The sequence below is a fragment of the Eucalyptus grandis genome, chromosome 5 (assembly GCF_016545825.1).
Source record: "Eucalyptus grandis isolate ANBG69807.140 chromosome 5, ASM1654582v1, whole genome shotgun sequence".
Lineage (NCBI taxonomy): Eukaryota > Viridiplantae > Streptophyta > Magnoliopsida > Myrtales > Myrtaceae > Eucalyptus > Eucalyptus grandis.
In genome coordinates this window covers 46,461,001-46,526,747 of record NC_052616.1, presented here as the reverse complement: position 1 = coordinate 46,526,747, position 65,747 = coordinate 46,461,001, and the positions used below count along the sequence as shown (strand labels likewise).

Sequence of the window (65,747 nt, the reverse complement as noted above, 5' to 3'; positions counted from 1 at the left end):
CTAATTTTTTTGAATTTTTTTATAATCATCTGAATTTTTCAATGATTTTCTGATTTTTTTTTATTTTCTGGATTTTCTATTTTTTATATTTTCTGAATTTTCTAAATTTTTAAGGATTTTCTGCATTTTCTAAATTTTTAATGATTTTTCGGATTTTTAAAATCTTTAATGATTATCTAAAAAATTTTATTTTTCATTGATTTTCGAATTTTATAAATTTTTATTATTTCCTAAGTTTTTTTTTTTATCATTTTATGAATTTAAAAAAAATCGAATTTTTGAAAATTTTTAATGAGTTTTTGGATTTTTAAAATTTTCAATAATTATTATTATTAATATATTCGGGGAATGGGTTCGGACTGTTTACCCGATCCGACCCATTGACCCGACCCTTATACCCGTATCAGACCCGCGTCGCATTAAAACTGGATTTTTAATTTTTAAATTCTTTTTCTCTTTTTGTCTTTTTCTGCCTGCCCTTCCTCTTCTTCCTCCAGACATCCTTTACTTTCTCTTACCCGAAAGCCATTTTCAACCTGCAACCCCACCTTTCCAGCCATTTTTCTTTTTAACGAAACAAATACCATCGTTGACGAGTTCATCACCAGAACTTAGATTACCGCCCATCTATCTCCAACCGCCGATCATTTATTCCGACTGACGTTGACCACCTCTGGCCACCCACTCCATTATCGCGAAACTTAACAAAAACCATCCTATCCACACTTTTCACCGCATTATCCCAACAAATTAACAAGAGAAAATACGTTAGAATGAAGTGATATGGGCTAACTAGTATGTCCCTGAAACGCTGACTTCGCTGGTGCAAGGGGATACTCTAACAAAAAGCTTTCCGGCCTTGGAGATACGCATGTACGTTGGACTCAAGCAAAGACATCAAATCGCATAGAAACACAGAGAAAATTCTAGTATTAGATATGATTCAACAAAAAACACAGCAAGTACGAATCGATCTTGAATTTAGACCGGACTTGACATTCGGCCTCTTTTAGGCATTTTGTCAAACATGCAATACGCGGATCTTTCAATGGTTTTCTGTTTTAATTTTAACGAGATCCTCAGCCTCACACGTTACAAACAGACTTAAAAACACCATGGTTAGCAACAAAGAAACTTCGTTTTATCAAGATCTCTTCAAGAAAATCGATCGAACCGAGCATGTCTTTCTCGGCCAAAACAGAGACAAAGTAGAGCGTTCGGAGCGAGACTGTACCTGGTTTGTTTGGCGAATCGAGGTCTCGATTGACGACGATGAAGGGCGTCTGGTTAGAGCTTTTCCTCCGCTTGCGGAAGAAATCCCAGTATTCGTCTGATCTTCGACACCGACTCTGTGAAGAACAACTCGCGGATTGGCCGTTGACCGGAGCTCTGAAAACCGACGGCGAACTCCGGCGATGCGGTTTTCTGCTACTCCTAAACGGGATGCACTCTCCCTTTCTCTCCCATTCTCTCCCATTCGAGCTAGCTCCCCTGCTCACCTATATGGTCGAGCACGCACTCTCCATGTCTTTGAGCGTCCTCCTCCCCTCTCTCTTCCCGAGAAGGAATCTTTTATGTTATTTTCCCTCTCTCGTTGTTCTCTCACGGACCGACTCACGGACGCCTCTTTTGCTCGGGCACCGCACGCCGTCTTCTTCGCTCACAGGCGTGAGTGTGCGAAAGAGAAGGAGCCTGGGATATGGGCTGGGCCTTCTTGTTTTAAGTTCAGATGGGCTATTGAGAACAATAAAAGGAAATAAAAGAAATGGGCTCAAAGGGAAGTAAAAGATGGGTCGAGGGGATTTGATTTTGGGCTGAAGGCAAGAGCTCTTCCGGCCCACAACCTGCTGAAAATAAATGGGCTAACCCCTCACCCGATTTTGTCAGTTTTTTTTCTAATTATTATTATTATTATTATTATTATTATTATTATTATTATTATTATTTGCATTTTTATGTTTTTGCCCAATATGGACACTCGAACAATCGGCAAAATTCGGGTGTCAACAATACTTTTTATGGGTGACACCCAAAAGAGGGTCACTAGCATTGGTAGTTCTTTCCCATCCTTTGTGGAGTATTAATTTGTTTGCACATGAGTGAGTAAGAGAGAGAGAGAGAGAGAGAGAGAGAGAGAGAGAGAGAGAGAGAGAGAGAGAGAGAGAGAGAGAGAGAGAGAGGAGGAGGAGGAGGAGGAGGAGGAGAGGAGGGGTGATGCTATGATTAGTAAATTATATAAGAGATGAATACATGTTACGATCCAAGAAATTAGATATTTAAAAAAGACATTGTTGGTGCATATGATCTCAAACACTTAATGATTGTAAGTGATAGTTTAGTAATGAGGATTTGATATCTCATTCTCTCGTAATGTAATTAGGTCACCTATGTGGAGATTATAGTAATCTTATATTTAGCTTAGGATGTCAGATCCAGAATCAGTAATGTCATTTCTACATCATTGAATTTCAATGTGAGCCGATGAAGAATATAAAGGCAATTTTAGTATATTCCAATTTCACCTTCCATTTCAATCCCATCTAATTTAACCATTAAAAATTTTGAGCATCTGAATTAACCTGTTTTGGGCCTCCAAATGCCCTTGATTCAAAGTTTTGACATTTTGTAACACAATTTCAAAGATTTTTTTGTATGAAAACATAAAAATAAAGAAGAAGAGGGAAAACAAAGAAAATAAAAAATAATTCAAATTTAAAAAAAAATAAGGAGGAGGAGGAAGTGAGGGCTTATAGGAGTATAAGATAAGATAATAGAGATCAAGTGAGGAAAAATATTTTCCACTCTTCAAAAATGGAAAACATTTTCCCCTAATTTAGAAGACTCTCTTCCTTTCATGGAAAATGTTTTCCCCAAACAATTCATTTTCTGTGAAACAAACATTGGAAAATTCAGAAAACATTCTCCCATAAATTATTTTCCGTAAAACGAACAGAGCCCAAAGTTCTTATTCAAACTCAACTTGAAAAAGAAAATCGGACGATTCAAATTTGACTTACTCCACTTAACTATATTAAATAATGGACAAAAAGTAAGTTAAGCCTGATTGGGCTCTTGAGATTATCAAATTGGGTATTAGCGAGTTTGAGCTTGATATTGTGCGCTACATTCATGTTTAAATTTCACCTAAACTCGTTTGTGCATTGTCTAGTTGATCCTTATTATAAATTAAAAAAACCTTCTTTTCCAATTGGCATGTTGCCATATATAAAAGGTGTGAATGTCACTTTTTTATTTTCCTTCCACGATAAACTTGTATGTTAGGAGCACTTCTATGATACTTCAAATGTATCATATAAGATTATTATGTGTCATTGCAATTAAATATAAAAACGTCTTAACACTATATATATGTCTTTATTAATATATTATATTACAGATCGTCGTAACCGTAACGTAAAATCGTTGTTTTTTTTTTGGTCGGTACATAAAACCGTTGTTAAAAAAGTGGGATTTGGTACATTTTTCACATTCGTAGAATTTAGTTCACAACGTGTAGGATTTGCACTGCAGCTTTCGTGTGCAGTTTTTTCTTTCTTTCCAACCCACTTGTTCACACGTGTTGGCCACTTGCCATTGAAGGTTGGGCCGACAGAACCCTCTCTCCCACCCAGGATTTTTTTTTTTTTAACAGTAAATAAGATTATTTCTATGGAATAATTTTTTTTTCAACAGTGAATACAAATCTTCACTTGACTAAATCTTATTAATGCATGCAAATCATCTTATCCATGAGCAACAAGACCTCATCAATAAGCCAATAATGGGCTTGACCGCTTATTACTAGGATTAATATCACAAAATATCTTCAACTGGTACTACTCGAACATATTTACTTCAAAAAGAATTCGGACTCATAAAAACCCCTTAAGTGGTACCACTATTTCAATTTTACCCTTCGTTTCAATCCAATCCAATTTGACAGTTAAAAATTTGAGTGCTCGATCATCTTGAATTAAGCTATTTTGGACCATCAAGGGCCCTTGAGCCAAGGTTTTGATGTTCGATGACACAATTTCAAAGATTTTGATCCAAAGTTGCTGTGAAAACGCTCAGAGTTCAAGGTAAGCCTCCGAGTATGGGCTTTAGCATATTTGAAATGCAAGTTTAGGGGTTTAATAAAGTTTTTTTCTTCCAAACTTACCATCACTAATATATTTGCAATCATATTTTACCCATCAACCTTGGACAGGAGAGAGAAAGATGTGGTTGATCATGGCCGGGAAGCTTTGAAGAGGGACCGAGGGACGCTGGTGCAGCTTTGCCGAGGGTTGAAAGACATCAAAAAAGCTTTGCCGAGGGTCACGCAACGTCAAGGAGCTTTGCGAGGGTCGCTTGATGCTAGATTTAGCTTGCCGAGCGTTAAGCGTCGCGTTGCCTAGTAGTGCGGCCCCAGCATTCTATCACATGGGGTTGCGGGACGCTAGCGTCGTGTCGCTTAGTTTCACTCTACCTTAGTGTTGCGTTGCCGGGTTTGCTTGACTTTAGAGGCGCGTTGCCTAGGGTTGCACAATGTCGGTACCAGTCCAACTATCGCGTCGCCCCCACTTGTGCTTTCATATACAACTGCAAGTTCCTTCCTTCTCTATTTTTTTAAATTTTTTTCTCCGTACTAAAAATTGTTCTGTAATAAATATTTTACAAGGCGTTTGTTAAACACCATTCGCTTTTCATGAAAATCTTTGAAGTCAATACCCTTTGCTTACACGCAAAGTCTTAAAAGCTAGACTCCCCCTTGGTATCTGTCCAACGCAATCTGCCTAGGAAAAACAAAGGAATCAACTAATCTTACCCTTGCAGACCTTTCGATTTTTGAGACAATTAGATCAACACTTTCCTCAAGAAGCAAAGCTTTACTATCTTAGAATTTTAGAATATGAAGTATCGGCATCATTAATTGGATTAAGAGAGGTGAGGAGTTTTATGTGATATATTTCACTGAACTTGGAAGACCATGGCCATTTAGCAAGCATTCCACTTAATATTGGATTGGTGCACTCTCGCATCACAGATCATAGAGAACGAGGGGGAAATAAAAGGTTTCCCAACCATGTCTGCAGCATTGTGCGAATTCTAATTGAAGGAGCAGACATTTGCAAATTTCTAGTAGAGGCAAGACAAAACAGGGAAAAGCAAGAGGCGTGATTTTGAATTGACATCGAAGGAGCAGACATTTACAAATTTCTAGTAGAGACGAGAAAAAGAAAAATAAAAACAGGGAAAAGCAAGAGACGTTGGAATCAAGATCACCCAGTTCGCATCCCCAAGAATCGCTACCTCATGAAGTGGTGCGAGCGGAACCCATACTCTCGCCACCGTTAAAGACCACCCATCTTCCTTGTCAAATTCTCTTCCATGGACTATCTCTTTCCTCGATTTCTGTTGAAAATTGTCTTCCTTGGAGTATCCTCCCTTGAAACTCCAATTCGTTTCCATCAGCTGACAGTGTTGGAAAACTAACCCTCAGATCATCCTCCTGTTGCTCGCATATTAGACGGAATCCACACTTCTTTATGCTTCCTTTCGGTGTTCTGAAGCAAACTTGGATATGGATCCAATCGCTCTGCAGAAGCTTCTCTTCTCCTCTCTTATTGTTGCTTGGGATATATACAAGCCTTACATGATCGGATTCAAGTGGATTAACAAGTTTAGCATTCCAATACTCTTCTTTGCCATTAACAAATACGCTGACCTCAAATAGCATTCCCAACGGGCTTCTTTTATACTGGCCAAGAATAACACAGACTGCTACTCCTAAGGACTTGTCATATATGTCTGGGGGAACCATGAAAGATATGGAGTCCTCTTTACAATGGAGAATCCATTCAGGCATCTCTCTTCCATTTACAAGAATCTCAACTTCCTGTCATACAGATAGTACACGTATCAAAAATTCCAAATGAGAGAGAGTGAGAGAGAGAGAGAGAGAGAGTCTGACCTTGGGTGATGACACATCAGCCACACTGACCCCTTTGCTTTGCTTGCAGCTATAAACAAACAAGTCTTTCCAATAATCATACTTGTTGATGCATGTCGGCAGATGAGTAAACTTGTTATTTGAAAGATTTAGGTGCATCAATTTAGGACGACTGAAGCATTCTCAAGGAACTCTGGAAGGTCTAGCCAACTTAGACTTGGGCATCCCAAATCGCTATCAGGATCAATTGAATCCTCCAAGTTCTTTGGAAACATGGCAAGATTCGAGCAGTTGGAAAGACTCAGAGACCTGAGATTTTTCAACTTATGAATGCTCGATGGAAGCCTTGTGAGGTTTTTGCAATATCCTAAATCTATTGACTCTACAGAGACAAAATTTTCAATTGATGCAGGAAGTTCTTTAATAGCCGTCCTTTGCATATCAAAATGTTTTAGATGTTCCATCTTTTCCAGAACATCAGGGCATTTCTCAAGTTTAAAGCAACCAGAGAGAGAAAGCCGCTGAAGAAACTTTGTCTTGAGTGTGTTTGGAAAGATCCTAAGATTAAAGCAACCTAATACGAACACACTTTCTAACTTGTCAAGATCTCCGACGAATTGGTGAACCTCCACCAATTTTTCGCACCTCAAAAGATATATGCTCGTCAGAAGTGGAGCCGATGAAAGGTCAGGAACACTAACCAGGGACTTGCAATCACATAACTTGATGGACTTCAAACATACAAAATTCTGCAAACACATACTGGTGCAGTCATTGAGCGCTGCAAATATTTTGCGTTGAAAAGGGAAAGCTGATCATTACAGGGGCTTACCTGACAGTTGCCTATTAATTGTTTGATATGACTGTTCTGGAAATGGAGTCCCACGAGTTTCTTTGGACCAGGGCCAAATTCTAGATCCGGCGGATTGGGCCATTCAACCCATCCTAGCTCATTAAAGAGGCGTATAGGACCTTGTGAAGAGATACGCACATAAGGCAAGATGAGCATTCTCAACCTTTTCATGTTTGTGAAAGCACCACGACTAATGGTCATCTCTTCTGCTGCGGGCGAGTTCAATGCTATGGCCTTTACTGCATTCGGTCCCTATCCACAACAGAGCAAATGCAATCATCAGACAAAATTTCCAATTGAGATTTACATTTTATTGTCCGAATCAGAGTAATGTAAAAACTGAGATCTAGCAAAATTGACATAAACAACTCTTACCGTATTTTCACATAGAATGTACCGAACATCTTCAAAAAGCCATAGTCTACTACGCTTCCCAGGATCATCACGACATGCCTGATTAACAATATCTTGACCCATCAACTGAGTCAAATCATGCATTTGCAGGGTCGTGCCCTCGTTTTTTATCAAGGATCTTTCGATGAGAATTTCTATTCCTATGGTTGTGTCGTAATCACAGCTGTCAAGAACTTCCTTGATGTAGATTGTACGCTGCCCCTTAAAGAAACAAGCAATATCTAGGAAAATCTCCCTCTCATTGTCCTCCAATCCATCGAAGCTTATCTTGAGAACTTGATTGATAGTTGGTTCAGGAATTTTGGAGAGTTTATGCAGTGCACTTTCCCATGCAGGTTCCTTTCTTCCACGTAAGAATGAGCCCAACACTTCCAGGGCTAATGGAAGGCCATTGGCATAATGCAGTGCTCCATCAATGAGATCCCCTCTTATTTCTACTTCATTGCTATTTGTAAAGGCGTGCTGACCAAAAAGGTCTCGTGCTTTGTCGTCTTGTAAAGTTTTAACTTCATACACACAATTTCTGGCATGAGAAGTTAGTAAATGTTTATCCCTTGACGTAACAATGATTCTACTTCCTTGGCCAAACCAATTGCTTCTTCCAGCTAAGGCATATATTTGAGAAACAGGAGAACCTTCTTGCAACATAGTCTTTCCCGTATCAAACTAATTCCTCCAGCGACACTGTAGACCGTTATAGGATGAGCTAGGATCTGAGATAGAAGATCCTTTTGTAAAGTAACAAGACCATCGCTTCGGTTTGATTTTTCTCTAACTTGCTCCAAAAAACTACAAGCCGCAAATTGTCTCATCATAGCATTATATAGGGCCTTGGCAACTGCCGTCCTTCCAACGCCTCCAGGTCCCCATAGACCTATCATCATAACATCATCATCATCAATCGACTCTTTCTGTGACAACCGTATCAGTTTTTGAACTTGGGAATCTATTCCGGTTGGATACTTAGCGACATGTAAGGGTGTTCGGTCAAGATGAATCAATAATTCCTTTATGATGCATTGGATGACATCTGCTTCATCTCTAACAAGCACTCAAAAGAAAGAAAAACCCTTTTTAGCATTTCAAAGCCATAGCAGGAATTCAACCTCTAACGTGATAAGGAAAATTTCATAAGAAGATAAGCAAATAATAAGATGCAAAGTGGGTGAACCTGCGCCAACATCTACGCAGGAAAATTACAAACAACCTGAATCTGAAGACAATAATGACTCAGGCACTATGAATCGCACTATTTATGTTTGATAATTCTCATTATCCACACAACAAGAATCAATTCAAAGAATCTACTAGCTTTAGTTATTTGAATTTTGTGGCTACTGTCTAATTTATCTCCACTTTGTATCTTCAATTAAAAGATCCAAAAAAGAGCATACGATTTGATATCTAACAAACAATCACAAACTAACAATCACAAAACACCATGTAACATTGTGCGCACCTGTCATTCAAGTCCCACCCAGACAAGCTACCGGCTTCAAAGAGAGCCTCCTTCCATCTCTTCACTTTCTCTGAATCCTTACCGAACTTGGACTCATGCTTAGCCATAGCTCTCCCATAACTCTCTCTTCCTCCTCTTATTTCTCTTGGTTCCACTTTGTAAAACACTGGGAACACAATCAGGCCCGTTCGCTCCTTGCACTCCATGATTTTCACAGCCTCTTCCAAACACCACGGCGAGGAGGCGTAGTCCTCAGAGAAAACGATGATCGCGATGCACGATTCCTCGATCGCCCTCATGAGCGTCGGCGATATTTCCTCTCCTTTCCTAAGCTCCTCGCTATCCACAAAAGTGTATATTCCTCTCTGGTCCAGAGCCGCGTAGAGATGACTGAGGAAGCCTTGGCGGACATCTGTCCCTCTGAAACTGAGGAACACATCGTAAGTCCTTTTCATATTCGAAGAACCACCCATTAGAATAGCTGATGGTACATGTGCTTCTCTAGAATGCCAAGCTTCGGAACAGAGAGAGAGAGAGAGTCTTGCTAAGAGTCTTGCTAAGAAAATCAAGGGCTTAAAGCAGAAGCAGAGTCGGCTTTGCTCTCGGAGATGCTCGGAGGCCTCTGACCCGGGGTTGGCCATCCCCGATCGGCAGCGAAGTCGAGGATCTCTTCCCGATGCCCCGGCTCTGGCTCTCGCTCGCTTCAAAGAAACAAGCGCTCTCAGGGTTTGGAGGGCGAGATCGACGTGATCGACCGACGAATCTGGAACGATGAAGAATCGGCCAAGGACTCAGAAGACGAAAGCTGCCACCAGGGTTTATAAATCTGGCTGTGAGGTCTCGGGTCCAGCCCGCGCGCAAATCCACCTTTGAGGTATCAAGTCTAAGTGCTAGCGTTCTAGGCCCAGTCCTCGAGATAGAAGGATAATCACATAGAGACGAGCCGATGCAATGTCAAGCTCGACCCACATGTTTGATCGCTCGAAACTTCACTCGAGCTTAGCTTGATTGAGAATTGAATTTCTTGCTTGAACTCAATTGGAAAAGAAAATTGAAGTATTCAAAAGTTGCGCTTGGATTCAATTTTATTATGTTGAAATATAAATAGACTAGGCTTGAAATTTCATATAAATAATTTACAAAAAGAATAACTCAATTGGACTTGTAAAACTATTGAGCCGAGTACTAATGAGTTGAAGTTCGATATCATATGGCACATTTATGTTTAAGCTTCACCTAATCTCGATTTTAGTATATTGTAAATATTATTTCTGTGAAACAACGAACCCTCCCCCATGCCTAACGAGGGGGGTCGACAATCTTGTTGGCCCTATGAAGAAAATAAATTAAAATTATAAATTAAAAAATTATCTACATTAGTATTGACATCTGAGTTTTACTTGACACCTAAAAAATTGTTCTAGTCTCAAGCTTCTGGAAAGGAAATTAACATATAGGCCATTGAAATGACTTTTTAAAGTATACAACCAAGTATCGAAAGCATCCAAGAAAAAGTATGGGAGACGAAAAACTTGATACAAGTCAAGCAAAAAATAAACATGGTCTCGTTATTAACTCTCGGGACATGAATCCCCATAAGTTAAACACGATGTTAAGTTGGGCAAAGAATATATAATGTCTTCTTATTTAACCTTGGGAAAGCTTGAGGCCAGATGCTAATTCTAAACCTAATTCTATTTATTTTACGATGGTGAAGCTAATTTAAGCTATTCTAGCCAATTATTTAGGATGTAGTTCTAAGTATAATCAGGCTTTTATTAACTAGAACCTAGTCTAACTTACTTCTTGAAACCTAAGTTTATTAATCCAAGATAGCCTGTTAAAACTAAGCTAGGCTAATAATTAGGTGTCCTCGGCTGTTGGGTCGTCGGGAACCATGCTCTAGCTCTCATCAGTGTATCACTTTGCTCGTGGAGTATGACTCACGCAATGGAGCGAAAGACCAAAGATAGATTCCCCAACTACCACGTACTATCACAGTCAGGTCAATAAAGTAGAGATTCTTGCCCGATTGCCCATTTATTTGTCGAGCTTCTTTTTAACTTTCGTCTTCTTTTTTGCGTAAACCGCGGAAGGCAGCAATTAGAGCCACTATTCGAAAATGATCGTCTACATTCTCACGGAACCGAAGTTTCTTTTCTCCCTGGACCCGAGCAGGTCCTTAAAAGGCTCTGACCATCGAAAAAGTTCGGGTACAGCTAGGTAGGGGGCTGGAAAAAGATTCCCTCCCCACGGGGAGGCCCGCCAAGGGCCCTTAAGGGGTTCCTCGCCCCCCAGCTGGATGGGCAAGTCCCTCGTGGGGGTAAAACCCCACTGGATTCCTACCCAAATGAAGGCCAGGTTCCTTTTGGGAATTTCCTCGTTCCCTCCCTTCCGAATAAATATCCCACGCACCAGTTCTAGGAAATTTCTTGGCAATATCATTTCCACTTCCTTGAATTTTGCATTTTGGATAGAGGACGACTTGGGGCCGACGAGACTTAAACCAAGGGTCGCTAAGGGATGGAAAATGAGAAAGAGAATGAACTTTAGCGCAAGCCAATGAAAAATGTAAACACAATCCTAATATGAATGCGACTTTACCAATATTCTTTGAGGGAATCACTTGGCATTTTCACTTGCCAAATAAAAAGGATTTTGACACTTCCAAAGGAGGAGAAGAAAAGAAAGAATATATCTATATAGTCAAGATTAAGATAACAGAAAATAGCAAATTGCTTGAACATATTTACCTAAATGATGTTTCAACCCACTATTGCCTCAAATTTACTATATGTTATAATTCCATGCAATCTTGCCATTAAATTTTTGCTTACGAGACTAATGATATTTGCGATGCATGATGATCATATTGCCATTTTTTCATTGGAGACCCATGTAAAATTGGAGAAAGTTGAATCTACCCAACTTATTTCTACTATTGTTAAGTCAAAATTGCATATTGCAATTTTTTTTTTCGGTCCAAACATATCGCAATTTAGAATAAAATACAAGTGAGATCGGTAGACCTATAAAAACTTTCTAGGCTCATAGTCTATAGAAAATCTTGCCCTGTGGGAATTACGCACAAATTGCCTAATACTCTCCTTCCACGTAAGAAAATAATTATTTCATATGATTAAAGTGTCCTACTAATCTCCAACAAAGCCAATCCGAATCCCTATGATGAGCCCAGCCAGGGAAAAATTGTCATCAAGTCTGAGAAAAGCATATTACCAAAAATGTGAAGACAATGACTTGCATGTCTCTCTCCACAACCCTAAATTGAGTGTGCTTGCACTAACTCAATCGGATAAGAACAACATGTCAGTACTACTAATAGTGAAATTATCTCGAAAAGGCAATTACAATGAGATAAAAACTTATCTTTTTTATTACTTTTATCAAAAACTTAACTTTCAGGTGATCGGTATCAAGAACACATTGGATCCGAATAAGACACAGTATGCGATAAATTGTTCACATGTGACATTGTTTATATTTGATGATACGAAGAGTCGATTGTTGTGTGTCTTGTTCTTACATATATCCATTCATATTAGGTGACTAATTCAAATTAGATCATAAGAGTAAGGAAAGGCTGATAAAATGGGATGATTTAATGTCCAAATAGACTCAATATATCGCTTAAGGGATTATTAATTTTTATTTTTATTTTTGTTGAAGTGAAGATAGGTGCGAGCAAGGAATTTGCACGTTGTCCAGGAGACAAGGAACATGTGGTCAAGTGCTCGGGGTAAAGAGGTTGAAAGCCAATGGCCAGTTGATTTTGTGAGATTGGCCGGCCCCGCCGTACAATGATAATGTGCCCACTACAGAAAACGGGTACTCCCAGTTCATGATATCGACTCGTCATGCGATACATTGGTATCAATTGATGACTGCACTTATAGTTCCATGATTCATAAATGAAGTCCAATTTCATTGACACATAAATTTTTGCTCAAAAATTTCTCATGGATTTCCATAAAAATTAAGAATAAGAATAGTAGAACTTGACTTGTAAATTCGTAATCAAAATAGGGATATCACGTGATTTCGCATTCGCATTTTTTAATTTCAATTTTTAAACGTAGAATTTATCTCATGAAATGGTATATCCGAGTCGAATTTCGACTTTTGTGAACTAGCCTGTCACACAACTCGATAAAAAAGGAAAAGGGGAGCAACGCTCTAACAAGCACAGCCATTAAGGCACAAGCTACGCTCAAAAGCAAATCAAAAAAGGGGAAATTTCTATATAGAAGTTTAAAGTATCATCATTTTTTCAAATAAGAGCTCGAAATGAACTTTGTGTCCATGATTATTTTAAATAAAGACCTAAAGTAGCCATTGTCATTTTAAATAAGGGACTAACCTCATCGGTCGTTGGTCAGCTAAATATTTTGACCGATCAAGGGTGTTTTCTTCTAATAACAATTTTAGTTTTGAACTATTTTATATTCTTTTCTTTTCTTTCCTTTCCTTTTTTCAATTTTTTTTTTCCAGCTAAGGGCCAATGGTTGTCAACAAGGACTCTACCAAGGTTGATCTCGCCTAGGGCCAACGAGGGCTCAACTACCTTGGCTGGTTGCTGGTGAGGTGACCCTCGCCTCAATCTAGCGAGGGTTGACCTCGTCGATGGCTACAAGGGCGGCCTCTCCTAGGGCAAGAGTCACCAAGCCCTCGTCAACTCTAGGTGAGGCCAACCCTTGCCTAACCCTTTCCAATGAAGAAGAAAGAAAAACTAGAAAAGCAAAAAAAAAAAAAAAGAAACAAAGGAAAAAATTCAAATGACTAAATGCCCTTGACCAAACGAAAAGTCTGGCCTTTATTTGAAATAGATATAGTTTCTTTAAGCGCTTATTTGAAATAAGATATACTTTGAACCCTTACTTGAAAAAATGATGACACTTTAAGTCTTTATTTGAAATAATGTTCATTTCAGACTCTTATTTGAAAAAAAGAAGGTATCTTGGGCCCTTATTTGGGATTTTCCCAAAAAATGGGCCAAAGCCTTAAAGAGTAGAGAATAAAAGGGAAGAGTTAATAAATCACGAAAAATCCTAAATCAATATACTTGGACAAATTTAACTTAAATTAATTTGTGTTTGACAAATGAAAGATAAAACCTCAAATTAGTACATTCACCAACTGTCATGTAATTTGACGATGAAATCTAATAGAAATTAAAGATAAATTTGTTATAAGTGTATCAATTTGAAAGTTTTTAGTACTAATAAAATTATTTTATTATATTATTATAAATATATTAATTTAATTTTTTTTGTGATATTAACTTAAAGGAATGGGTTGCCTAAGTCTAGACACACGGAAAAGACTTTGGAACAGGAATCAAGGAAATGTTAGATGATGTTTAAGGGCCTTTCGATTCTTCACTGGAGAGTACAACACAAAAAGAGGGAAAAAAAAAAAAAAAAAAAGGAAGGCCATGGGGATTTGGATATAGGAATAGAAATGCGCATCATAACTATTTTATATTTTTATTTTTTACTTTTTAAAAATAAATTTGAAATAAAAATTTATTTATAATATAATTTCATTTTTCTATTTTTAAAACAAATTTTTGATCAAGAAATGAAAAGTAATTTATTTTATTTTTTTATTTCTGAAACAAAAAAGAGAAATAAAAAATTTTCTCATTGCTCACCCTCCCTTCTAGCTGGCCACCAGCCACCCGCTCCTTACCACCTACTATCCATTGCTAGTCGCCACTAGCCTGCCCGCTGCTTGAGAGGGAGAAATTTTATGTCATTATCAAACACGTTTGTTTACTCAAAAACTTGTCTGGGGAATAGAAATAAAAAATATATATTTCTGTCCAAAAATTGATTTATGAAACAAAATAATTATCATTTGCACCCAAAAAAAATTCAGGAGCTTCCTTGAGAATCTCCCAAAAAAAAAAAGAAAAACTGTTTTTAGGAGCTGCCTTGATCTCGTTTCTCTATTTCTTATTGAAAACTCTGATGATAGCTTGCGTTGAGGTGTATTGCGTGGTCCGGTTTGCGCAACATCGTTCCTAATATGGAATTATCTACATTAATACAAATTGACCACTGCATTTATATTTCTATAATTCATAACTTGAGTCGAAGGCTGAGGTCCTGAGTCTAATGGTGGAGTCTCGGCCCCGCTCATGTGATAACCTGTTTGGGTGGTGTCTTTAGTCCATGTGCTGAGATCCGCAATCAACCTTTCAGGTCCTAGGTCCAGCACTCGGGATAGAAGCGTAATCGAATTAAGACCAGCTAATACAATGTCTAGCTTGACTCACATTCTTGATGCTCAAAACTTCAATCCAGCTGAGCTTGATCATGTATTGAAATTTCTTGTTCGAACTCAATTCGAGAAGAAAATTGACATATTCAAGTTTCGCTTGAATTCAACTTGATTATGTTAAAATACAAAAGAAAATTTCTTGAGTCTTCTTCAATAGAAGAGAAAAACAGGATTTTAAGGTCGGGCGCTTGGTCTTTTACTAGGCATCTCCTTGTTCTTAAGCCATGGGAGCCAAGTACTCCTCCGCACGATATTAAATCTGATTCCTGTGCATTTTGGACGCTAATTCATGGATTGCCTATTGAGGGGAGAACAGAAGAAGCCATCCGGAAAATTGTTGAGTTAGTGGAAGTGTAAATGAGGTTAAAATTGAAACTAGAGGCTTTGCGTCCATCGTAATAGGAACAAGGGTTACTTTGAAGCTGTCCACTCCTTTACTATTTGGGATGATTTCAACATTTCAAGGAAAGGAATATTGGCTAGATTTAGATATGAACGACTTCCCCATTCTGCTGCTCATGCAATAGGATTGGCCATAATGCAAAAAACTGCAAGTTAGTACCCTATGATGAGGATTTTTTCTCCAGTAATGATAATATACTCTGGCTCTTGGCTAAAGGCTGAAACAAATGCCAATAGCCCTTTCTGGGAGTCCTTTTATGGAGATATTACTGAGTAGGAGCTGGGTGAGATCGTGCCTGAAGCTACAATTAATTCTGGACAATTAGCTCTAATTGTGAAGGAGCCAAATAGCTCCCATTTTCAGCAAGGCCCCCCACAGGATGAAAGAGGTAAGAGAAAACTCATCGAAGTAGACATGTCATCTATTGAGGCAGAACCGAGAACAGAAGACTTTCCTTCCCATACAATGGCTCTTAATCTGCCTGTAGAGCTCCCTCCATCACAGTTTGTGGAGGAAAAGCTACAAAGGAAGAAAAGAAAAGCATCCTCAGCAACACGAAATAAAGGCAGTAGATATTGTCCATATGATCAGAGAATCAAACCATTGCAAATATTGGATGAGAGGCTACTTATGGATACTCCGATTCAAGAGGCGTTGAATTCTAGAATATGGGCTTTGGTGGCTACCCCTAATAAGCTACCGAGAGATATATGAAGAGACATATGAAACTTCTTTGTTGGAACTATCAGGGATTGGGCATACCTTTGATAGTCTAGGCATTGAGAGCCATTTTGGCTCAACAAAGGCCCAACTTGATTTTTTAATGGAGACTAAGAATCATAAGGAAGCAGTCTGAAGCACTATTTTGCGGTTAATTCAACAGGAATTGTAGGGGGTTTGACTCTTTTTTGGAATGAAGGAACGAATATAAGGGTAGATTTAGATAAAGATGAGTTCATCGACGTTATTTATGAAGATCTTGAGAGAGAAAAACAGAGCAGATTGACTTTTATCCATGCACCAATTTCTTTTCAAGAACAGTTGGATTTATGGGAGAAAATTGAGAGCTTAAACTTGCAGGAACAATTACCTTGGGTATGTTTAGATGATTTTAATGAAATTTTGTATCATTGGGAGAAGGTGCGTAAAAGAATGATGGAAAATCACAGGTTAAGTGCTTTCAGAGACTTTTTAAATGCTTGTCATTTGATGGACATGGAGAGTAACGGATGTGTTTTCACTTGGTCAAATAATTGTGAAGGAGAGGAATATGTTGAAGAGAGGTTGGATCGGGTAACTTGTAATATCAAATGGAGACTTTTGTACCTAGAAGCAGAAGCATGTGCATTATCAGCCATTGGTTTTGATCATTGCCCTCTTTTATTGTCTTTTCAGTTGAACCGGTTAAGAGAGTCAAGTCATTTAAATTTGAAGCATTTTGGCTTGAAATGAAGAGTGTGAAAGGGAGTGTTTTCACTTGGTCAAATAATCGTGAAGGATAGGAATATGTTGAAGAGGAGAAAATATTCAGTAGTATGTGCGTGCCACGTCATCCGCTGACGTGGTGCGCACTTACCACTCAGGTATCGACACCTGTCCTGGGGGACTCGTTGGAAAATGAAAGGACCCGCTCAGCTCGGCTTGGCTCGGCTCGCCGGCAGAGGAAAAGACAGGTCAATGGGTCAAGAAATTCGTGAGCTCCCGCCCGAATTTTTTGGGTTTTTTCTCCCCTCTTAAGAGAATGAACAGAGAACGACAGCCCTGTGTTTCCTTCTCCGCGCATTTCAGGCCCTCCGCTTCCGCCTCCGCCTCCTCAAAAGCCTCGCCGGTCATCTGCGTCTGGCACGTCGCCTCCTCCAAGAGCCTCGCCAGTCGCTGTCGGGTCCCGACCCCCTTCGCCTCTGACTGTTCCCACGAAGATCGAGCAGAAGGTTTGTGCTCGCGTTGGTCTCTCGGCAACTTCTGGACCTTGATTCCCTCCGACGAACTCCGACTCCGAGCCCTCGAGGTCGATGGTCGGGACCTGAGGGCCTCATGCTTCTTCTCCTTCTCCGCCTCCCCAAAAGCATCGCCGGTCTGCTGCTGGCACATCGCCCCGAGAGCCCTGCTGATCGCAGCTGGGTCCCGAGCCTCCTCTGCCTCCGCCTCCGCCTTCGATTGTTTCCAACGCGGAGATCGAGCACGGAAGGAGAAGAGAAGAAAGGACAAAACCACCCCCTCCCTCTCCTCCCGTCCCCTAAACTCCTCTCGCCGTTCCCGACAGCTTCATCGATGCCTTTGATAGTTGTGTCCGATTCAGCTCAATCCCTGAAGAAATCCAAAAGCAAGAGCAAAGAGAAGAAGATGAAGGCGAAGGTCCAGCTCGAGGCCGACGGCGGCTTCGAGTCTCCGACGTCGGACAAGAAGCACAAGAAGGAAAAGAAGAGCGGCAGCAAAGACTCCGAATCCAAGCAGCCGAAGCTCCTGGAGCATCAAGGGGATGCGAAGAAGGAGATGAAGAGGAAGGCGCTAGAGTTGTGCGAGGACGACGAGGAAGACGAGCGAGACCAGCTCCGAGCTGGTCGACCCTGAGAACTTGAAGGGGAAGAAGAAGAAGAAGAAGAAGGCGAGGTTGAGCGACGGCGATGATGGGGTGGCTCAGGAGGAGAACCGCAACGCTTTGTCGAATTTCAGGATCTCGGAGTTGAAGGACAATGGGATCGAGGCGTTTTTTCCCCATTTAGGCCATGAGGTTTGACATCGTCCTCGATGGGAGCACTGGCCAGGTATGAAGACTTTTTATTTGAATTCCGCTGGATTGACATGTCGATGGTCGCGTGCTTGGTTGAAATCTGCTAATTAACTGACAAATTAGAGAAGTGAATGGTCTGGACGTTGCAGTAATGACAGCGTGTGATGTGGAAAAGGGTCACGAAGCTGACATATATGAAAAGAGAAGCAGGTTTTGTTGGCTCTATGAGTAGTGAATGGTTGATGTATGAGCCCGGTGAATGTTGTTTTAATTAACATCACAGCAAAGCAATTACGGTGTAGAGCAACATTCTACAAGCCACTCCCGAATTCCCATGGCTCAGTCTTTGGTCATGGCAGGCACCGACTATCATTCCTCTCTGTGCAGAGCAACCGACAAGCTGGTGGATATGAGTTCGCATGCCTCCGCGGGGGTGGAGTTGAAAAAATTGTCTTCATCAGTGATGGACTCTGCAGAAGGAAACCTCCCAGGTCATCCCCTTGGTTTCTGATTTGGAGATCTCTGATGGGATTTTGGGGGATCAGGTTTTGTAAACTCCAAAGACAACCTTTCTCCTGAAGGTGGTGGTACTACAATGAACTTGCTTCAATTATCATCACAACTTCAACATGTGGAGGATCAAAGGCAATCCATCCATTTGAAGGAGCAAAATGATGTTTTCGGTTGCCCCAGCATCACTTGAGCATTTCAAGACAAGGTACAAGGAAATCCTTGAAACCTTCATTTGCTTGATGGGTAGGTAGCGCCTATGTTTCTCTCATATTCAGTTTGCTTTGTCGATATTCGCTTTATTGGAAATTGACTGTATATACTATGAGAGGAGAAATTATTTAATTTTTTTTCCCACTTCTTGTGCTTATTTAGATGAAATGTTGTTTGGCAAGGTTGTTTTCCTTGAACTCTGTCTTAGCACTGAGTATTAAGTTGCGCTAGGCTCTAGCTGATAAAAAAGAATCTGGTCCCTACTGGTATTGGAGTGTGTCTTACTTGCTATGCCACCCAATTGCATGGAGTTGTCAATTTTACAGCAAACTCTCTCGGCAAAGTTGTCACCTCTTGACTCTGTTTATATATAGACTGACAACTTGCCCTGTCTGATATGAGAGGATGTTTAGGCCAAGATTGCTACTGCAGGCAAAAGTAAATCTGGAACCAATTCCACTTTTCTTTTCGTCTGCTACTGTCGAACTTGATGTTGCAGTTCAGTTCACTTAGTGACATACGCATTCTCATTTTCATTGCAGTTACAATTGACAAGCGGTTCGAAGCTTTGCATGTTTTCTGCATTGTTTCTCAATTCTTCTGCTGGTCCGCTCGAATTCATGATCCCGTCTTAGTGAAACAGAGATTGGCTGAGATTGGCTTTTTATTTCTCTCGAGGGAGAGGTTAATGGTAGTAGCATAGGGAAGATCAATATTCTTCAATGGCCACGGAAGGCAGTGGTACACCCAATTGAGCAATAAATTATTTATTGAACTTTGCAATTTTTCTGGTCCAAGCAAGAAGGTGAAAGAGTAGTGAATTTAGTCTACGAAGGTGTTGGTAATGGTGGTCCAATTAAGAAAAATCAAGGATCGAGTAAAAATCCTCATGCGAAAGGGTGTAATGCCGCTAATTCAGTTTTATAGCTACTACTAAGACCTTTGTTCTTCCCGCTTTCTGATGGTGATGGTGGTCCGACTTCTCCATAACTTCGGTCATGGAGATCTTGTCGTGCATTGCCCGTTGATGTTGTGTCTGTGTTGGTTTGTTTTTGTTGCTTCGATTGTCGAAAATCTATGGCAACCATGCAGAAGAATTGCAAGGCCCAGTATGCAAGGGCATTTTTCATTTTGACAATTTTAGGACATTGGCCTGAACATATTTTTAGGTCATTAATTCTTCATAGTCAATAGGGGAGGGAAAACATATTCATTGAAGGTACTGTACTGCGGAAGGCATTCAAACCTAGCTGATAATTCGACCAAAAAACCTATAGCTAAATAAATCTTCTAGTTTGTGGCATTGTCATCTGTACATTAGTTCATTGGTGTTATTTGATATATAAAAACCAAAAGTGTGTGAAGACTGTTTGGCTGTAGTTGCATTTCATTTTTTTAAAGATGATTGGCTGCTAGGAACATGAGTTTTGGAACTGCTTCCTCATTTCTGTAGTTGATGGGTTTTAATTTTCCAGCATTGATTATCACCTTGTTCACTGTGCGAATTGTACCAGGGCAAAACTATGGCTTCTGTCTTGCCCATTTTGGAATCTCTGACGAATGGGCCTGCAAGAACCTCAAGGAAGACAGGATATGTTGGTGCTTTTACCTACTAAGGAATTGGCCAATCAGGTATTGCAATCAAGTTAATGGAAATAATCTCATCTCTTTACAGAGATAGATGTCTGACATCGTTTACTCTATTATTTTAGGTGTTTTCTGATTTTGAAGTTTATGGTGGAGCAATGGGCTTAACATCATGTTGTTTGTATGGTGGAGCACCTGGCCGTGTGAAAGTAACTCATTGAATTGGAAGCTTATTTGGTTTTCTTTCATCCGCTCGCATGTTCACAGTTGTTACACCTTGTGGCAGGACCACGTTGAGAGGGAAAATATTGACTTGAGCTCTTTAAACTTCCGTGTCCTTGATGAGGCTGATGAAATGCTAAGGATGGGTTTTGTTGAAGATGTGGAGCTAATTCTTGGTGTGTACACTAATTTTTTTCACTATGAAGTTTCTGGTGGAAATATGCTTTACTTATTTATTGCAATTACAATTATTATTAGTGTAGCTCTTTAACAAATGTTTGCAATATATTGCAGGTTGAGGACATTTTGTATGACTGACTGCCATGAGAAGCAAGTTGCTATCAACAAGTAGATAGAGAAAAGGTCTGTGTAATCAAAGAAAGTTGAAAGAGGGTGCACGGAAAAATGAGCAAGATGAAGCATGGCTTTTGACTTCGAAATGATGAAACAAATTCTCTTGAAAGTGTAGATAGTTAACTAATGTCAATCAGTGCAACTTTTGGATTTTTTTTTTTTGGCTATGAGCTTGCACTTCTACATAGGGTAGAATCCATGTGCAGCTTTTTGGTTTTTTTATTGTGAGCATACATTTCTACATAGGATAGGATCAATGCGCAACTCCTACGTCTTTTTACTATGAGCATGCACTTCTTCATAGGATAAGATCAATGTGCAGCTCTTCAACTTTTTGCTATGAGCATGCACTTCTACATAGAGTTGGATCGATTTGTAAATACTTTTTGGGACTTGTTAGTTCACTGCTTTTGCTACAATAAAATGCCATATTATGATGTTAAATTATTGATCAATGCAACAATCTACTTTTTGGTGTAAGCAGTTATTAGTTTTTTTTTAGGAAATTACATCACGAGTATAATATCGACTGAACTACTATTGAGACCCTCTATTATAGTTAGACTTGGATTTTTCCTTGTCTGGTTGAATCATTAGCTGCTTTTGAGTTGTCTCTGCAATGATATTCTTCCCTTGATTTTAACATATTGTAATGTTAAGCAAGCGTTTTTCTTCATTTTGTCGATTGGTGATCTTATTGCTGTAGTATTGCTCCACCGTTGAGAAGCACAAAAGTAGGAAACAACTCTTATATTGAACTGATAAAAAATATATACCCAAGTGTACAACTCACATTTTCAACAAAAACAAAAATTTAGAAAGGTGGAGAAAATATACCAAATATATTAGGACGATATGGGACCAAGGTACCACATACTTTATCCTATGGTGGGTCATTCATTACAAACGCTTGAGGCTAGGTTCCTAAAATCATAAAATCAGCCAAAATTTCACATTGATGCCTTTTTTTTTGTCCTGGAAGGTCCGACGCCAAGGAACTGGCTGCAGATTATTTTATCACCTTCTATTGTTGCCACGACCTCTCCCACCACCGAAGCCACCAGAAAACCGGCCATTCCTTTGGCCAGAAAAACTACCACCTCTACCCCCAAGAAAAACCACCGCCCCTACCACCATAGCCGCCACGACCACCCCCACTGCCAAATCTTCCCCCTCTTGATTGATCTCTCTCCTGGCAATGTTTTTACCACCTCTAAGCTTACATTTGTTGCATTCTCCTGACCTGCAAACCAAAGGAGAGAGACATATTAAAATCATAGAAAAATCTATGGAAAGTATGCATAAAGTGCAGCATCACTTATGACTTGGGAGCCTGATGAGTTCTGCAGTTTAAGTACCAGCAAGGAAAGTATCTAGATCTTCAGCTGCCACATCAAACACAATGCCATTTCCGTCAACTGTGAGAATAAGACCTTCACAAACTCTACTTTGTTTTCAGGCAAGAATCTCCTGAGGACACCTAAAGCATACCTAAAATCAAAGTGACGCATAAGCCCAGAGTCAGATCACGTGAGAATAGAATACAATACCAAAGCTAGAAGGGGGCCAGCCCCCACTTCCACACAATATCTGCAAAGCAGTACTGCAAAGCAATACAACTATTTGACAAAAGAGATCTCGCATGCTTACAAAGGTGTATAAATGGGCCTTCCAGTCTCAAGAAGTAGGGTTACATGGTTTTCAAGTGACGAAAGCAGTGATCTGCTCTTTATTTCACTATAACCCTGAAAAAAGGAAGAGTACAGATTATATTTGTTAAATAACTGAAGAAAGAAGGAAAAGAGATGCACGTCAAGAAAGTGCAATTAAAGAAATAAGCTTTGTTGAAGTAACAAGATGTGAGTGGAAAATAAACTTACAGAAGCCTTTGCAAGAGCCTTTGCAAGTAATTCAACTGCTGACATGCCTGACGTGTTCAGTAGTTGCTCGGCTGCAGACTTGAATGCTGGAATGACATTGCATTTTGGAGGATATTAGCATCTTGTTATAGGCAATGATTCAGCTTCTCAGCAAAAAGAATGACTGTACCTATCAGAAATTTGTCTTGTTGATTCTGCAGCTTCGACACCAGCAGCTTGAGCAACATCACTTGGCTGCGGAGCACTGATGTGTTCAAATTTTACACCAGACTCTCTTTCGATCTTAGATACATTTGCACTTCTTGGATTGCACACCACGACAGCTACTACAATATTGCCTAGAAAACAATATAGCCCTCAGCATCTGGCGAGCTACAGAAATAATGAAGCTACGGAAAATGCAGGTTTCAACTTGAATAATTACCAGCTCTCCCCGTGTGTCCAGATCTGTTAGTATATTCTTCAACATCACGTGGAGGCCTGCACTTAACCAAATAAAAAAAAAGGCCAACTATCAGCACGACTGCATTTAAAAAAAAAAAAAACAACAAATCAAAACATACCACATACAGCATCCTTGGATAATTAACTGGACATCATCGATGTCCAATCCTCATGCCGCCACATTCCTGGCCACTAATATCATAAACTTGCCAGAGCTGAAACCAGCAAGTGTAACCTGCACTCAAGAAGCAAAATTTAAGCAAGGAAAAGCCTGTCCTGCGTCAATTAAGAGGTAAAAAAGGTTTTGGCCATTTTAATATAGATGGTCATTGGTAGCCATTCTGAGCATGTATCCGAATGGCCTTTTACATTTTTCTTTTAATTAGTATAAATCTCGTGGCTCACACACACTTCTTTTAAATCTGAAACACTCAAGTATTGACACATAAATTGAGAAATCATTCATTCATAGTATTTGTCAAATTCAAATAATATTTTAAATTTTAGCGGGAAGTACTCCAAGCATAGCTTAGGTGTAACCAAACATACCCTAGCTTACATTTGTTGCATTCTCCCCAATTCGACTGTTACCAGTAAATGACAACTACAAGTAAACATCAATCTCATGACAGAAACGCACTTTAAATTCAATTTTTCCTACCAAACATCCATGTCAGGTTTATAAGCAGTGATTACATGCTCACGCACATTTAAAGAAAGCATATATTAATCAGTAATAGAATGACCAAAATTGCCACTCATAGGGTTAAGAGTGTTATGCTCTTTGAATGTCTCCTCTAGCACCAATGACTGTTCTCTGGACAGCCTGAGCTTCTTCCTCACTCCATCTCCTCTGCTGCCATCTTCTTCGATGCTCTCACAAAAGCACAAAGTTCTCTCAGCCTCAACTTCATTTTCTCCATGCGGGTCTCTCTCGCTTCTCTTCCCACTTATGCTCGACACGGTGCTGTTAGGTGATGAGACATGATTATCATCATCCAAATCCACCACCAATATGTCTCGGTTGACGCTGACTCCACTGAAGAATGACCTCGGGGCGGGTGGACAGGCGGAGGTTCTTGGGGAGGTAGACGAGGGCGAGCCAGAATGCGACCGACGCGATGACCCATCGCCATTATTGCTCTGTGTCTTTTTTCAATGTGGGAAAATATATAAGCTGCATTTCTGATCTTACTTTTATCTGGTCAAATGACACTGTTATGGACAGGGAGGAATTTTAAATACATTACTGCAGGGAGACTGGGGAAAACAGCATGCAATTGTCTTGTATGATCATTATATGCCAAAATTCAGTGAGTGAGAAGAACACACGAGACGAATGAACATGGTACTACTTTTTTTCTGGCTGAGTTGTGAAGACTGTGGCAAGCCAATAGAGTATGGCACCTTGGTGAAAATGGAATCTAAACCAGAATCCTGCAGAAACAAAATTATTCTACTCCTGCTTGAAACCGGCCTTGAGATCAAGCTAACCCCAAAAGTTGTCAATTTAATTCCTCTCTCCTTCCAACCACTCAGAACAGAAATACCATTAGATCAACCTACTCGGAAGTCTCAGGGATTTGATCTAGAAAGGAGATCTTTTAGGACTAGATTGCATGACTAGATTTTGGCACTCAATACAACCAACAAAGAAACAACCAATAAGGACTTTGTCGATAAAATTGATGAAATGCCTTGTCTAGAATTTAGGGAAAGCTACACGTCATCATAGTTTCGAGACAATCTAAACCAGGAGTTGCTTCTGCTACTCTAGATCCACAACCACCCCAAGCATTAACACATATAACCCCAGGACAGGAGCAACTATCATTGAGCATATCTTACCATCTATTCCAAATTGACAACCTTACCTGCCCTGCTTTATCCTCTCCAGTCTATCATTCTTATACTTCGTTTAGAAGGCAAGTATGGGATGAAAATGGAAAGAAAATTTAAATTTCTGTCCTCTCTGCGCCAAAGTTTCAAACTTTACCCCAATTTTCCTTCCCCTCCCCTCCTTCCCAAACAAAGCATTGGTACCGATCCTTGGGAAGAGTCAACTAGAATGCCTAATACAAATCGCATTGTAGCAATAAAGAAAGTCCAGCTTAGTCTGAGCATAGCCTCTAAAAGGGCTTTTCTTTGGGAATAGGAATCCCTATACACTCTTAACTTGACTACCTTGCATAGTTTAACAAGGTTTGTTCCTTCAAAAAATGGGGTGTCAACAAAAAAGTAGAGCAATCACAAGTAGCATAATTCAGTGAATTCACAATACAACAACACAAACATTTTAGCAAGGCCTTAAATAGATAGACTATGATCAGCCAAAGCATACAATTAATAGTAGTTACTGGCGCAACCTATTCTTCATAAGCAAAATTGAGAAACTGATAACCTAAACCAAAGTAGTAGGCTATTCCTTAACAAAGTTATGGTCAAATTTCATAAATGGTAATTCTTCCAAGATCACTTCATTAGTTTGAGTTATTCTCACCCAATTATTTGTAGGTTTGAACACTAGAAATAAGAAAATGAATATCAAACTAAGTCATTGGGGGAAAAAAAACGTTAAGTCTTCAGAGATCCTAACGTGCCAACCCTGATGACACAGATAAACCAATGAACTGAAGAGACAGTTTGCTGTTTCTAGTCATTACATCACCCATGAATTCTTGATCTTTATTAAATATCTCTACCAAAAGCTGCAGCCACAACAAACAGCTCAATAATTAAGCCCTTCACAACCGATAATCATTAGGCATAATCGTCACTACCCAATGTGCCCATGATCCTTATGTTAATCTGTATCAAGGGACTACAGGAGTACTCAAATGTCCCATTGAAAGAACACGACAATTGAGTGAAAAGATTAAGCCCTTCACAAACCCCCCACACACACACTGGCATTTCGGCATTGATATCACTTGTGCCTTCAAGCGCTACAAACTAAATGGAAACAAGAAAACCATCCCCTGTGCCTTAAATTGCTCCCATCACTCCAAACATTTCAATTCCACGGTAAAGATTACTAAGCAAACACGAAGCAATATATCCGAACAAGCATCGACAACGGACGGGTACGGAAAACAGGGAAAAGACAGCGCAACACTCACTTCATGAGGATGTCGTAGTACTCAGGATCCAGGGAAGAGAACAGGGCGTCCAGATCCTTTATCGCAATTATCGCTCTGTGTGGGGGGTTTACGGCGGAGGTTCCTGGAGAGGTAGATGAGGGCGAGCTGGAACGCGACCGACGCGACGACCCATGTCCAGAACCCCGAGCGCGCACGCTTCTGCTTCTTCATCTCCGTCTTCTGCTTCGTCGTTTCTCTCTCCTCCATTTTCGCCGTCGTGGTTCGACGCGTTGGCGTCGGGCGCGTAGGCGGAGGCGGAGGAGACGGGGGCGACGGACTCCGACGCGGACGGAGGCAACCGGCGGAGGGGCGTCGGCGTCGGGGTTTGTTGGAAGAGAGGCGGGACTTCGAGGACGAAAGAGAGAGAGAGCGGACTAGAGGTCGCGAGAGGGAGACTGAGGGGCGTCGGCGTCAGAGTCGGGTTTAGGGGAGGAGGCGGAGGCTGCGTCGGCGTCGGCGTCAGACGACTTCGCGGAGGGGGTAGAGAGAGAGCAGAGCGGACGTCGCGAGAGGGAGGAGGAGGAGGAGAGAAAGTGAGAGAGAGAAAATTGCAGAAAATTTAATCCAGGGAGAGAAATATTTTGGGCGGGACCTGTCTTTTCCTCTGCAACGAGCCGAGCCAAGCCGAGCCCGCCCCTCCTTTTCCAGCGGGTCCCACATGACACGTGTCGATCTCTGAGTGGTAAGTGCGCACCACATCAGCAGATGATGTGGCGCGCACATACCACTGAATATTTTCTCGTTGAAGAGAGGTTGGATCGGGTAACTTGTAATATCGAATGGAGACTTTTGTACTCAAAAGCAGAAGCATGTGCGATTGGTTTTAATCATTGCCCTCTTTGATTGTCTTTTTCAGTTGAACCGGTTAAGAGAGTCAAGTCATTTAAATTTGAAGCATTTTGGCCTGAAAATGAAGAGTGCGGAAGGATAGTGAAGTAGGTATAAAATTCTCCAAATTTTGTCGATCTGAGCTTCGCTAGTAAGCTGAGAGCCTTATCAAAGGAGCTCGATAAGTGGAGTAAAAAGGCATTCACAAATAATTTAAAGAAAATTAATAAATTAAAAGGGGAACTCCAGCATTTAGCTAATGCACAAAATCTGAATTTTGCAAGAAACATGGTGAAACAATTAACAGAACAAATCGAGTTGTGTTGGAGATGAGGAGATGTATTGGGGATTGCATTCTAGAATTAATTGGTTAAAATGTGAGGATAAAAGTATTTTCATGCTATGACAATACAAAGGAGGAAGAGAATAGAATTTCAGCGTTGAGAAAGTCAGTTGGACTCAGAAGCCTAGAGAACTAAAGAAGATGATGACAGAATACTTTAAGGAGTTATACAGCACTATGGGCACTCAAAATTTCAATCCAGTTATACAAAAATGCCCTGTCCTTGATACAGAAGAAATGAATCAGAAGCTAGATGGTGACGTAACAATGAAGGAGGTACAAAAGGCTGTGTTTGAGATGGGAGCCTTAAAAGCACTAGGTCTGGATGATTTCAATGATCAATTTTATCAAATTTGTTGAGAGGATATTCAAATGGGAGTGATTCAGATAGTGGGGAACTTCTTTGAGACTGGGTATCTTGACCCAGGAATTAACAAAACTCATATTATATGATCCTAAAAGTGCCCAACCCTAAGAATCTGGATCTCAGTTTGAGCACTTTTGTGTACAAGATCTTTTCGAAGGTCTTGGCAAATAGGTTAAAACCGTGGCTTCTTGAGATTATAACTAGTGAGCAAAGCGCCGGAGGCAAATACAAGATAATATTGTTATAGTGCAGGAGGTCCTCCACCAACTAAGAATACACAATTGAAAGAAGAAATTTCAAGCTGTGCTGAAATTAGATATGATGAAAGCACATGATGGAGTAGAACGGGATTTTTTGGAGGCATGTACGCTGAAAATGGGGTTCGATTAGATGTCGGTTAATAGGGTGATGACTTGTATCAAAACTGTCCTATTTAGTGTTAAATTCAATAAGGAGCCTATACCCTTCTTCCAACCCCCAAGAGGGCTTCGACAAAGTGATCCTATCTCCCCGTATCTTTTTTATCATTATGGTAAATTCATTGCCGTATTTAATTAAATTAGCAGTGGAAGAAGGCACTATCAATGGCATAAAATTAAAGCAGACATTATCCAATTCTCTCACATTTGTTATTTGCGGATGATTCCATTTTCTTCCTAGATGGAAAGGTAAGAGAGTGTTAGAATTTAGCTTTAATTCTAAATCAATATTGCTATGCTTCAGGGCAAGCTATTAATTTGAACAAGTCAGGCATTCAATTCAACAAAGATTGTCCATAGGATTTGAGAAGAAATATGGCGTATGAACTGAGAGTCCCTAAAATTGAAAGGACTTGGAAGTACTTGGGAATTCCATCTGATTGAGGATCTTCTAAAAAGCAAATGTTTGCATGGATATTAACCAGAGTTAATATGAAATTAGAGGGGTGGAAGGAAAGCTTGATATCAAAAGTGGGCAAAGAAATTCTACTCAAAACAGTGGTTCAAGCATTTGCTGCAATATGCCATGTTTATTTTTAAAATTTCAATTTCCCTTTGCAAATCCATTCAAAGGAGAATAGCTTCTTTTTGATCGAAAAACAATGACTCTAAAACAGGGCTACATTGGAGAAGATGGGAATTGTTAAAACAGAGGAAAGATTCAGGAGGGACGGGATTCAAAGACTTAATTCCTTTTAACAGAGCGATGCTTTGGAGACAAGCCTGGAGGCTTTTTCATAATATAACTTATTTGTGATGTCAGATTTTAAAAGGGATCTACTTCCCTCACGGCTCATTTTGGAATGCTAGAAAATGTTCCCGACCCTCTTGGGTTGGCAAAGTATGTTAATGGGTAGAGAAGCTATTTCACCTTTAGTGATGTGGTCAGTAGGAAACAGAGATGATATTAGTATAAGAGAAGACATATGGCTCAAGAGAGGCATCATTGATGGACTTGCGAACTATGGTGAACCTACTCGAGTTGCTAAACTAATTCTTAAGGAGGATAAATGGAATGAACATATGCTACCTATAATGTTCGATGAGCAGATCATTGACGAAATACTAACGATTCATCTGAAAACTCAGGATGCTCGAGAGAGGTTAGTGTGGACAGGGACTGAATCAAGTCATTTCACCATTAAGGGTGCTTACATATAGATTGAAAAACAGTTTTGCCAAACATGGGAGAGCAAACATCAACATCATATTCACCGCTCCATCAGTTATGGAATATAATTTGGCATATGAAACACCCCAAAAAAAAAAAAAAAACATTAGAATCTTTATCTGGAGTCTATGTCAGAATGCTATCCCTACCAAGGTCAACTTATGCAGAGGAAACAAACTACCTGAAGCCTCATGTCCCATTTGCAGCTCAGAACCTGAGACGAGAGCACTTGTTCTTGTTGTGTCCTTGGACTTCGCTGATCTGGGCGAATCCTGCATTGCAAATTATGATTTCGTGAGTTGGGCTGTCAAGAATCGAAGAACGGTTGCTGGAAATCAAGGAAAAATCAGCAGATCTACCGTCTTTCGAGGTTGTTGCAAGTGTCTTGTGGTTTATTTGGAGCGCGAGAAACGACTACATCTTTCGAAAGAGACGCCCAAAACCAGAAATTCTAGTTGAGGAGGCACGCAACATGTTCCGTAACTGGTGCAAGTGGAATTATAAAGAAGAAGAAACAACGTCAGAAGAAGAAGACCCACATTTACGCTGGTGCAAGTGTAATTATAAAGATCGAGAAATAATGTCAGAAGAAGAAGACCCACCTCAGCGTTGGAGAGCTCCAAAGGAAAGAACTTTAAAGGCCAATTTTGACGGGTCTTATGTAGATGGATCGAACACGGGAGTAGTTGCCTGTGTTGTTCGAGATGCGTTTGGAAATTTGGGGTCTGTTTAGTAACGCTTTTGTCCTGAAAAACAATTTTTTTTCAGAAATAATTTTTTTCTATTCCTATTTCCGAAAACAATTTCTCAATAAAAGAACTTTACCAAAAAAAAACAATTTCTCAATAAAATAACACGTTTGGTAACTATATAAAATTTATATTCTTGGAATGAAAAAAAAAATGTAAATGCGTTTGGTATGATTCACAATGTAGAATTTCTTTTAAATTCTTTCTTATTCTTCCTTATCGCCACCATCGCCGACCATTGTTGCTCTCCGCCGACCGCCACCGTTGCCAACCGTCGCTGCCAGCCACTAACGACCATTGACAACGTCGATCACCACCCGCCGCCATCGACTGCCATAGTTGATTGCCGATCGAGGCCGGTAGTGGAGATGGCGGCTGGCGGTGGCGACGACAGATGGCTGTCAACTAGCTAGCGAGCAGTGGCCTCGATGGTCATCGACGGCAGTTAGTGGCTAATGATCAATCGGCGAGCAGCAACAAGAGGTAGGCGGTGGCGACCGACGACAATGGTCAGTCGACGAGGGCGGTCGAACAGCAGGGGCAACGGCGAAGGGCAAGGGGCAACAAGGAAGAATAAAAGAAAAAAAAAAAGAAAAGAAAAATAATTTATTTCTGGAAATTGTTTCCGAGAACAAGAAACTACTTTTTTTTTTTTTACTTTTTGTTTCTGCTCAAATTTATTCCCCAACCACTTTTCTATTCCGGGAAATATAAAAATTAATTGACGTTTTCAAACGGATTTCTGTTCTTTTTTTATTCTAAGAAAAAAAAATAGAAATTGAGATGAATATAAACATTACCAAACAAGGCCTTGATGGACGGAACAGCAAGATTGGTACTAGCATTGTCTGCAATTCAAGTCGAAACCCTAGGTCTTCTCACAGCTCTCTCTCTCTCTCTCTCTCTCCTCGAAGCAAAGAAGGAAGAAACCATATCCGATTGCAAGTCTTTAATTCACATGGTTAATGGCTCAAATCAATGTAAGTGGGAAACAGGTGCTCTTATTACAGAAGCTCGTAAGATTATGGGCCAATTCAAGCATAGCTACTTCGCCCATTGTCCAAGAGAGTCCAATAGAATAACGAACTAGATCTATAAGGCTTATCAACTAAAAACTCTACCTTCTAATTGGATAATTCATCCCCCTCAAATCCCTTCAAGATCTGCTTTGTTTGATGCCCAGTTGTGAGCTTTGGTGTTCGAAGTACTTTGATATTTAATAAATTTTTGTTTGACAAAAAAAAAGTGGCAAAAAAAATGGAGATTTTCATATAATTTAAGAGCCAATTTTTTTTTGGAGAGGTTTTGTAGTGGGGCCAGGAATGGAGAGACGCAATGGGGCCCAGTTAGAGAGACAGGTCGATGGGTGGGAAATGAAAGTACATGATGAGACGGGCAGAGCATGATCGACGGTGGTATTTGTCAGGGGAGGGGCCGACTTAGGAGGTCCAAATACTAGGCCAATGGGGTGGGCACTCACAAAATTACACTTCTGCCCTTAGTGAGCCAAGATAATCAAATGCCTTTGGGAGAGCATTTACAAGCGGTTTTGGACCTTTAAAGGTCTTTAAGCCAAAGTTTTGGCGTTTGGTAACACGGTTTCAAATTTTTGTAAAGTTTTGCTTTGAAAATGGTCAAGGCTCAAGACGAACTCCAGCTTTGGGCTCTGGTATTTTCGAAATGCACGTTCAGAAGTTTAATATAGTCTTGTTTCTCCAATCTTGATATCACTCATATAGTAGTATTCCTATTTTACCCCCCTCCCAATCTTGGATAGAGGTCGTGGTCGATCGTGGTTGGGAAGCTTCACGGAGGAGGCTGAGGGATGCCGGCACAACTCCACCAAGGGTCGGCAGACATTGGCAAACTTTGCCAAGGGTTGCTCCACACCAAATCTAACTCGTCGAGGGTCACTCGATGCTAGATGTAGCTTAGAGAGAGTCGGGCGTCGAGTTGCCTACTCATGTGGATTCTGCATTGCGCCGCCTAGAATCGTGCGGCACTAGCACATTACGTGGGCTCGTAAGACCTTGGCAGCATCACTTAGGGTCACAAGACGTCGGTACTAGTGCTATTGTTGTGCCCCAGGCGGGGGCTTTTATCTGCAATGGCAAGTTGCTCCATTCTCCTCTTGGCAATTTTTTTCTCTTATTTTATGAAATACTTGCGATAAGTATTTTACAAGGCATTTACTAAAAGCGCTATTCGCTTGTCATAAACATTCTTCGAGTGAATGTCCTTTGCCTAAATGCAAAGTCTTAAAGCTAAAGCTCACCCTTCGTACCTATCCAATGAAATCTGCTGAGTAACAACAGAGGAATCAACTAATTTTTCCTGTATAGACCTTTTGATCTTCGAGCCAATTCAAACAACACTATCCTAAGGGTATAAGATTACACTAGATTGAGCACAACTTACTATCCTAGAATTTTTAAGTACGAAGCAGTGGCATCATTAATTGGACTAAGAGAGGTGACAGAGGTCAATGTGATAAATAACTTGGAGCAATTTGGACGACCATGGCCATTCAATGCGTATCCTCATAATTTTTGGGTCAATGCACTCTGCATCACAAATCATAAAGAAACAGAGGCAAAAGGAAAAAAAAAAAAAATTGTTCCTCGATCATGTCAGTGGCATGATGCGAAACCTCTGTTTTATAATGATTTTGAATTCTAATTGAAGGAGCAGTGCTTACAAACATCTAGTAGAGACCCAAAAAAGAGGAAAAGCAAAAGTCATTGCAACCCCCTGTCTCGCCATAGTTTAGACGATCTTATCTTCTCCGTTGACAAGCCCTCCCCATCTCTTTCAACCGGACTGGTCCATTAAAAATTGTCTTTCGAGTATCTTTCCCTTGAAAATTCCAATTAATTTCTATCAGTTGATGGTGCTGGGAACACCACCCTCAAATCATCCTCCTTTTTCTCGCTTAGTATACGGAATCCACGCTTCTTTATGCTTCCTTCCTCTGCTCTGAGGCAAACTTGGAAATGGTTCCAATCCTTTAGCAGTCTATCCTTAAATCTCTTTAACCGACAACTAAGCCACACATGGTCAGATTCCATCGCAAAAAGACATCTCGTGCCCTCTATCACCCTTTGGCCATTAACAAGTACCGTGAGACCACATGAACGGATCACTTTTCCTTCCTCCGGGCTGAGAACAGCACATAATGCTAGTCCTTTGAATTTGTCATACAAGTCCCGGGAAACCATGAAAGATATGGAATCCTCTTCACAGGGGAGAATCCATTTAGGCATCTCTCTTCCAATTAGGACAATGTCGACGTCAACTTTCATCTTTGGCAGTTTCTGTCACACAGAAAGTACGCATGTCAAGCATTTGAAGTTATATACATATACATATATATATATACATATACATATATACAGAGAGAGACCTCGAGTAATGACACATTAGCCACATCATCCATACTGACCCCTTTGCGGAATAATTCACAACATGAAGCCAAGTCAACAAACGAGGTGCGGGAGGGCTGACCCCACAAATCTGGGAGTTTTTGCAGAGATTTGCAACAATCTGCAAATAGATAATCTATATTTGGTGGGAGCTGAGGAATCTCTTGTAGTTCCTCGCATCCCCTAACATTCAATGAGCGCAAACAATAGTACTTGTTGATGCATGTCGGCATATGAGCAAACTTGTTATATTCAAGGTGTAGAAACTCCAATGCGGAAAAACTGGAAAAACTCTCAAGGAACTCTACTTCTGATAGATTGCAGCCATAAAGGCGTAGGTAGCGTAGTCTTCGGAATCCCAGACAGCCATCAGGGTTAGTTGAATCCTCCATGTTTTTTGGAAACGTAATTAAATTCGAGCAGCCCCCAAGATCAAAGGTCTCGAGATTTTTCAACTTATAAATGTGCGACGGAAGCCTCATGAGGTTTTTGCAAAATGCTAAAGTCATCGACTCCACAGAGACAAGATTTTCAATTGATGCAGGGAGTTCTTCAATAGCTGTCCCACGTAGATCAAGTGCTTTTAGATGTTCCATCTTTCCGTCTATATCTGGGAACTTCTCAAGTTTAGAGCAACCATAGAGCGTAAGGGTATGAAGAGATATAGTCTTCAGCGTGTTAGGAAAATTTCTAAGATTAGAGCACGAACGTAGCGACAAAACTTCCAGCTTGACAAGATCTCCAATGGATGGGTGAACCTCCACCAAGTTCTCACACAAGTTAAGAATCAATTTCTCCATATTTGGAGCCGATGATAGGTCGTGAATACTAACCAGGGACTCGCATCCACTGAAATCGATGGACTTCAGCTTGCTAAAATTCTGCAAAAACATACTATTGCGGTCATTAAGATCTGCGAATGTTTTTAATAGCTATAAAAAGGAAAAGCTAATCATCACAAGGGCTTACCTGAGAGTTGCCCCCTAATTGTTTGATATGACTTTTCGGGACGTTGAGTCTCTCAAGTTTATTTAGACCAGAGCCAAATTCTAGATTCGGGGCATTGGGCCATTGAAGCCATCTTAGCTCATTAGGAAGACGTACTTGAGCTTGTGAAGAGATATGTCCTCCAAGCAAAATGAGCATTCTCAACTTTTTCATATTTGTGAAAGCATCAGGACTGATGATTATTGCTTCCGGTAGGGGCCGGTCCAATACTATGGCCTTTACTACATCTGTCCCCTATCCATAACAGAACAAATCCAGTTGTTAGACAAAATTTCCAGTTAAGATTTACATTATACTGTCCAAATTAGAGTAATGTAAACTGAAATGTAGCAAAACTGACAAACAAATTTTACCGTATTATAACAAAAATGTCCTCAACATCTTCCAAAAGCCATAATCTGCTGCGTTTCTCAGGATCATCACGACATGCTTCATTAACAATATCCTGACCCATCGATTGAATCAAATCATGCATTTGCAAGGTCTCATACTTGTTTTTTATCAAGGACCTTTCGATGAGAATATCTATTCCTATGGCTGTGTGAAAACCACAGCTGTCAAGAACTTCCTTGATGTACTCCATTTTTTTCCCCTTAAAGAAACAAGCAATATCGAGGAAAATCTCCCTCTCGTTGTTCTCCAATCCATCGACACTTATCTTGAGAACTCGATTGATAGTTGGTTCAGGAATTCTAGAGAGTTTATCCAACGTACTCTCCCATGCAGGCTCTTTCCTTCCACATAAGAATGAGCCCAACACTTCTAAGGCTAACGGAAGGCGGTCAGCATAATGTAGTGCTCTGTCTATGAGTTGCCCTCTTATTTCAACTTCTTTGCTATTTGGAAATGCATGTCGACCAAAAAGGTCTCGTGCTTCGTAGTCTTCTAAACTTTTCACTTCATAAACACAATTTATGCCATGAGAAGTTAGCAAATGTTTATCTCTTGATGTGACAATGATTCTACTTCCTTTACCAAACCAATCGCCTTCTCCAGCTAACGCATTGAGTTGATCCATCTGATCAACATCATCAAGAATCAGCAGAACCTTCTTGCGACATAGTTTTTCTCGTATCAAACTAATTCCTCTAGCAACACTGTAGACCGTTAAAGGATGAACCAGCATCTCAGATAGAAGATCCTTTTGTAAAGTAACAAGACCATCGCTTCGGTTTGATTTTTCTCTAACTTGCTCCAAAAAGCTACAACCTGAAAATTGTCCCATCATAGCATTATATAGGGCCTTGGCAACTGTCGTCTTCCCTATGCCTCCAGGTCCCCATAGACCTATCATCAGAACATCATCATCATCTGACTCTTTCTTTGACAACCATAAAATTTGTTGAACTTGGGAATCTATTCCGACTGGATATTTAGAAACATGTAAAGGCGTTCGGTTGAGACGAATCGATAATTCCTTCACAATGCATCGTATGAGTTCTGCTTCATCTCTGATAAGCCTTATCACTCAAAAGAAAGAAAAAAACCGTTTTAGCATTTCAAAGCCATAGCAGGAATTCAACCTCTGACGTGATAAGGAAAATTTAATAAGAAGATAAGCAAATAATAAGACGAAAGGTGGGTGAACCTGCGCCAACATCTATGCGAGCAAAATTACAAACAACCTGAATCTGAAGACAATAATGACTCAGGCACTATGAATCGCACTATTTATGTTTGATAATTCTCATTATCCACACAGCAAGAATCAATTCAAAGAATCTACGAGCTTTGATTATTTGACTTTTGTGTCCACGGTCTAATTTATCTCCACTTTGTATCTTCAATTCGAAGATCCAAAAAAGAGCACACGATCTGATATCTAACAGACAATCACAAGCTAACAATCACGAAACACCACGTCACATTTATGCGTACATGTCATTCAACTCCCACCCAGACAAGCTACCAGCTTCAAAGAGAGCCTTCTTCCATCTCTTCACTTTCTTTGAATCCTTCCCGAACTTGTACTCATGGTTATCCATAGCTCTATTATAACTCTCTCTCCCCTCTCTCACTTCTCTGGGTTCCACTTTGTAAAACACTGGGAATACCTTCAGGCCGTTTTGCTCCTTGCACTCCATGATTTTCAAGAGCTCTTCCAAACACCACCTTGAGGAAGCGTAGTCCTCAGAGAAAACGATGATCGCAACGTGCGATTCCTCAATAGCCCTCATGAGCGCCGGCGATATTTCCTCTCCTTTCCTAAGCTCCTCGCTATCCACAAAAGTGTATATTCCATTCTGGTCCAGAGCCGCGTAGAGATGACTGAGGAAGCCGTGGCGGACATCTGTCCCTCTGAAACTGAGGAACACATGGTAATTCCTTTCCATATTCGAAGAAGCAGCCCTTAGAATAGCTGATGGTATATGTGCTTCTCTAGAATGCCAAGCTTCGGAACACAGAGAGAGAGAGAGAGAGTGTGTTGCTAAGAAAATCAAGGGCTTAAAGCTGAAGCAGAGTCGGCTTTGCTCTCGGAGATGCTTGGCGGCCTCTGACCGGGGGTTCCCCTTCCCCGATCGGCAGTGAAGTCGAGGATCTCTTCCCTATGCCCTGGCTCTGGCTCTCGCTCGCTTCAAAGAAACAAGCGCCCTCAGGGCCATTTGGTTGGTCAACACGTTTTCAGCTTTCGATTTCAGACAGATATGCTGTTTGACGAGGAAGGAACGCGCGGCGGCGAGGGTCTGGAGAGCGAAATCGATGTGAACGACCGACGAATCTGGAACGATGCAAAAGCTGCCACTAGGGTTTACAAATCTGGCTGTGAGGTCTTGGGTCCGGCCCACGCGATACCCTCTTGGGCTGGTGTCTCTTAGTCCACGCGCAAGGATGCGCAATCCACCTTTGAGGTATCAAGTCTAAGCGCTAGCGTCCTAGGCTTAGTCCTCGAGATAGAAGGATAATCACATTGAGACGAGCTGATGCACTGTCAAGCTCGACTCACGTGTTTGACCGCTCAAAACTCCACTCGAGCTTAGCTTGATCGAGAATTGAATTTCTTGTTTGAACTCAATTGGAAAAGAAAATTGGAGTATTCGAAAGTTGCACATGGATTCAATTTTATTATGTTGAAATATAAATGGACTGGGCTCGAAATTTCATATAAATAATTTACAAAAAGAATAACTCAATTGGACTTGTAAAACTATTGAGCCGAGTACTAATGAGTTGAAGTTTGATATCATATGGCACATGCCTGTTTAAGTTTCACCTAATCTCGATTTTGGTATATTGTAAATATTATTTTTGTGAAACAACAAACCCTCCCCCATGGCTAGCGAGGGGGTCGACAGTCTTGTTGGCCCTGTGAAGAAAATAAAATTAAAATTAAAAATTAAAAAATTGTCTACATTAGTATTGACATCTGGGTTTTGATTGACACCTAAAAAATTATTCTAGTCCCAGGCTTCTAGAAAGAAAATTAATATATAGGCCATTGAAATAGCTTTTTAAAGTAAACAACCAGGTATCAAAAGCATCCAAGAAAAAATATGGGAGATGAAAAACTCGATACAAGTCAGGCAAAAAATAAACATGGCGTCATTATTAAATCTCGGGATGTGAATCCCCATAAGCTAAACGCGATGTTAAGTTGGGCAAAGAATTATATAATGTCTTGTTATTTAACCTTGGGACATGAACCCCCATAAGCTTGGGATATGCACACCCATGATCGCCAATGGGCCGATCTTGAGCATGCATCCTTAGAGTTATTCTAAATGGTGAGTATCTAACTACATATAGGATTTGTCATATGAATCAATCTCTCACTATCTTAGTCAACTTTTTGGAGAGTTAAAATTAGATTTTATTTCTATCTACTATAAGTAAGTAAAAAATATTATCTTGATCACTATGTTAAAAAACAAAAAAGAACCAGGTCAGTCCTTGCATACTTGGACTTTAGACTTAAAAAAGCTTAATCAACATTATTTGTTTTGATTGTTTTTTGTCATCTCAGTTCATAGCAGGTTAAAGCTACCTTTTTCACATGCGGCATTCCGTAATCGTGCACTTGTAGGAGTCACTTAATTATGATTTTTTTTTGTTGGCCACTATTCGTGAAGAGATAATAAGGTAAGATAATAAGGTAAGTATAAATTCTGTAAACAAGCAATGTATAATATTATAATATCTGTTTTAGCATGCAAAACCGATCTTAAAATGATAGGTGAAATTGATGTATGGAGAGCCACATATACAAAAAAAAAAAAAAAAAAAAAAAAAAAAAAAAAAACTGGGTTTGAACTTGGCTTTGATATCATATTGAATAGTCCAACCTAGAAATTTAAGCTATTAGACGAAGAAAGACTACATATATAGAAGACCCTCGCAAACCCTATAGATGAGAAGATATTTTGATAGCAAAGTTACGTTGTTTGGTATAAAACATTGTAAAATTACTTGGAGTAAACAATTTGATATATATTTTTTAAAGAGACATTAATAATTTACAATAAATTCTATTCTGTGGTTTTATTAGTATAGTTATAGTGTAACAAGCACACGAATTAAGTGTTTACATTAATAAATTCTATTTTGTGAAAGATTTTTTTACCAACTAGGAAGAAAGACAAAGACGTGTTTATATTTTGTGTACATCAATTATACAATAAAAAAAAATTAAAATATAAAGCCTGAATTGCATGCACAGTATAAGGGATTCTTTATTGTATAAATGAAGTAAACATAATATTTCACATTTATATGATTCTGAGAGAAGAAAACAAGTAAACCTTTTGATAAGGGCAATGAATTTTTAGTCCTCCTAACTGTTTATCATTATCGGCTGACTCCTTATATAGTATGGAGATTATTTATTGACTCTTTCTTTGATAGAATACTATTTAGAGTAATTATAACTACGTTTAATTTTTTTTTCTTGAGGTTAATGTAAATTGTTGAACCATGAATCACTATGTTCTTACCTCCTAATTCTTAAATTATATATAAAAAAGGGTGCAAGCTTGACAAAAAATTTGAAAAAAAAAAAAAGATTGATTAATACTGTTATTAAATGGTTGTAGCGGTGAATATCAATCGCCTTAAAAACGTACCGATTCATAGAGCATTTTAAGTTGATAGTAAAGTTTAAAGTGAAATAAGCTAAAATTCAAAATTTTAGAAAGAGAGAAAATAACTAGAAAACGAGATTTCTATTTTTGCTCTCAGGGTTAAAAGGTTCAGAAAGTCAGGAAGACGTCGGACACCAAGATCGGTTTCAGAAGAAAATTTTAGGTGTTATCTGTTGGGGGAAGGGGCCGAGTCAAGAGGCCCAAATCATGAGCCGACTGAGTTGGCACTCATGAAATTACACTTCTGCCCTTATCGAGCCAGGACGCTCAAGCTACATATGGGAGACTAGGGGTGTGCAAAATATCCGGGAACCGCCCGGACCGCCCGGAACCGGACCGGAACCGCCCGGAACCGGCGGTTCTTGAGGGAACCGGTCCGGTTCCCGGTTCCATGGGCGGATCCGCCCACCCGGACCGGACCGGTTCCCTTTTAATATTAAAAGAAAAAATACTAAAATTGAATACAAAACAATTGTTTTGTGGCAATTGTTTTTGCTGCAGGATGAATACAAAGCTAAATATTGGGGAATTCTTATGCTTTTTCGTTGTTTAGTTTATTTATTAATATAATGATGAAGGTGATGTATTCAATAAAGTTTTGTTTAGTTGCACTTCCTTTGTTTTCCTGTGTTTGGATGATGCCTCATTTCACCTCCTTTGATTTGTTTGTGTGACTTGTGATATTTTGCCGAACCTAATGAGGGATATGTCCAGTTCATAGCTTTAAGAGAGACTCATTTTTCCTAAACACTTTCTACTCTCTCTACCTCTATATCAACTTATGTACATCCATTCATTCATTGGTTGCATTTATAGTTGCAACAAATGAATTTTTGTTCCACGTACTTAAATTTGGTTTTTCTTTTTTTGGCTTGCTTTGATGTCACGTAGTCATTTTATGTTGAAAATCAAAATTGTTTCGCGTCAAGATCGGTTCCATGGATCCACCCGAAACCGGACCGGACCGGCGGTCCGGTTCCCGGGTGGATCCATGCAACAAACGGGTGGATCCCGGTTCCAATTTTTCGGAACCGGTCCTTAGCGGGCGGTTCCCGGTTCTAGGTCGGGAACCGCCCGCCCGGACCATGCACACCCCTATGGGAGACGAGCAGCTTTGAATTTCCAAAAGCCCTTGAGCCAAAGTTTTGGCAGTTTGGAACACGACTTCAAATATTTTGGTGCAAAATTTTGCATTGAAAATGGTCAAAGCTCAAGGCGAGCGAGAGCTTGGGGGCTTAACATCTTTGGCATGCATGTTCATATTTATTCCAACAGAACCCCCTAGGGGTGTAAATAGTCCAGTTCAGTTTGATTTTTTTGAAAAACTGAATCGATAAGGAATTTATTAAACCAAATCAAAATCCGATCTGAACCCAAATCGAACCAAACCGAAATCCCTATTCGGTTTTTCGATTTTCTCATTTGTGTTTGTATTTCTCCCTACATACACCGCTTTCTATAAATTTTTATTTTTTAAATCAAATTTTAATTATTTTTTTTTTTTTCTTTCTTTTTCTTCTTCTTCTTCTTCTTCTTCTTCTTCTTCTTCTTCATTGGTTGGTCACCGGCCGCCGACCGATGACTAGCCAATGAATAAGAAGAGGAAGAAAAAAAAAAATTAAAAAAATTAAAAATTGATTTAAAAAAAAAAAAAGGAAAAACTTTAGATTTTATCAATTTGGTGCGATTAACCGAACTGATAAAAACTGAACTGGTTAAAAAGTTTCGATTTTTAATGAGAATCAAACCGAATAAGAACCGAACCAAAAAAATCGATTTTTTCGATTCGGTTCGGTTCGATTTTCGTTTAGTTTTTGACACCCCTACCCCCAACCCAATCGTGGATGGAGATAGAGAGAGCCGTGGTCGCTCATGGCTGGGATGCTTTTTGGAGAAGGTCGGGGGACATCGGCAAGCTTGACGAGGGTTGGGAGACATTAGCAAGCTTTACCAAAACGGTCGCTAGACACCAGATTCTACTTGCGTAGGGTCACCTGACATCAGATCTAGTTTGTTGAGGGTTGAGCATTGCATTACCTATTTGTGTGGCCATGGTGGTGCGCATCACATGGGACCACGGCAGCGCAATGGGATCGCATGACATTGGCATCGGTCTAACTTTGTGGCCCCTGCCTGAGTTTTCAATGCAACTGCAAATTCCTCTGTTCTTTTCTTCTTGCTTATTTGAAAAAAAAAATGCTCTGCAATAAGTATTTTAACAAGGTATTAAACACTATTTACTTTAAAATTAATTCCTTTTGAGTCAATGTCCTTTGCTTAAATGCAAAATCTTGAAGCTAAAGCTCTCCCTTAGTACCTATACAATGCAATCTGCCTCGCGACAACAAAGGAGCTGACTAATCTACCTTGTATAGACCTCTTGATCTATGAGACAATTAGATCAATGCTTTCCCAAATAGATGGATTATATTAGATTGAGCCAAACTTACTATTTCAGAATTTTAGAGTATGAAGTGCTAGCATCATCTATTAGATTATAAGAGGTGACTGATGTCCATATGATAAATTACACAAAGCAACTCGGAAGACCATTGCCATTTAGCAAGCATCCAATTAATTTTGAATTGAAATACTCAGCATCACAAATCATAAATAAAGAGAGGAAAGAGGAGAAGTTCCTCAACCATGTTGGTAGCATGATGCGAAATCTATATTTCATAGTGATTTTGATTTCTGATCGAAGGAGCAGACGTTTTCAAATTTCTAGTAAAGAGATGATCAAGAAAGTTGTTGCGTACATTCTTGCCCTTGAAACTCAGGAGCATGGTAACACCTTTTCTGATTCGAAGAAGCAGCCATGAGAAGAGCCGATGAATGGTGGGCTTCGAGAATGTTTACCATCTGATGGGGTTTCCAGGCTCTAGCTCTCATCTATATATCACTTTGTTTGTGGATTATGGCTTACGCAATGGAACAAAGACCAAAGAAAGTTATACGTAGATCAGATCCCCACCACTACTAGGGGTATCCTTTTGGGTTTAAGAGCCCCACGCGCAGTATCACCATCAGGTACAGTCAGAGACTCCATTCGAAAATAATCGTGCGCCATTTGCCCGTAGCCCAAGTTTCTTTCTCCTATTTCCCTTTAGGGAACTTTCCTTGTTCCCTCTCCCCCACTATTCGAAAATGATCGTGTACACCAGTTCTGGGCAATTTCTTGAGTTCAGAAAGTGATTGGCAATATCATTTCTACTTCATTGAATTTTGCGCATGACTTTAGGCCTCCAAGACTTGAAACCAAGGGTCGCTAATGGGATGGAAAGTGAGAGATTAAACTTTAGCGCAAGTCAATGAAGAATATAAATGCAATCCTAGTATGAACTTCACTTTATAAAATATTCTTAGAGGAAATCACTTGGCATTTTCACTTGCCAATTGAAAGGAGAAGAAGAAAAAAAATGTATATATTAAATTAAATTAAAATAAATTGCTCTCATTCGAAATTTGTTCTTGCTTAATTCTTTACAATGCGTTTATACGCGTTTTTATTATTTTATTATTCTTAATCAGTGTCGTTTGGATATCTCTTAATAAAATTTATTTTTATGTACACTCATATCCGTTATTTATTTATTTATAAAGAAACGGAATGGAATGGGAAAAATGACGAAGGAGGAGAGATTCAAGGTGAGCAGGGGTCAGGGATGGGGATATGCACTATGCAGTGGGGCCCGGAGACTGAGGTGGGTCGTTGGATGTGATCGACGGCGGTGATTTGTTTAGGGAGGGGCCGACCGAAGAGGCCGAATTGTATGGCTCATTCGTGTTTTCTTTTTCTTTTTTTGTTTTTTTTTTCTTTATCGACCACTCATGTTTTAGTTTTACATAAACTCGATTTTGGTTCCCATAAGCTGATCTGTGCCGTAAATTGAAAAACTCTCCTTTTTTTTTTTTTTTTTCCGATTGGCATAAAAATGGAAATATTCATTATCTTCAACGTATTATTCTTATTCAATTATAGACTCGTAAGTTAGAGTCACTTTTATACTATTTCAAATGTAAAAAAAAAAAATATTACAACATCATGTTGTAATTAAAAGTACAGTACTATTATGATACATTGGTAAAATTGATTTATGGTATTACGAGTTATGGTGATATAAAGTGCAAATTCGATACAGTTTACACATTCCTAATGTTTAGCAAGGTTGGACACTCCTATTGGATTTGTACAGCAGCTTCTTGTTTTTAGGGCTCTCCTTTAACCCATTTGTTCACCGCACTTCTGTATTCCGTATACATCTAGCTAGTCCATCAGATATTGTTTTACCCCTTTTTAGCTCAAAGAATTTCCCCATAAACCAACAAATTGATAAGTATCAATTGAAATTGGCATACTTATAGAGGAATTTTTGTAATTATTAAAATTAGTTATATGGTAAAAATAAATTGTAACAACGGATGCGAATCTTACAACGGATGCGAATCTTTACTTGACTAAAACCCTATGATTGTCTCAATCACATGCAATAAGACTCCATCAATGGGCCGATCGTGAGCATGACCTCTCAGAGTTATTCTTATTGGCGAGTATACAACTAAATACAGGATTTGTCTTATAAATAAATTTCTCACATACTCAATCAACTCCTTGAAGATTAAAAATTACATTTTATTTCATTTTTATTGTAAAGATCGCCATGGTTTCTTTTTTTTTTTTTAAATGAAACTCGTCATTCCCTGCATACTTCGACCTATGCTTGGACTTTAGACTTACAAAAACTGAATCAACATTATGTGTTTTGATTTTTTTTTTTTTTTTTGTCATCTCAGTACCATAGCAGGGTTAATGTTACTTTTGTCACACATGGAATTCCGTAATCATGCACTTGTTGAAGGAGTAACTTAATTATGATTTTCTTTTGTTGGCCATTATAATATCTCTTTTAGTGTGCAAAACTTATTTTAAAACTAGGGACTATGGAGAGCTACATATATGAAACAAACTGGGTTTAAATTAGCTCTGATATCATATTTGTTTGTCCATACAAAATTAATCTATTAGATGGAGAAAGACTATATATATATATATATATATATATAGGAGACCCGTGCAAACACTATAGATAAGAAGATATTTTAGCATAATAAATAAACTTTGTTTGGTTCCAATCAAAGGAAAATTTAACTTTGTTTGGTATAAAACATTGCAAAATTACTTGAAGTAAACAGTTTGAAATGTATTTGTAAGAGAAATCAATTACTTGAAATATGTTTGATACAGTAGTTGTATTTAGTACAGTGATAGAGTAATAAACACTGATCGGATAAGAAAGGAAAAAAGAAAAGTCAAGTACACATGAAATTTTGCCATTATATTACTTAGCACAAAATAAAAAAGAATATAAAAATATCTTTAAGGCAAAGGAAAATGATAACATTAGGATAATCCTAACACCACTTGATCTTTTGAGATATTACTATTAGATAAAGACATGATTTATAATTTAAATATTCTAAGACTCTCTCTTACGCATAGGTTGGTCTTTAACCTAAGCCTAGGCATGGAAATATGTAATTGGAGAAGCAAATAGGGGCCTGAAAGAATTTAATTCAAGATCTCTTACTCTAATGCCATATGAAATTCTGGTGGAATCATTGCTAACTATTCAAAAAATTTAAACTATTAGATGAAGACTTGTTTTATTATTTAAGTATTCTAAGAGTCTTGCTCTCTTTCAAGCGCTGGCCAATTTATCCTCACATCCGCTCATTTCCAGTAGGTATCATCCATGCTCCATTGTCAAATCATTGTGATAATTTGCTTGCACTCATTGAAGATCGATTTCAGAACAAATTTTGAGAATTGAGCTTGTCAAATCTAATGAAAAAATTCGATTATTACCAATGAAAAAAAAATCAAACTAAGAGGGTTATATACTAAAAACTAAACGGTAAGCGAGCTAATGGCAAAACCCAAAGTGAAAATATGGCAATGCCTTTTTCCTTCATTGTCTAGAACAAATCCTGGTCCATCCCGACATAATCGAGAATGCTTGAAGTCATCGATGTGGCTGTCATTTATGCAAGATTCGAAATCAAGACTACTCTAACTTCAACATTTTTCTTTTATTAAATTGACGAGTATATAGAAATTTACGTAATAGATGGACTTTTTTTTTTTTTTGCCACGTTACCTCCTTACAATTAATTCTCGCATAGATTTTCAACAGTCGTTATTTTCTAATATGGTTTCCTCAAATAAAAGTTAAGTATTGATTTGAAAGTGATATGAAAAAGGAAATTATTTGATCTTTTTCTTTATCTATTCGCCGTTTTTCATCCGAATGTTGAAATCAATGGCTCACAATTTGTTGAGTGATCTCCTACCCTCCATTCCACTAGTAAGTAACTATCGCATCATCGAGAAAGAGTTGGGGGTTGAGTTCCCGAAGTCTAATCTTGGTAAGGTGGATAACTCAATGGGAATTTATTTTATAAACGATGAATGAAATGACTCATTCTTCTGTAATAAATCACCACCTTAATAAGTCACACCGCAATACAAAGCCATAAAAAATCCACTAAAAGGAAAAGGAAAGAGGAGAAAAATATTTGGAGCTACAATTGCAAAGGGGTACTAATTGGTAATTTAGGAATTTTTTTACGATTAAGAAACCTCATATAATTACAACGAATGTACCTAAATCCTTTTTCTTTTGGGTCCCTACTCCTAGGTGAACAAATCAACTAATGAAAACATATGCTATAACATGATCCTATTGGAATTTCGATGTTAAAATCTAAACAAGTCATTGGATCTTCATACACAATAATATCCCGAGCATTTTTGGATTGTGTCATTTACATTGTATGTTTAAATTAGATTTTCACTTAATTTAAACTCTAGTTTTTTGTGCTATAATATTGGTACTATTCTATGCAATATGGCACGCTCGTGATCTTGGGAATGCGTGATTTATTCGGCCTGCTTTATTTCAATTGTTTTGTAGTGGCAAAAATAAAAAAAATGGAGATTTTCATATAATTTAAGAGCTAACTTTTCCTTTTTGGATAGGTTTTGAAGTGGGGCCCAGGGATGGGGAGATGCAATGGGGCCGTACAGAGAGATGAGTCGATGGGTGGGGATGAAAGTACATGATGAGACGGCCAGGGCATGATCGACGGTGGTGATTTGTTGGGAAGGGGCCGACATAGGAGGCCCAAGTACTGAGCCGATAGAGTGGGCACTCATAAAATTACACTTTTGCTCTGACTGAGCCAAGATAATCAAGTGCCTTTGGGAGAGCATTTACGAGGGGCTTTGGACCTTTAAAAGTCTTTAAGCCGAAGTTTTGGTGTCTGGTATCACGGTTTCAAATTTTTTTGTGTAAATTTTTGCTTTGAAATTGCTCAAAGCTCAAGACAAACTCCAGCTTTGGGCTCTAGAATTTTCGGAATGCAAGTTCAGGGGTTTGATATAGTTCTGTTCTTCAATCTTGATATCACTGAAATAGTAGTATATTCCTATTTTACAAACCCCCAAAAGAAAAAAAGAAAAATCTTGGATAGACCGAAAGAAAGCCATGGTCAATCGTGGCTAGGAAGCTTCGCGGAGGAGGTCAAGGGACGCCGGCACAACTTCACCGGGGGTTGGCGGACGTCAGCAAGCTTTGCCGAGGGTTGCTCGACACCAAATCTAACTCACCAAGGGTCACTCATTGCTAGATGAAGCTCACGGAGAGTCGGGCGTCGAGTTGTCTAGTCTTGTGGATTTGGCATCGTGTCGCCTAGAATCGTGCAGCACCAGCGCATTATGTGGGCACGTGCGTGCTGCCATATGTGGGCTCGCACGACCTTGGCAGCACGTCACTTGGGGTCACGGGACGCCGGCACCGGTGCTATTGTTGTGCCCCACGCTTGGGCTTCTATCTAAGTTTCTCCATTCTCCTTTTAGCATTTTTTTTTTCTCTTATTTTATGACATACTTTGCAATAAGTATTTTATATGGCATTCACTATGCGCTATTTGCTTATCATGAACATTCTTTGAGTCAAATCTCCTTTGCTTAACTGCAAAGTCTCAAAGCTAAAGCTCTCCCTTTGTACCAATCCAATGCAATTTGCGGAGTAAAAAACAGAGGAATCGACTATTTTTTCCTCTATAGATCTTTTGATATTTGAGACAATTTGAACAACACTTTCCTAAAGATATAGATTATATTAGATTGAGCAAAACTTATTATCTCAGAATTTTTCCTCTATAGACTTTTATCCAAGAGTTGCCACTAATTAGTTTATGGTAAGTTGATTAGACATCTAAATAAAATAACGGGAGAATAATTTTAAAATTTGATTACGGGTACTTGGTTACACTAAATTTCTCTAATATCCTACCAGTGCCATTCTTTAGCTTGAATTCATTTTATTACTCCCTAACATGTGAACTGACCATGTGAGTGAGCAATCTACCAATCCTCCTAACAATGAAAGCATCTACAATATTAGCTCAAAATTCACATCGACAATCCTATATATGATTTTTAATTAACACGCAATCGCTCAATCTTTTTTACGATTTTCTCTTATTTAACGAAACCTAATCTACGTGCAATGCAATGAAATGATGTACAAGAATATGTGTAAACTATATGTCACGCAATATTAATTAAATAACCTAATTTAATGACAATGAATATTAAATGAAACTATCCTAATGTCACACATTTAAATGATCCTATTCATGCGATGATTAAATGACATTCAAGGAATGACCTAATTCTATGTTACACACGCATGATACTTTTTATGTTTTATTTTCCTTTTTATAGAATTCGAAATTAAAATTGCCCAACAATTAAACATGCTATTTAAAGTAATGAAAAGAAAATTTAGCATCCTAAATTAATGTTTTTGGTATTTTTTATTTCAAAAATTCGAAATAAATAAATTTCCTAATCTAAACATGCAAACTATCCTAAAACATGCAATATTCTAACATGAACTTAATCAAACTTCAAATATTATTCTTCGGGTTTTCTTTTACGGAAACAAAATCAATTCAAGCAAAAGCATAAAAGCACGATGGCAAATTAGGCAAGATATGATCGATACCCATCTAATTAAAAAAAATAATATTGACAAACCATTAGCCAATTTTTAACAAAATTGCGAATCATATCTTGGACGTGAGATCGGATTTGTAATTTTTCCATGCGATTGTGCTTTCGGACATAAAATCGGACTGTCGATCATATGCACGTTGTGAAATTAGGGAATAGTCCCTAATTTAAAAGGCTATTCCATATTGCAGACATGATAACATATTGGAAATTTCAATTATGTGCATTATCGATATTTCAAATAAGGAAACGGAAAATTCGGAAATCCAATTAGATAAGATTTTTGCCTAATTCGGATATTGGGTTCTAAATGTGGATCTTCGAACGGCGACTCACGATTCTCAGTGGACACTTGGCAGTCTAGGTGATGCTTGGCTTGATAGGCAACACAGGAGCGGCTCACGTCGGGGACAGCGACTTGCAAATGCCTTTCGTTACGTCGAGGCAGCGAGCTCGCCAGGGCTCCGCAGGTAGCAGGTACGTCACAGGGATAGCAGCTCGGTCACGTAGGGGCAGCAGTTCGTCGAAGGAGTAACGGCAGCGAACGGAGGTTGCGATACGAAGGGAGTTCCAAGCGGTGGTCAGCGGCAGCAACAAAACTGGAGACGAATCTTCGAAAAAATGATGGGCCTCGATTGGTTCGAGAATTTGCTGCGCTCGCCGGGAATCAAAAACCAAGGAGGACATGCGTGACAAGAGACGTGGCAAGAGCTGGTCTTCTTGTCAGCGTGTGTCCTCTGTATCTGCTGCACCCGTGAAGAAGTAGATGGGAAGTGAAGGTTTCCGCCCCTTCTTTTCTCTTTCCCTCTCCACGCAATGAAAATCCTCTCTCTTCCTGCACACGTTAAAATCGTCTCCTTTCTCAATGAACAAATTTACTCTCTCAAAATTGTGACCCCCCCTCTCCTCCTTGTCGTGTAATGAGTCCCTTTTGTAGAGAAAGGGCTCGAGCCGAGCAAATTTTATCCCATATATTGGATTCTTAAAATATTTTGTCCTTTCCTTTTTGGCTCACGCACGAAATCCCCCTGAACAGGTAATCTTTCTTGTTTTGAGACAAAAAATATATCATTTAGTACATGCTCCACGTGCGATATTCCCTCTTGATATTTCATCCTTAAAATTCCAATCTTCAGCGAAATATATCGCTCAATATATTAATATATACGTGAATATATGAAGGATTTATTGAATATTAGAAAAATAATACGAATCCTTCCTGAAAATATCGAATCGCCAACTTGTAAAATTAAAATTCTTACGTTGCCGATCAAATGCAAACGTGATAAATAAATAAATAAATGCACTTAAAATTATATGTTATGCAATTTTAATTCTATTTTTTTGTTTTAGGGGTTAAAAATTAATCCATAATTTTCTATGCAATAAATGGATGACAGGGATGTCAAATTTTAGGTGTCAACATGGACCTTTAAAGGTCTTTATACCAAAGTTTTGGGGTTCAGTAACACAGGTCCAAATTATTTTGGTGTAAAGTTTTGCTTTGAAAATGCTCAAGGCTCAAGATGAACTCCAGCTTTGAGCTCTGGTATTTTCGAAATGCAACTTCAGAAGTTTAATATAGTCTTATTTTTCCAATCTTGATATCATTGATATAGTAGTATTCCTCTTTTGCCCTCCCTCCTCCCAATCTTGGATAGAGGTCGTGGTCGATCGTGGCTGAGAAGCTTCGTGGAGGAGGTCGAGGGATGCCGGCACAACCCCACCAAGGGTCAGCAGACGTCGGCAAACTTTGCCGAGGTTCGCTTGACACCAATTCTAACTCGCCAAGGGTCACTCGATGCTAAATGTAGCTTAAAGAGAGTCGGGCGTTGACTTGCCTAGTCATGCGGATTCTGCATTGCGCCGCCTAGAATCATGCGACACCGGCACATAACGTGGGCTCATGTGGCCTTGGCAGCACATCACTTAGGGTCACAAGACGTCGGTACTGGCTATGTAGCACCGACACGGACACGTGACACGTGACACGACACGACACGACACGTCGACACGTCATTTCTTAAAAATAGAGAATTTCGACACGTTCCGACACGTTATATATTAAATATATTTTTATATATAAATACATAAATAAATAATAATAAAAATAGCCTAGAATTAATTTACACAAAAAATATTAAATAATATCATTCATTATTTTAATTTGTTACAATAATACACAAAACTTAGAGGGAAAAAATATTGTTTAAAGAAAAATGCTGAAATGATATTTTTAAATTTATTTATTTATCATATATAGCATTTTTTATTACTTCTTTCAGAGTAAAAGACTTTTAAAAAAAATAAAACAATTCTAAAAAAATAAAAATGAAAAAAAAAAATTGACCCCGTGTGTGTATATTTATAGTAATTTTATTACTTCTTTTATTACTTCTTTTGTGTATATTTATATTTTGACCCCTCAAGTATTAGAAATTTTTAAAATTGACCCCGTGCGTGTCGGAATCGCGTGTCGGAATTCTGGACTCGCGTGTCGGAGCGTGTCGGAAAGAGTTGACCACGTGTCGGATTTTTCGACACTCGTTGACCGCGTGTCGGAGCGTGTCGGGACGTGTCGGAGCGTGTCGGACACGTGTCGGAGTGTCGGACACGACACGAAGGCTTCTGGAGAGTGTCCGTGCTACATAGGGTACTGGTGCTATTGTTGCGCCCTAGGCTTGGGTTTTTATGTACAATCACAAGTTTCTCCATTCTCCTTTTGGCACATTTTTTCTCTTATTTTATGAAATACTTTGCAATAAATAATTTACAAGGCGTTTACTAAGGTGCTATTTGCTTATCATAAGCATTCTTCAAATCAATGTCCTTTGCCTAAATGCAAAGTCTCAAAGCTAAAGCTCACCCTTTGTATCTATCCAATGCAATCTGCCGAGTAATAAAGAGGAATCAATTAATTTTCCTTGTATAGACCTTTTGATCTTTGAGACAATTCAAACAACACTTTCCTAAAGGTATTGATTATACTGGATTGAACACAACTCACTCTCTCAGAATTTTAAAGTATGAAGTGTAGGCATCATTAATTGGATTAAGAGAAATGATAGAGGCCGATGTGATAAATTACATGGAGCAACTTGAAAGACCATGGGCATTCAACAAGCATCCTCTTAATTTTTGGGTTAATGTGCTCTGCATCACAAATCATAAAGAAACAGAGGCCAAAAAAAAGACAACAAAATGATCCTCAATTATGTTAGTAGAATGGTGCGAAACCTCTGTTTTATAATGATCTTGAATTCTAATTGAAGGAGCAGACACTTGCAAATCTCTAGTGGAGGCCCGGAAAAGGGAAAAGCAAAGACATTGGAACCCATAGTCTCATCATAATTAAGACCGTCTCATCTTCTTTGTTAAAGGTGATGAGCTTTCCTCTACATCCGTTTCAATTGGAGTATCTTCTTCCTCGGTGTCTATTGAATTATCTTCTTCTGAGTCTTCGCTTTCCTCTACATCCGTTTCAATTGGAGCATCTTCTTCCTCGGTGTCTATTGAATTATCTTCTTCTAAGTCTTCCCCAAAAAACTGCACTTTGTTTCTATCAGCTGATGGTGGCCACCCTCAGATCATCCTCCTTTTGCTCGCATATTAGACGGAATCCACACTTCTTTATGCTTCCCTTTTCTGCTCTGAGGCGAACTTCGAAATGGCTCCAAGCATTTTGTAGGCGCTGCTCTAACTTCAGTAACTTATAACTAAGCCACACATGGTCAGATTCCATCCCAGAAACATATCTCGTGCCATCTCTTTCAAATTGGCCATTAACTAGTATTGTGTAATTACATGAACTATTGACCACTTTTCCTTCCTCCGGGCTGAGAACAACACAGAATGCTAGTCCTTTGAAGTGGTTATACAAGTCCTGAGGAACCATGAAAGATATGGAATCCTCTTCACAGGGGAAAATCCATTTAGGCATCTCTCTTCCAATTAGGACAATGTCGATGGCATCTTTCATCTTTGGCAGTTTCTGTCATCACGGATAGACGCATGTCAAGCATTTGATTAGAGAGAGAGAGAGAGAGACAGAGAGAGAGAGAGAGACCTCGAGTAATGACATATTAGCCACATCATCCATATTGACCCCATTGCGGAATAATTCACAACATGAAGTCAAGTCAACCCGAAGATTGCGGCAGGAGAGACCCCCTGTATCTGGGAGTTTTTGCAGAGATTTGCAATAACCTGCTGATAGATGATTGATATTTGGTGGAAGTTGAGGAATCTCTTGTAGTAGCTTGCATCCCCTAACATTCAATGTGTGCAAACAATAGTACTTGTTGATGCATGTCGGCATATGAGCAAACTTGTTATATTGAAGGTCTAGGCACCCCAATGCAGGAAAACTGGAAAAACTCTCAAGGAACTCTACTTCCGATAGATTGCACCCCACAAGTAGTAGATGGTTTAGTTTTCGGAATCCCACATGGCCATCAGGATCAGTTGAATCCTCCATGTATTTTGGAAACGTGATTAAATTCGAGCAGCCACGAAGACAGAAAGACTCAAGATTTTTCAACTTATAAATGTGCGACGGAAGCCTCATGAGGTTTTCGCAAAATGATAAATCTATCTGCCTCACAGAGACAAGATTTTCAATTGATGCAGGGAGTTCTTTAATAGCCGTATTATATAGAGGAAGTACTTCCAAATGTTCCATCTTTCCGTCTATATCTGGGAACTTCTCAAGTTTAGAGCAACCAAAGAGCTCAAGGGTTTGGAGAGATTTAGTCTTCAGCGTGTTAGGAAAATTTCTAAGATTAAAGCACCCTCCGAGCGACAAAACTTCCAACTTGACAAGATCTCCAACAGATGGGTGAACCTTCTTCAACCTCTCACACCCATTAAGAATTAATTTCTCCACATTTGGAGCGCATGACAGGTCGTGAATACTAACCAGGGACTGGCATTTACTGAAATTGATGGACTTCAGCTGTCTAAAATTCTGCAAAAACATACTAGTGCGGTCATTAAGCTCTGCGAATGTTTTTTTATAGCTATAAAAAGGAAAAGCTAATCATCACAAGGGCTTACCGGAGAGTTGCCTCTTAATTGGCTGATATGACTTTTTGGGACATCGAGTCTCCCGAATCTCACGAGGTTTGAAGATGCTAAATTCATTGACTCCACAGAGACAAGATTTTCAATTGACGCAGGGAGTTCTTTAATAGCTGTCCCACGTAGATCAAGTCTTTTCAGATGTTCCATCTTTCCGTCTATATCTGGGAACTTCTCAAATTTAGAACAACCAGATAGATCAAGGGTTTGAAGAGATTTAGTCCTCAGTGTGTCGGGAAAATTACTAAGATTAGAGCACGACTCTAGCGACAAAACTTCTAGCTTGACAAGATTTCCAACGGATGGGTGAACCTCCACCAAGTTCTCAGACCCATTAAGAATCAATTTCTCCATATTTGGAGCCAATGACAGGTCGCAAATACTAACTAGGGACTTGCATTCACTGAAATTGATGGACTTCAGCTTTCTGAACTTCTGCAAAAACATACTAGTGCAGTCATTAAGCTCTGCAAGTATTTTTTATAGCTATAAAAAGGAAAAACTGATCATCACAAGGGCTTTACCTGAAAGTTGCCCCCAAATTGTCTGATATGACTTTTCGGGACATCGAGTCTCACGAGTTTATTCAAACCAGAGCCAAATTCTAGATTCAGGGCATTGGGCCATTCAAGCCATCTTAGCTCGTTAGGGAGACGTACTTGAGCTTGTGAAGAGATCAGAACTCCAAGAAAAATGAGTATTCTCAACTTTTTCATATTTGTGAAAGCATCAGGACTGATGATTATTACTTCCGGTGGGCGCAAGTCCAATACTATGGCCTTTACTGCATCCGTCCCCTATCCATAACAGAGCAAATTCAGTTGTCAGACAAAATTTTCAGTAAAGATTTACGTTAGACCGTTCAAATTAGAGTAATGTAAACCAAAATGTAGCAAAACTGACATAAACAACTTTTACCGTATTATGATAAAACATGTCCTCAACATCTTCCAAAAGCCATAATCTGCTGCGCTTCCCAGGATCATCGCGACATTCTTGTTTAACAATATCCTGACCCATCGACTGAATCAAATCATGCATTTGCAGGTAACCCAGCTCATTTTTTATCAAGGACCTCTCGATGAGAATTTCCATTCCTATGGTTGTGTCGAAATCACAGCTGTCAAGAACTTCCTTGATGTCCTTTATACTTTTCCCCTTAAAGAAACAAGCAATATCAAGGAAAATCTCCCTGTCATTCTCATCCAATCCATCGAAGCTTATCCTGAGAACTCGATTGATTTTTGATTCAGGAATTTTAGAGAGTTTATGCAACGTACTTTTCCATTCAGGTTCCTTTCTTCCACGTAGGAATGAGCCCAACACTTCCAGAGCTAATGGAAGGCCACCGGCATAATGCAGTGCTCCATCGATGAGATCCCTTCTTATTTCTACTTTATTGCTGTTTGTAAAGGCATGCTGACCAAAAAGGTCTTGTGCTTCATTGTCTTCCAAAATTTTGACTTCATGCACATAATTTTTGTCATAAGAAGTTAATAAATGTCTATCTCTTGATGTAACAATGATTCTACTCCCTTTGCCAAACCAATCGCCTTTTCCAGCTAAGGCATTTAGTTGATCCATATCATCAATATCATCGAGAACTAGGAGAACCTTCTTGCGACATAGTCTTTCCTGTATCAAACTAATTCCTCTGTCAACAGTGTAGACCGTAAATTCTGGACAAGAAAAGATCTCAGATAGAAGTTGTTCTTGCAAAGCAACAAGACCACTGCTTTGGTTCGATTTTTCTCTAACTCGCTCCAAAAAACTACAACCCTGAAATTGGTTCTCAATAGCATTATATAGTGCCTTAGCAATCGTTGTCTTTCCAATGCCGCCAGGTCCCCATAGACCTATCATCAAAACATCACTGCCAGCTTGCTCTGACAAACTTATCAGATTTTGAACTTGGGATTCTATACCGACTGGATACTTAGCGACATATAAGGATCTTGGTCTGAGACGACTTGATAATTCATTGATGATGGATTGTATGAGCTCCGCTTCGTCATCACTGATGAGCACTCAAAAGAAATAGAAACATGTTTTACCATTTCAAGCCATGGCAGGAATTCAACGTCTAATGTCATAAGGAAAATTTCATAAGAAGATTAACAAAAAATAAAATGAAAAGAAATAACACACACCTGCGCCAACGTCTGCGGAAGGAAAATTACAAAGAATGTGCGCCTGAAGACACTAATTACTCGGGTCCTTGGAACCACACTACTTATCTAAGACAGAAATTTCTGCTAGCTTCAAATTTTGGTCTTTCGACTTTTGTGTCTACTGCGAATTCAAAGAACTTGATGTATCGTTTGGGCAACTCGAAGCTATACATATGATTTGATATCTAACAGACAATCACAAGCTAACAATCACATAACACCACGTCACATTTGTGCATACCTGTCATTCAACTCCCACCCAGACAAGCTACCGGCTTCAGAGAGAGCCTTCTTCCATCTCTTCACTTTCTCTGAATCCTTCCCGAACTTGGACTCATGGTTATCCATAGCTCTCTTATAACTCTCTCTGCCCCCTCTCACTTCTCTCGGTTCCACTTTGTAAAACACTGGGAACACCACCATCAGGTCGTTTTGCTCCTTGCACTCCATGATTTTCAAGAGCTCTTCCAAACACCACGGTGAGGAGGCGTAGTTCTCAGAGAAGACAATGATCGCGATGCGCGATTCCTCGATCGCTCTCATGAGCGCCGGCGATATTTGCTCTCCTTTCCTGAGCTCCTCGCGATCCACAAAAGTGTGTATTCCTCTCTGGTCCAGAGCGGCGTAGAGATGACTGAGGAAGCCGTGGCGGACATCTGGTCCTCTGAAACTGAGGAACACATGGTAATAATTCCTTTTCATATTCGAAGAAGCAGCCATTAGATTAGCTGATGGTACATGTGCTTCCCTAGAATGCGAAGCATCGGAACAGAGAGTCTTGCTACGAAAACCAAGGGCTGAAGGCTGAACCAGAGTGGGCTTTGCTCTCGGAGAGGCTGGGCGGCCTCTGACCCGGCGTTGCCCTTCCCCGATCGGCAGCGAAGTCGACGATCTCTTCCTCTTGCTCTGGCTCTCGCTCTCTCTCGCTTCAAAAGAACAAGCGCTCTCAGCCTGTTCCATTCTCAGGAAAATATTGGACCGGACTCAGGGTAATTTGGCTCGTGAAGACGTTTTCAGCTTTCGATTTCAGATGAATATGCTGCTTATGCGCGGCGGAGAGGGTGTGGAGGGCGAGATCGACGTGATCGACAAACGAATCTGGAAAGACGAAGAATCGGCCAAGGACTCAGAAAACGAAAGCTTCTACTCGGGTTTATAAATCTGGCTGTGAGGTCTCGGGTCCGGCCCGCGCCCAAGGACGCGCAAAAAGGACGCGTCAAAGAACGCGCAAGGACGCGCAAATCCACCTTTGAGGTATCAAGTCTAAGCGCTAGCGTCCTAGGCTTAGTCCTCGAGATAGAAGGATAATCACATTGAGACGAGCTGATGCACTGTCAAGCTCGACTCACATGTTTGATAGCACGAAACTTCACTCGAGCTTAGCTGGATTGAGAATTGAATTTCTTGCTTGAACTTAATTGGAAAAGAAAATCGAAGTATTCAAAAGCTGCACTTGGACTCAATTTTATTATGCTGAAATATAAATAGATTGGGCTTGAAATTTCACATAAATAATTTACAAAAAGAAAAACTCAATTAGACTTGTAAAACTATTGAGCTGAGTACTAACGAGTTGAAGTTCGATATCATATGGCACATTCATGTTTAAGTTTCGCCTAATCTCAATTCTCGTATATTGTAAATATTATTTTTGTGAAACAACGAACCCTCCCCCATGCCTAGCGAGGGGGGTCGACAGTCTTGTTGGCCTTGTGAAGAAAATAAAAATAGAATTTAAAATTGTCTACATTAGTATTGACATCTGAGTTTTAGTTGACAATTGAAAATTTGTTCTAGTCTCAAGATTCTGGAAAGGAAATTAACATATAGGCCATTGAAATGGCTTTTTAAAGTAAACAACCAAGCATTGAAAGCATCCAAGAAAATGTATGGGAGATGAAAGACTCGATACAAGTCGGGCAAAAAATAAACATGGCATCGTTATTAAATCTTAGGACATGAATCCCCATAAGCTAAACACGATGTTAAGTTGGGGAAGGAATATATAATGTCTTGTTATTTAACCTTGGGACATGAACCCCATAAGCTTGGGATATGCACGCCCATGATCACCAATGGCGAGTATGTAACTAGATATAGGATTTGTCGTATGAATCAATCTCTCACTATCTCAGTCAACTTTTTGGAGAATTAAAATTAGATTTTATTTCTATCTACTATAAGTAAGTAAAAAATATTATCTTGATCACTATGTTAAAAAAAAAAAATGAACTAGGTCAGTCCTTGCATACTTGGACTTTAGACTTAAAAAAGCTTAATCAACATTATTTGTTTTGATTGGTTTTTGTCATCTCAGTTCATAGCAGGTTAAAGTTACTTTTTTCACATGCGGCATTCCGTAATCGTGCACTTGTAGGAGTCACTTAATTATGATTTTTTTTTTTTTTTTGTTGGCCACTATTCGTGAAGAGATAATAAGGTAAGTATAAATTCTGTCAACAAGAAATGTATAATATTATAATATCTCTTTTAGCGTGCAAAACCGATATTTAAAATGATAGGTGAAATTGATGTATGGAGAGCCACATATAAAAAAAAAAAAAACTGGGTTTGAACTTGGCTTTGATATCATATTGAATAGTCCAACCTAGAAATGTAACTTATTAGACGAAGAAAGACTACATATATAGAAGACCCTCGCAAACCCTATAGATAAGAAGATATTTTAGCATAGCAAAGTTACTTTGTTTGGTATAAAACATTGTAAAATTACTTGGAGTAAACAATTTGATATATATTTTTTAAAGAGACATTAATAATTTACAATAAATTCTATTTTGTGGTTGTATTAGTATAGTTAGAGTGTAACAAGCACACGAATTAAGTGTTTACATTAATAAATTCTATTTAGTGAAAGATTTTTTTTACCAAATAGGAAGAAAGACAAAGACGTGTTTATATTTTGTGTAAATCAATTATACAATAAAAAAAATTAAAATATAAAGCCTGAATTGCGTGCACAGTATAAGGGATTCTTTATTGTATAAATGAAGTAAACATAATATTTCACACTTGTATGATTCTGAGAGAAGAAAACAAGTAAACCTTTTAATAGGGGTAATGAATTTTTAGTCCTCCTAACTGTTTATTAATATCGGCCGACTCCTTATATAGTATGGAGATTATTTATTGGCTCTTTCTTTGATAGAATAATATTTAGAGTAATTATAACTACGTTTAATTTTTTTTCTTGAGGTTAATGTAAATTGTTGAACCATGAATCACTATGTTCTTACCTCCTAATTCTTAAATTATATATATAAAAAAAGGGTGCAAGCTTGACAAAAAAAATTTGAAAAAAAAAAGATTGATTAATCCTGTTATTAAATGGTTGTAGCGGTGAATATTGATCGCCTTAAAAAAGTACCAATTCAGAGAGCATTTTAAGTTGATATTAAATTTTAAAGTGGAATAAGCTAAAATTCAAAATTTTAGAAAGAGAGAAAATAACTAGAAGACGAGATTTCTATTTTTGCTCTCAGGGCTAAAAGGTTCAGAAAGTCGGGAAGACGTCGGACACCAAGATCGGTTTCAGAAGAAAATGTTAGGTTTTATCTGTTGGGGGAAGGGCCCGAGTCAAGAGGCCCAAATTATGAGCCGACTGAGTTGGCACTCGTGAAATTACACTTCTGCCCTTACCGAGCCAGGACGCTCAAGCTGCATATGGGAGACGGGCAGCTTGGAATTTCCAAAAGCGCTTGAGCCAAAGTTTTGGCATTTTGGAACACGACTTCAAATATTTTGGTGCAAAATTTTGCATTGAAAATGGTCAAAAGCTCAAGGCGAGCGAGAGCTCGGAGGCTTAACATCTTTGGCATGCATGTTCATGTTTTTTCTAACAGCAACATCAAGGAGTGTAAATGGTCCGGTTAGGTTCGATTTTTTTGAAAAATGGAACCAATAATGGAATTTATTGAACCAAGCCGAAATCCGATTTAAACTGAAATTGAACCGAACCGAACCGAAATCCCTGTTTGGGTTGATTCTGTTTAGCTTGGTTTTTTGGTTTTCACTTTTGTGTTTGTATTTCTCCCTACATACACCCCTTTCTATACATTTTTCATTTTTTTAAACCGATTTTTTAATTATTATTATTTTTTTTTCTCTTTCTTTCTTTTTCTTCTTCTTCTGGGCCAGTGACCGGCCAAGGAATAAGAAGAGGAAGAAAAAGAAAAAAAAATTAAAAATGATTTTTTTTTAAAGGCAAAACTTTAGATTTTATCGATTTAGTTCGATTAATTGAACTGATAAAAACTAAATCGGTTAAAAGGTTCGATTTTTAATGAGAACCGAACCGAATCGAAAAAAAAAAAAAAATTGAATTTTTCGGTTCAGTTTTCGGTTTAGTTTTTGACGCCCCTACCCCCAACCCAATCGTGGATGGAGAAAGAGAGAGCCGTGGTCGCTCATGGCTGGGATGCTTTTTGGAGAAGGTTGGGGGACATTGGAAGGCTTGACGAGGGTTGGGGGACATCAGCAAGCTTTACCGAAATGGTCGCTCGGCACCAGATTCTACTTGCCTAGGGTCACTGAACACCAAATCTAGTGTTTCTAATGCTTCTAAGATAAATTATCTCTATGAAGTCTCTCTTAGCGATGAAACCAAGATTTCAGAAACCCAACTCCCCCTCATGAACCCTTATTCTGCTTTTGCAAAACCAACCTCATCATTTTCACCTATCCGCTCCATTCGTCAGCTAATTCACCAAAGCCCAAAGCAAGTAAAGGATCGAGCATTGCATTACCTATTTGTGTGGCCATGGCGTTGCGCATCACATGGGACCACGGCAGCGCAATGGGATCGCATGACATTGGCATCGGTCTAGTTTTGTGGCCCCCACCTGAGTTTTCATATGCAACTGCAAGTTCCTCTGTTCTTTTCTTCTTGCTTATTTGAAAAAAAATGCTCTGCAGTAAGTATCTTAACAAGGTATTAAACACTATTTACTTTAAAATTAATTCCTTTGAGTCAATGTCCTTTGCTTAAATGCAAAATCTTGAAGCTAAAGCTCTCCCTTAGTACCTATACAATGCAATCTGCCTAGCGACAACGGAGGAGCCAACTAATCTTCCCTGTATAGACCTTTTGATCTGTGAGACAATTAGATCAATGCTTTCCCAAATAGATGGATTATATTAGATTGAGCCAAACTTACTATCTCAAAATTTTAGAGTATGAAGTGCGAGCATCATCAATTAGATTATAAGAGGAGATAGATGTCCATATGATAAATTACACAAAGCAACTCGGAAGACCATGGCCATTCAGCAAGCATCCAATTAATTTTGAATTAAAATACTTAGCATCACAAATCATAAATAAAGAGAGAGAAAAGAAGAAGTTCCTCAGCCATGTCGGTAGCATGATGCGAAATCTATATTTCATAGTGATTTTGATTTCCGATCGAAGGAGCAGACATTTTCAAATTTCTAGTAGAGAGATGACCAAGGAAGTTGCTGCGGGCATTCTTGCCTCTGAAACTCAGGAGCATGCTAACACCTTTTTTGATTCGAAGAAGCAGCCATGAGAAGAGCCGATGAATGATGGGCTTCAAGAATGTTTACTATCTGATGGGGTTTCCAGGCTCTAGCTCTCATCTATATATCACTTTGTTTGTGGATTATGGCTTACGCAATGGAGCAAAGACCAAAAAAAGTTATACATAGATTAGATCCCCACCACTACCGGGGTATCCGTCCGAAAATGATCGTGCGCCATTTGCTCATAGCCCAAGTTTCTTTCTCCTATTTCCCTTTCGGAACTTTCCTCGTTCCCTCTCCCTACTATTCGAAAATGATCGTGTACACCGGTTCTGGGCAATCTCTTGAGTTCAGAAAGTGATTGGCAATATCATATCTACTTCATTGAATTTTGCGCATGACTTTAGGCCTCCCAAACATGAAACTAAGGGTTGATAGTGAGATGGAAAGTGAGAGAGATTAAACTTTAGCGCAAGTCAATGAAGAATAGAAATGCAATCCTATTATGAACTTCACTTTATAAAATATTCTTAGAGGGAAATCACTTGGCATTTTCACTTGCCAATTGAAACGGGACTGAAAACTCTTCAAGAGGAGAAGAAAAGAAAAATGTATATATTAAATTAAAATAAAATAAATTGCTCTCATTCGAAATTTGTTCTTGCTTAATTCTTTACAATGCGTTTATATGTGTTTTTATTATCTTATTATTCTTAATCAGTGTCTTTTGGATACCTCTTAATAAAAATTATTTTTATTTACACTCAAATCCGTTATTTATTTATTTATAAAGAAATGGAATGGAATGGGAAAACTGACGAAGGAGAGATTCAAGGTGAGCGGGGGTCAAAGGGATGGGGATATGCACTATGCAGTGGGGCCCGGAGACAGAGGTGGGTCGTTGGATATGATCGACGGCGGTGATTTGTTTAGGGAGGGGCCGACCGAAGAGGCCGAATTGTATGGCACATTCATGTTTTTTTTTTTTTTTTTATCGACCACTTATGTTTAAGTTTTACATAAACTAGATTTTGGTTCCCATAAGCTGATCTGTGCCGTAAATTGGAAAAACTCTCCTTCTTTTTTTTTTCGATTGGCATAAAAATGGAAAGATTCATTATTTTTCAACGTATTATTCTTATTCAATAATAGACTCATAAGTTAGAGTCACTTCTATACTATTTCAAATATATAATATAATATTTCAACATCCCGTTGTAATTAAAAGTACAATTCTATTATGATACATCGGTAAAATTGATTTATGGTATTACGAGTTATGGTGATGAAAAGTGCAGATTCGATACGGTTTACACATTCCGAATGTTTAGCGAGGTTGGACAATCCTATTCGATCTCCTTTAACCCATTTGTTCACCGCACTTCTGTATTCCGTATACATCTAGCTAGTTCATCAGATATTGTTTTACCCCTTTTTAGCTCAAAGAATTTCTCCATAAACCAACCAATTGATAAGTTTCAATTGAAATTGGCATAGTTATAGAGGAATTTTTGTAATTATTAAAATTAGCTATATGGTAAAAATAAATTGTAACAACTAATGCGAATCTTTACTTGACTAAAACCGTACGATTGTCTCAATCACATGCAATAAGACTCCATCAATGGGCCAATCGTGAGCATGACCCCTTAGAGTTATTCTTATTGGCGAGTATGCAACTAAATACAGGATTTGTCTTATAAATAAATCTCTCACATACTCAATAAACTCCTTGAAGATTAAAAATTACATTTTGTTTCATTTTTATTGTAAAGATCACCATAGTTTAAAAAAAAAAAAATGAACCTCGTCATTCCTTGCATACTTCGACCTAGGCTTGGACTTTGATTTACAAAAACTGAATCAACATTATGTGTTTTGATTTTTATTTTTTTGTCATCTCAGTACCAAAACAGGGTTAAAGTTACTTTTGTCACATGTGGCATTCTGTAATCATGCACTTGTTGAAGGAGTAACTTAATTATGATTTTCTTTTGTTGGCCACTATAATATGGAGAGCTACATATATGAAACAAACTGGGTTTAAATTAGCTCTAATATCATATTCGTATGTCCATACAAAAAATTTAATCTATTAGATGGAAAAAGACTACATATATATAGGAGACCCGTGCAAACACTATAGATAAGAAGATATTTTAGCATAATAAATAAACTTTGTTTGGTTCCAATCAAAGGAAAATTTTACTTTGTTTGGTATAAAACATTGCAAAATTACTTGAAGTAAACAGTTTGAAATGTATTTGTAAGAGAAATCAATTATTTGAAATATGTTCGATACAGTGGTTGTATTTAGTATAGTGATAGAGTAATAAACACAGATCAGATAAAAAAGGAAAAAAGAAAAGTCAAGTACACATGAAATTTGACCATTATTTTACTTAGCACAAAATCGAAAAGAATATAGAAATTTCTTTAAGGCAAAAGAAAATGATAACATTAGGATAATCCTAACACCACTTGATCTTTTGAGATATTTGTGACATCCCGATTTTTCTCAATTTTATTTTCAGTCAATTGAATCGGGCAATTCATCCATGCATGTAGTTCGTCTCTTAGAGTTGGCCACTCCCGAGGGAACTAGTTTATTGAGTGAAGTAATTAAGGAATTTTACTGCGTCAGACTTGGGGACTGATCACCCTCGGGTTGGATGCAAGAAAATTTCCCCAAAAGCTACTCAATGGATTAGGCGAGCTGAAATCGCACCGGATTGAATTCAACGGTAAAAATTGGGATTGAACTTAGAAGTTGGAAGCCGGTCATGTCACATACCCTATTAGGAACCTTGGATTAATTTATGGACTTTGATTTGGACTCAATTGGAAGAGAATTGATGGAAATTGAAGTAATTGGATGTGCAAGAACTTGGACCCCGGCGGAAAATGAAATCGAACCTATTGGACTAAAGTTGTGGAAGGTTTGGAGTTAGTGGATGATGATGTCACCAGTGATGTCATGGATGAGGCAAGATGGGCTAGGGTGGTGACAAGTGGAAGGTGGGGATGAGGTCTTGGAAAGGTGGGATGTCACTTCCCTCTTGTCCCCATCATCTTCAACCTTTGAACTTGGAGGAGAGAGAGGGAAAGCGTGCCTGAGAAACCAGCGGAACCGTCGAGCTCCGTCCGCCCCCGTTGCCCGTTCGTCGCCGTTCGTCGCTCGCCACCGGAGTCCGCCGTCGCTGCTCGTCCGTGCGCGACTGCTCGCCGTTCCGTGCGCCGAGCCGCCTTGCCTCCGTCTCCGCCGCGAAGCCTCGACCGTCGCAGCTCCAAGCCGCGTGCCGTTCGTCGTCGCCGAAGCCCCGTCGCCGCCGTCCGTCCGCTCAAAGCCTCCGCCGGTTGTTGCACAAGCTGTCGCCGGTTCTCCTCCGCCGTTTCTCCGTCCGTTCAGCCGCTGTTGCGCCGCCATTCAAGCTGGTTAGTTGCTGGAAAGAAAACCAGCAAGATCTAGCATCTTCCGAGCTCGTTTTGGTCCCCTTCTAGTGCTCATTTGTGTTGATCCGTATAGGTTTGTCGTCGGCGTCGTCGTGCTCTTCACCGGAGACCCGTCGGAAAGCGATTCCGGTGAGTTTACCTCACTAATCCGCGATTAGCGAGATAATGATGCCCTAAGTATGTTTAGCTTAAGTTGATTGAGATTAGGTGGATAGATTGGCTTAATTAGTTGTGGATTATATTAAGGTGATTGTTTAAGGTAAATGATGTTTAGTTTAATGGTTAAGTATGGTTATTTTTAAAATAAACCTTGATGTGACTTAAAGGAGTTTATTTATGATTTAAATAAATGCCTTGAAATTGTTGGATTATTTAATAATATATCTTATTCCGAAATTCATTAAAATATTATTTTATTAAAAAAAAAAAAAACTCGAAAAATTTATTTTGACCCTAGTTGCTCAGAATTTCGTTCCGATCGTTCTTTGTGCTAGTAGAATTTGAAATTGATGATTGGTTGTGATGAATTGAGTGTGATTGTGATTTATAGGGATTCTCTATGAAATCCTA

General features: G+C 39.1%; 5 protein-coding genes across 9 annotated transcripts; all 5 read right to left on the bottom strand.

Annotated features, from left to right (window-relative positions):
* Positions 1–5,051: 5,051 nt before the first annotated feature.
* Positions 5,052–9,500, bottom strand: LOC120293191 (disease resistance protein RUN1-like). 3 transcript variants are annotated; one of them, XM_039312147.1, is made up of 5 exons: positions 8,662–9,500; positions 7,164–8,243; positions 6,768–7,040; positions 5,957–6,684; positions 5,053–5,881 (listed from the first exon to the last, which is right to left on the bottom strand). In XM_039312147.1, exons 1-2 carry the CDS (start codon positions 9,300–9,302, stop codon positions 7,808–7,810), a joined length of 1,077 nt encoding a protein of 358 aa, XP_039168081.1. In that variant the 5' UTR covers positions 9,303–9,500; the 3' UTR covers positions 5,053–5,881; positions 5,957–6,684; positions 6,768–7,040; positions 7,164–7,807. The 3 variants fall into 3 exon arrangements, with proteins under 3 accessions (XP_039168080.1, XP_039168081.1, XP_039168082.1); XM_039312146.1 differs by having other exon boundaries at positions 5,052–6,684; XM_039312148.1 differs by lacking the exons at positions 5,053–5,881; positions 5,957–6,684; positions 6,768–7,040 and having other exon boundaries at positions 7,915–8,076; positions 8,662–9,497.
* Positions 9,501–21,809: 12,309 nt separating this feature from the next.
* Positions 21,810–23,733, bottom strand: LOC120293311 (DEAD-box ATP-dependent RNA helicase 7-like). Of its 3 annotated transcripts, none has more exons than XM_039312402.1 (7): positions 23,428–23,733; positions 23,289–23,349; positions 23,034–23,202; positions 22,865–22,961; positions 22,635–22,729; positions 22,343–22,475; positions 21,810–22,227 (listed from the first exon to the last, which is right to left on the bottom strand). In XM_039312402.1, exons 1-6 carry the CDS (start codon positions 23,437–23,439, stop codon positions 22,358–22,360), a joined length of 552 nt encoding a protein of 183 aa, XP_039168336.1. In that variant the 5' UTR covers positions 23,440–23,733; the 3' UTR covers positions 21,810–22,227; positions 22,343–22,357. The 3 variants fall into 3 exon arrangements, with proteins under 3 accessions (XP_039168336.1, XP_039168338.1, XP_039168337.1); XM_039312404.1 differs by having other exon boundaries at positions 23,289–23,344; positions 23,435–23,732; XM_039312403.1 differs by having other exon boundaries at positions 23,289–23,344; positions 23,428–23,731.
* A 9,522-nt stretch (positions 23,734–33,255) lies between these two features.
* LOC108960005 (disease resistance protein RPV1) lies at positions 33,256–34,968 on the bottom strand. The gene is made up of 3 exons (XM_039313777.1): positions 34,777–34,968; positions 33,789–34,688; positions 33,256–33,699 (listed from the first exon to the last, which is right to left on the bottom strand). The coding sequence occupies exons 1-3, from the start codon at positions 34,966–34,968 to the stop codon at positions 33,256–33,258; spliced, it is 1,536 nt and encodes a 511-aa protein (XP_039169711.1).
* On the bottom strand, positions 34,042–37,521 carry LOC120293953 (disease resistance protein RUN1-like). Its single transcript, XM_039313776.1, has 4 exons — positions 36,694–37,521; positions 35,169–36,275; positions 34,777–35,049; positions 34,042–34,688 (listed from the first exon to the last, which is right to left on the bottom strand). Exons 1-3 carry the CDS (start codon positions 37,146–37,148, stop codon positions 35,037–35,039), a joined length of 1,575 nt encoding a protein of 524 aa, XP_039169710.1. The 5' UTR covers positions 37,149–37,521; the 3' UTR covers positions 34,042–34,688; positions 34,777–35,036.
* Positions 37,522–52,198: 14,677 nt separating this feature from the next.
* LOC104447085 (disease resistance protein RPV1) lies at positions 52,199–57,379 on the bottom strand. Its single transcript, XM_039313048.1, has 6 exons — positions 56,464–57,379; positions 54,970–56,068; positions 54,576–54,848; positions 54,028–54,486; positions 53,039–53,938; positions 52,199–52,963 (listed from the first exon to the last, which is right to left on the bottom strand). The coding sequence occupies exons 1-6, from the start codon at positions 57,180–57,182 to the stop codon at positions 52,535–52,537; spliced, it is 3,879 nt and encodes a 1,292-aa protein (XP_039168982.1). The 5' UTR covers positions 57,183–57,379; the 3' UTR covers positions 52,199–52,534.
* Positions 57,380–65,747: the final 8,368 nt, after the last annotated feature.

What these genes read in the sequence shown, in the direction of transcription:
- LOC104447085 (XM_039313048.1), bottom strand. Translation starts at nt 57,182, where the DNA reads ATGGAACAGGCTGAGAGCGCTTGTTCTTTTGAAGCGAGAGAGAGCGAG. An exon ending in GGGTGGGAGTTGAATGACAG is followed by an intron (nt 56,069 to 56,463) that starts GTATGCACAAAT and finishes AGTGCTCATCAG; the next exon opens with TGATGACGAAGCGGAGCTCA. An exon ending in CTAATATGTCATTACTCGAG is followed by an intron (nt 52,964 to 53,038) that starts GTCTCTCTCTCT and finishes CCGTGATGACAG; the next exon opens with AAACTGCCAAAGATGAAAGA.
- LOC120293953 (XM_039313776.1), bottom strand. Translation starts at nt 37,148, where the DNA reads ATGGAAAGGAATTACCATGTGTTCCTCAGTTTCAGAGGGACAGATGTC. An exon ending in GGGTGGGAGTTGAATGACAT is followed by an intron (nt 36,276 to 36,693) that starts GTACGCATAAAT and finishes TTGAGTGATAAG; the next exon opens with GCTTATCAGAGATGAAGCAG.
- LOC108960005 (XM_039313777.1), bottom strand. Translation starts at nt 34,968, where the DNA reads ATGAAAAAGTTGAGAATGCTCATTTTGCTTGGAGGACATATCTCTTCA. An exon ending in AATTAGGGGGCAACTCTCAG is followed by an intron (nt 34,689 to 34,776) that starts GTAAGCCCTTGT and finishes ATGTTTTTGCAG; the next exon opens with AATTTTAGCAAGCTGAAGTC. An exon ending in CTAATGTGTCATTACTCGAG is followed by an intron (nt 33,700 to 33,788) that starts GTCTCTCTCTGT and finishes TCTGTGTGACAG; the next exon opens with AAACTGCCAAAGATGAAAGT.
- LOC120293311 (XM_039312402.1), bottom strand. An exon ending in ACAAGACAAATTTCTGATAG is followed by an intron (nt 22,962 to 23,033) that starts GTACAGTCATTC and finishes TCCAAAATGCAA; the next exon opens with TGTCATTCCAGCATTCAAGT. An exon ending in AGGCTCTTGCAAAGGCTTCT is followed by an intron (nt 22,730 to 22,864) that starts GTAAGTTTATTT and finishes TCCTTTTTTCAG; the next exon opens with GGTTATAGTGAAATAAAGAG.
- LOC120293191 (XM_039312146.1), bottom strand. Translation starts at nt 9,302, where the DNA reads ATGGCCAACCCCGGGTCAGAGGCCTCCGAGCATCTCCGAGAGCAAAGC. An exon ending in GGGTGGGACTTGAATGACAG is followed by an intron (nt 8,244 to 8,661) that starts GTGCGCACAATG and finishes AGTGCTTGTTAG; the next exon opens with AGATGAAGCAGATGTCATCC.